This window comes from Phaseolus vulgaris, chromosome 1 (genome assembly GCF_051622355.1).
Source record: "Phaseolus vulgaris cultivar YP4 chromosome 1, ASM5162235v1, whole genome shotgun sequence".
NCBI lineage: Eukaryota > Viridiplantae > Streptophyta > Magnoliopsida > Fabales > Fabaceae > Phaseolus > Phaseolus vulgaris.
The window spans coordinates 26525919-26598007 of NC_143498.1; the positions used below are offsets into that span (position 1 = coordinate 26525919).

The window sequence follows — 72089 nt, forward strand, 5'->3', positions numbered from 1 at the left end:
CTTTAACTGATGCCGCCAATCGCCGAAAGACGATGGGGACTTAGAAAACTTTTTAGAAAGCATGCAACATAACTCCAACTCGCCTTAAATCACATATAAGTGACAAGGTCTTTCTTCAAAACCTTCGGAAAACAACAAGCATGCAATCTAAAACACTTTAAACTTTGAAAACTCTTCTTTATTGGGCGGCCTCATTAAAAGCCCTCCTTAGGGAAAAAAGAGTGCCCCCTCCAAACTGTTTTAACAGAAACATTGTAAAGCTCTTCGTGTTTGTTTTTACTTACAAAGTTCTTAACTGTAATATAACTTGAGGTGCGTGGCGTTCCAAGTGCGAGGAATCGCCTCTCCTTCCAACGTTTCTAAGCGGTAGACGCCGTTCCCGAGTGCCTCGGTTATCCTGAACGGTCCCGTCCACTTAGGCGACAGCTTGTTCTCCATCTCGTACTGGTGGGCCTTCCTCATCACCAGGTCGCCTTCTCTGAACTGCCTTGGCATCACCTTCGAGTTATACCTTCGTTCAATCCTTCTTTTCACTGCCTCAGCCTTCACTCTTGCCTCCTCCCTGACCTCATCCAGCAAATCCAGATTCAGCCTTCTTTCCTCATTCGAGTCTTCCGCTACAAAGTTCCGGAATCTCGGTGAGCTCTCTTGGATTTCCACTGGAATCATTGCGTCGCACCCATAGACCAGGCTGAAAGGGGTCTCATGGGTTCCTGACTGCTCGGTGGTGTGGTACGCCCAAACTATACGGGGTACCTCCTCAGGCCAACTTCCTTTGGCTTTCTCTAGCCTTCTCTTTAAACCTCTCAGCAATACCCGATTGGCCAACTCTACTTGGTCATTCGTCTGAGGGTGCTCGACGGATGCAAACACTTGTTGAATTCCCACCCCTTCGCACAGCTTCTTCAACAGGTGATCTTGCAAACTGAGTTCCGTTATCTGACACCAGGCGCTTGGGCACACCAAACCGGCACACGATGTTCTTCCACCCAAAGCTTTCGATCTTTGTGTGCGGTGATCTGGGCCACTTGTTCCGCTTCAATCCACTTGGTGAAATATTCAATCGCCACCACCAAGTACTTCATCTGCCTGCTCGCCAGCGGGAATGGTCCCAGAATATCGATCCCCCACATGTGAAACGGCCAAGGGCTGTAAATCGACTTCAACTCCTCGGGAGGCGCCTTGTGCCAATCGGCGTGCTGCTGGCATTGCTTGCAGCACTGCGCATACTTCTTGCAGTCTTCTCTCATCGTAGGCCAATAGTAACCTGCACGGAGGGTTCTTGCGGCCAGAGCTCGACCCCCGACGTGGCTTCCGCAAATCCCTTCATGGAGCTCGGCCATGATTCTTGTGCATTTCTCTCCGTGCACACATTCCAGGAGTGGGTGTGTGAACCCAAACCTATACAACTCGCCGTCGATCATTGTGAACTTGCTAGAATTCTTCTTTATCTTCCTAGCTTCCATCGGATCCAGCGGGAGAAGGCCATCCGCCAAGCATCGCTTGTACTGTGTCACCCAGGTGTCGGGCTCACGGGTCGTGCAGACCTGCGTCATATTCACCTTTTCTCCCCGACATGCTCTTATTCTTGGCGATCTCAAGGTCTCTTGAGTCAAAGATCTGTGACTCCTCGCCGCTTTCTCCGTCGACTTGCTTATCTGGAGAACCAGGTGATCTGCCACAAATGCTCTGGGCGTCTTCAGAGTTTCTTGGATCACCGTCCTCTGCCTACCCCCCTTGCCCGAACTGGCGAGCTTGGCTAGCAAGTCAGCTCGGGCATTCTGCTCTCTGGGCACATGCACCACTTCAAAGGAGACAAAGGAACTCTTCAACTCCTGCACATACTCCAGGTAAGCCGCCATTTGTGGATCTTTAGCCTGGAACTCGCCTGTTACTTGTCCCGTGACTAACAGCGAGTCACTCTTAGCCATCAGTACCCTAGCTCCCATCTCTTTAGCCAGCAAGATACCGGCGATCAGCGCCTCATATTCTGCTTGATTGTTGCTGGCCTTGAAGGCAAACCTTAGGGATTGTTCGATCAGCACGCCGTTGAGTCCCTCCAAGATGACCCCAGCACCGCTACCCTGCTGGTTCGACGATCCGTCCACTGAAAGCACCCAACGAAAGTCATCCCCCTCAACTCGTGTCGCCTCAGACGAGAGCTCGACCACGAAGTCTGCGAAGATCTGCCCCTTGATCGGACCTCGGGGCTCATACTTAATATCAAACTCCGACAGCTCCACTGCCGACTTCACCATCCTCCCAGCAATGTCGGGCTTCTTCAAGACCTTCTGGATGGGCAAGTCGGTCATCACCAGTATCGTGAAGCTGTGGAAATAGTGGCGTAGCCTTCTCGCCGAAAAGACCACTGCCAGTGCAGCTTTCTCCAAGGCCTGATATCTTACTTCGGGGCCTTGCAGCTCCTTGCTGACAAAATAAATTGGCTTCTGGGCCTGATCTTGGTCTTGGGCGAGCACCGCACTCACCGCCCTCTCAGTCACAGCGAAATACAACCTGAGAGGGGTTCCCACCAACGGTTTGCACAAAACCGGCGGGCTCGCCAGGTATTCTTTAAGCTTGACGAAGGCCTCTTCACACTCCTTCGTCCAAGTAAACTTGTTGTTCCGCCTTAAGCACTGAAAATACGGATGGCCCTTCTCTCCGCTGGCTGACACGAAACGAGACAGGGCGGCCATCCGACCTGTAAGCTGCTGCACTTCCTTCACGGTAGCCGGGCTCCTCATCGCCAAGATGGCAGCACACTTATCAGGGTTAGCTTCTATTCCTCTTTCAGTTAAGAGAAATCCCAGGAACTTTCCGGCCTCCACGCCAAAGATGCACTCCAAGTACGCAACGTGCTTGCTCTTCTCCGGCGAGGTCACGATCATGTCATCCACGTACGCTTGCACATTCCTTCCCAGCATTGGTGCAAGTACCCGATCCATCAACCTCTGGTACGTGGCCCCCGCATTCTTCAGCCCAAATGGCATCACCTTGTAGCAGTAGCACGATCTCTCGGTCATGAAGGCGGTCTTTTCTTCATCCATGGGATGCATCTTTATCTGGTTGTACCCCGAGAAGGCATCCAGAAAACTTAGCAGCTTACACCCTGCAGCACTGTCAACCAGGGCGTCTATGCTCAGCAAAGGATACGAATCCTTTGGGCAGGCCTTGTTCAGATCGGTGAAATCGACGCACATGCGCCATTTCCCATTGCTCTTCTTCACCAGCACGACATTCGCCAGCCACTCAGGGTACTGCACCTCCCTGATATGGCCTGCAGCGAGGAGCTTCTGTGTTTCGTCCCTGATCGCCTGCCTTCTCTCCTCGTTGAATTTCCTCCTCCTCTGTCGTACTGGTCTGACCTGGTTGTCCATCGCCAAATGATGGCACAAGAAGTCGGGATCGATCCCGGGCATGTCCGAAGCGGACCATGCGAACGCATCCAGATGCCGCTCTATCACCTTGGCGATCTGGTCCTGGAGCTCAGCCTCCAGAGATCTTCCCAGCTTGAAGATCTTTCCCCCGATCTCCCTCTCGAGCCACTGCTCGACGGGTTTTGGTCTGGTCTCTCTGGCGATCACCGCCCTGGCGATTCCCAGCTCCCTCGCTTCCTCAGGGCGATTCCTCGCCTCTTCTTCCTCTAGACCGGCGTTCCCCTTCCCCAGCTTAGCATCTACCATCACCACGTCGCTTCCGGCGGTCTCCTCCATCACCGTCGGCCTGGGCTTCACACCGGGTGGCGGGGTGGTTGTCACGTAACTCACAGACCTCTTGTTTTTCAGGCTATTCTCATAGCACTTCTTTGCTTCTTTCTGGTCGGATTTGATGGTGATCACCACCCCCTCCATAGATGGCAGCTTTACCTTCATGTGCCGGGTCGAGGGTATAGCGCCTATTCTGTTGAGCGTGGGTCTTCCCAACAGAATGTTGTATGCTGAAGGAGCGTTCACGACAAGGTACTTGATTCTCCGTGCGTAGGCATCTCGTGCTGCTGAGCCTCACCACCTGCTGGTTGGGAGCTCGACGCGCCCCCCGTCCTTCTATCCAGCAAGTAGTCGTTTAGGAACCCGCTCTTGACCAGATCGTCGAGCTGGTATCCTAAAGCCAAGCATGAATCCACGGTGTGGCCAAAGCCCTGGTGGAACTCGCACCAGGCGTCTGGCTTTGGTCCCAGCACCTTGTTGCCCACCTTCTCGGGCGCCTTCAGCCTAGCTGATATATTGGGAATGGCGATCAGGTCCGCCAATTCCATGACAAACTTGTGCTTTGGCGGGCGATTGTACTCCCGTCGTGCTGGTTGAGGGCGCCCTGGGCCCCTGCCCTTGTTCTTCCTTGGATCATAAGAATGGCGAGTCCTCTGATCCCTCCTGGCCGCCGCTGTCTCCAGCACCCTCTGTGGCTGGATCCTGGTCTGGGCGCGTGGCCTAGCGGGGGCCACGCTTCCCCTTTTCTCGGCGACTTCACTTTCATCGGCGATGTGGGCCACCGCAAGTCGCCTGACCTCAGCAAATGTGGCGGGGTGAGCCCTGATCAATGCCTTGCAGAATGGTCCCGGCAGCACGCCCTTCTTGAATGCGTAGATCAGCATCTCTTCGTCTTTGGCTGGCGAGCGGACCATCTGCGCCCCAAAACGATTCAGGTAGTCCCTGAGGGACTCTCCCTGATACTGCCTTATGTCGAACAAATCATAAGACACCCTGGGCGGTGCCTTGTTCACTATGTACTGCTCGACGAAGATCTTTGAAAACTGTTGGAAGTTGGTTATGTGACCTGTAGGCAGGCTCACAAACCATTCCAGCGCCGTCCCCTGGAGTGTGCTCACGAACATCTTACAATATACAGCATCTGATCCCCCTGACAACATCATCTGCGTATGGAACGTGGTGAGATGTGCCTCAGGATCCTCCACACCGGTAAAAACAGCCTTCACCGGTACCACACTTGCAGGGATAGGCGTGTCTGTGATCGCCTGAGCGAAAGGCATGGGAAAAACGCGAGGCGACGTGGACGGCGCGACCTCTTCAGCGACTGGGCGCCCTCGCTGCTCCTGAAGAGCTTGGCGCAATTCTTCAGTCACTTTGCTAAGCTCATCATTCCTGGCCCGAGAGGCGACCAGGTCCTCGTGCATTCTTGCCTGCTCTATACGCGAGGCTTCCATATTCGCCTGCAACGAACGCATGATTTCCATCATCTGCGCCATAGTCATGGCGCCTTCAGCAGCAACGGGCGCAACTGGACTTGAACGGTTGCTTCTCATCTTTCTCATGAAAACTTGACAAATAGCAAAGAGCGATAAAGAACACCTTCTTCAGCGACGATCGATTCAGCGATCAATCGGTCAGAACTTCGCGAAACTTCGAAAAACCTTAAGAACACAGCAATCCTTCACAGAAACTCGCAACTCCACCAAAAACCAACGCTTCTTCCGCGAAAATCCAAACGAGCAACAGAACTCAGATCTCACCGATTAAAACTCGCGTAAGCAGCAAAAAACCTCACCTCACCGAACAAAAACTCAAACGAACGGTGGAAAATGGTTGCGCCAGCACAACCGTAGAAACCTCCAAGAACTCACGCTGTGGATGGGAACAGGTTTTACACGGCCCCACGGTGGGCGCCTGATGATCCTGCCTGTTGACCGAAACGCTGGAGCTTTGCCTCGTCAAACTTGGATCGACTTCTGCGCCGTGTTAGCCTCCGTCCTTCACCGCGATCCACCTCAAGAACCTGCAAAAGACGAAACGGCGCCGCTGCGGCCGATCACGCTCCAACGCCCAAGTCAGCGACTGAACCACCAATTACTTAAGAGTAAAACTCAAGAACTCTAAGGAACCGTGACAAGTTCTCTCTCAGCGTACTCTCGTTCTCGCAGTTGTAAAGAAGTAATCTAAACGCATGCGTACCTCAGAAGTTCGTTGGAAACTCTTATATACCTGGGCACTTTCTCTCTCCTGGCAGTTACACATCTGGACACGTGGCTCGCATCCAGCTGTACACGTGCCATCATCTGGAGCATCTTTGACTTGGGCGCTACTTCTGACTCTTCTTTGGCTAAGTTACTTATGCATGACACAACTCAGTGCATAGTTGCCTTGGAGCGTGATCTCTTCTGGGTGGCGAGTTCGGGTGCCTTCGTACACACCTTCCCTGTGGTCTCGCCGGCCGCCTTCATGATCTGCCCTACCTGTTTCACCGTGTATGTTCAAGTGTGCTATCTCCCGAGCTCATCCTCTGGCCAACTGGGAAATGACCATCTGCCTTCATCTTCGGCGATGTCCTTGTTTCGGCGATCTCTAACCACTTGGTCGCCTGGGTTCGCATCTGGCAACTTCATCTTCAACCCGGTGACCGCCGGTTCAGGTATGCTGGAGATCAGAGCACGCCAACTTAATAACCGGCGACTACACGAGCCCCCCGACTTCCTTCCCTTCTGCCAGCCAGGTGTCCCATCTAGCACGCCTATATAATAGCTCGACGCCACGTCATCACTTCCGACTACCAGGGCGGTACACTTGCCTTGAAGGCGAAGCGTAAAGCTTGCTCAATTAAGACGCCGTTAGGCCCCTCGAGGATTATTCCAGCGCCACTCCCTTGCTGGTTGGAGGATTCATCCACTGAGAGCACCCACTGTGCCCCTAATTCCAACTGTTGAGGATCTCCTCCTGGTGAAAGTTCAGCTACAAAGTCAGCATAGACCTGGCCTTTGATGGATCCCCAGAGCCCGTACTAAATGTCAAATTCTGACAATTCCACTGCCCAGCGTACCATCTTTCCGGCCACGTCTGGCTTTTGGAGTACCTTCTGGATGGGAAGGTTCGTCATTACTAACACCGTAAAACTGTGGAAATAGTGGCGAAGCCTTCGTGCTGAGAACACCACTGCTAGTGTTGCCTTCTCCAGTGACTGGTACCTCAATTTTGGGCCTTGTAAGGCCTTGCTCATGAAGTAGATGGGTTTCTGTAGCTGGTTTTGTTCCTGGACAAGTACAGAACTAATGGCCCACTTCGTTACTCCAAAGTATAGGCGGAGGGGGACGCCCACCTGTGGCTTACAAAGCACGGGTGGCGTCGCCAAGTACTCCTTCAGCTTGATAAACGTTGTCTCGCACTCGTCTGTCCACGTAAAACGACTATTCCTCTTGAGGCATTGGAAATAGTGGTGGCCCTTTTCCCCGCCAGCTGATACGAATCTCGATAATACCGCCATTCGCCCCGTCAGTTGTTGAACTTCCTTCACTGAGGTTGGGCTTCTCATGGCGATGATGGCTGCGCATTTGTCAGGATTCGCTTCAATCCCTCTTTCTGTGAGTATGAATCCTAGGAACTTTCCCGCCTCTACTCCGAAGACGCACTTCTCTGGGTTTAACTTCAAGTGGTATTTTGATATGGTGGCGAACAATTCCTCCAGATCAGCCGCGTGTCGCCCTCTCTCGCTCGAGGTTACCACCATGTCGTCTATGTAGGCCTGCACTTTCTTCCTAGCATCGGTGAAAGGATCTTGTCCATCAGTCTTGATCCTGCCAACAACTCGAGCGTGGAGGAATCGCTTCGTAGCTCTCTCCCTACCCCGTCTACGCGACTGTGTTATCTGCAATATCACCCTCAGAACCTTCTCTAGGATCTCCAAACGCGACCTGCAAAACACACAGACGGCACCTCTAGCGGCCGTTTGCACTCCGACGATCAAGTTAGATCACAGAACCACCAATAAGAAAAACTGTGTAGTAATGTGTGTAGAAAAAAACTCCCGTTGAATCTCACTCTGATTCTCCTTTATGCCTCCTTCTGTATCTGCGCCTAACAGAATTCTGTTATGCCTCTCTGGCATGTGTCAGAACCCTGTTGCGGTTTTCTGTGGCAACGTACCTCCAGAATCAGTAAAACGTGAGTGTCTGCGCGTGTCTGCGCTTGTCTGTACCTTTAACGGCACGGAGAGCACCTTTGTCTGGACCGCGCCCCTCTCAGATGATGACACGTGGAGGCATGCAACTAACCACACACGTGTCACTACTTGAAGGGCTCTAGCACTTCTCTCTGTGTGTCTAAGTTATTCCCTTGCGGAGTAACTTAGCGCATTCCTTTTATCTGGGTAAATCGCATATTCTCAGGAGAACGCCAGGTGTGGCTGGTCTAGGCACACTCACCAAGCATGGCTCTCTGCGCAAACGATTTCCTCTTCACGATGTCATGCACGTAATGGGTTGAGGGAGTCGCCAATCACTGACCGGTTTGCTAGCTCCCTCAGGCCACTCTCATGCACGATTCTCTAAGATATGTTCATGCGAGGTCCGTGCGTAACGCTCTCGCTGGGAACCTCAGTCCTAGCTTAACTGCGTGTAACATGAGACCCCGATGACCATGCACTCGATGACTGATCGGTGCTCTATTGCTTCTCGCGTTCTGCCCCAGGTGTTCATCTGGGAACTGATCTGTCGGTGACCGCTTGGTTACTGACCACCGATCACCGTTCTGGGTGATTTGTCCCCTGACTTCTCTGCCGACTGATCTGTCGGTGGCCACTTGGCTACTGACCACCGATCACCTCTTTGGAGATATTTTGGTTTTCTTCACCACTTACTTTTTTTATAGGAAAAAAATCATTAATAAACAAAAAGTATCTCAAAACGAATTTTTAGAATCATGCCCATAGTAGAATGTACTGGCCAAAAATTAGAAAAGCATTTAGATGGCATGTGTTCAGGCCCATTATTGACATTGGAAGCCTAGCATTGTTTAGATAATCTTTATTTTTTAACATAATATAACCCAACCAATATTTTGTGATCGTTTTGTGATCGTGAGCAAAACATAGTCTTTCTTTACATCTATATTAAGTATAATCGTCTATGGGTATTGTTAATAATGGGCCTGAACAAATGCTATGTTTGTCGCGGTAATTGTTTATAAATTTATCAAATTAGTGTATCCACTTTCTAATAATGTAGTTAGTAATATATCATGTTTAATTAGTTTTGATTGGTACGATCTTTGTACTTGTCATTTTCAGGTTTTGCCTCACATAGTTAAATATGCTACTTTCAAAGTCTACAGGCCTATATATTTTTAAAGAATATTTTTTTATCAACAATAATAAATAAATAAAATTAAAAATAGAACACACGTACTCCAATCCATTTACAATGTATAAATTTCTATCCTCCAAAAAAGTAATATTGTGTACAAATTGCTCCAGCTGAAACAAATTATAAAGAAATTGAGCTACACAGTTTGACAGTAAAAATTAAAGTGTGCCATACCTCCATCAGATATTGAAATAGTATTCCATTAAAAAAAGTAGAACAAAAACAGAAATGGTAGCGTAATAGAACTATCTGAGACTGCAGATTGAAATTTTTTCTCCTAACTGAATTTTTTTCAGTGAAACAAAGGAAAAGCAGAAATTTGAGAGCAAGATGATTTGGTATATTGCTACCTTAAGTCCTTTCTTTGAGCCGACTGCCAGACCTCAAGAGAGATATCCAAAATAGGCAAAGAGAGCTTGATAAAATTTTGAAGTGTAATTGTAGTAGTAGGCCTTGTAGTAGTTACAAATCAAGATCATAGAGATTTAAGACATGTAGGATAAAAAACACCAATCAAAATAAGAAAAAATAATTTGAAATACTTGTTAGTTATTTAGGTCTAAGATTTAATTTGAATCATCATATAGATTTAAAGGCCATCGAATTTGAGATTTTTAAAAAGGAAATCATTTCCATGAGTCCAAATAATCCACATAGTAGCAATTCATACAATTTTTCAAATTTGATTACATTTTGTATTAAGGCCTATGTGCCCAAATCTTCAAAAGTGTGATTTAGATGTAATTCCTAACCAATTATCACACAAATTCCATATTTGGCTATCAACCCGACATGTAAGAAACAAGTGGGTGACATATTCAAATAAATTGTCACACATGACACATGTATGAAGAGGACTACCTCTATATACTAAATTATTCAAAGTAGGTACTTTGTTTCTAAACAATCTCCAACAAAAGAATAAAGCTTAAGGTAGTGCTTTAATCTTCCATAAAGTTGTGTAAATGTCTACATTTTCCTCCACCAGGTTGTTTTGCGTTGCATATGCTTATTTAAGTGTATATATGTCTTTGTTGTCCCCACCACTTCCCTTTGTCCTTTTTATGATTGTATTTTGATATCCTCAATCTTGTGTATGATTTTGATATGAACGATCGTGTGTAGAAGCGTCTAGGTCCTCTCATAAGAGATTTCGAAGAACGATTAGGCTTTGGACAAAGGGAACCTTTAGGTGGCTTCCGATTATACCAAGAACAAGAACAATGATAGAGAATTGAGAAAAGGAAACAAACTGCATATATTATTCATATCTCAAATAATAGTTCAATACTCTATTTATAGAGTACTAAATATCATAAAATCCCAATAAAATCCTAACTAATTAAATAAATGATAAAATCCTAATAAAATCCTAACTAATTAAATAAATGATAAAATCCTAATAAAATCCTAATAAAATAAATAAATGATAAAATCCTAACTAATTAAATCTTAACAACCCAATAATAATATTAATCAAATCCCAAAACTTTAGCATATAACAGATTTCAGCCACTAAAGTCTCCTCCCCCGGTAAACCATTCCCTTCTCCTATTAAAATTCTAAGTCCGTTGATCAACATTTAAATCTATTATGAACAAAATCATTATCCATGTTTATATAATTAGTTTGTAATATAAAATTTTAATTGAAATTATTCCTTGCGAGTTCAACACTCGTACTTCAAATTATTATACTTTAATTGATTGAGTACACTTCTCGAGAGAAATCAATAACAATGTCATGATTTATGTTTTAGGGAACAAATTGTTTGTATTTGGGATCAATTTGTATCTAGAATATGATATTTAGGTTTGGCTAGACCTAGAATCCTTTTAGTATCGGTATTTTTTATGAATTTTTCTCAAGTCTTTATAAAGGTTAGAACACCACAAGTGCTCATATACTCAATATATATTTTTTGTTAGTGATCAAAATAAATAAATCTTAACATAGAGAAGAAGGATTTTCAGGTTGAAATCCTAAAATAAAATTTAAAAGAACTATTTGTGTTTAAGGATATAAGAGCCTTAAAACAAATATAATGCATAAATTGAAAATAAAAAATACAAGGGCTTGATTTTCACCACAACTAGGAAATTAAACACACACAAAATGGATTAAAGCAATGGTTTTACATTTAACCCAATAGAAAGTTACCTTAAAAAGAAAAAAGTAATTAACATTTGTAATTCAAATATTTCAAAGAGACATTTATTTAGTCTGGTTTTGGCATACTTATCCCTTAATATGGAGACTTAACAAAGTACATTATGGAATACTATATTCCATTTTAAACTAAAGAAAGAAATTACAAATAGCTAATTGAATTTTTAACATGATGTCTGAACTTCTAAATTCAGATGCTAGAATACTAATAGATATAATCATTCCTTGAAATCGAGCATTTTGTTTAGTGCAGTAAGATAAGCCTCTACACTGGAAACAACAACATCTACTCCTTTTCCAATCCCACTATAAAAAGAAAAAAATTGAAATATTAGATGTGCATGTGGGGAGTTAGCAAGAAATAATATACTAAACAATCAAATTTTGATTAACAATACCTAAATGTGGGATAAACAATGTTTCCAGTAGAATTATATGAGTGCGCATTCTCTTTATGAATTACAACATGTACAGTTGCAATTGCATCAGTGCCTTCTGTGATTGTATTTAGTGAGTACTCAAGTACTTTCACAGCTTCCTGCATTAAATATTAAATATTGTAAACATTCCATTATAAAAATATATTTACTGATAAAAAAGAACTTAATTAGAATATCAATATATATTCATGTGATTGCAAGAAATGTTCTTTTTATATATAAAAACATCTTTGCATAACTTAGTTAGATACTTAAAAAAATGAAATTAGAAACATTGAACTTCCAAGAACTTCCATGTAGGATGATATAAACATAATTTACACTATCTTATACATAACTTTCTAGCCTATATAATGTTTGGGAATAGAAAAAGTTCATCAAAGTATTTGATTGCATACCAATAGATTTCAAATAGCATACTATAGAAAAGAGTAAATACTTATATGTAGTAAGAGACGTAATAAAAAGGAAAACAAATAAAAAAGTTGGAACTTGTTAAAGTCGATATTACCTTCACAATGAGATCGACAGCCTTAAACGCTGAATCCACTGGTCCTTTTCCAACGGAACAAGCAACGTGTGTGGTACCGTTAATTGTAACAAGTTCAATAGTTGTTGATGAAAAATTCATAGTTCCACAAGTCACCTACGTTGATGATAGATATTCATTATTTTTTCTTCTTTATCTGTTTTCTATTATTGTATCAAACATATATAGTTTAAAATTAATTTCATTCTAATTTACCTCCAACCCACAAAGCTTCCAAATAGGTTCTACATCACAAACTTGATCTGATACCAATGCTTTAAGGTCAACATCGGTAACTCTCTAAGAAAAAAAATATTTAAGTCACACATTAGTTCAAGATGATTCTAAAGAAAAAGAATAGAGTAAATATAATTAATATTGACCAACTTAATTATTTGATATAATATTATTAACTATATATATATATATATATATATATTATATTCACAAATGATATTACGAAGTGGACATTAAGCCTAACTCAACTCCATAAAACCAGCTCATGGGGTGAGGTTTGCACCCACTTATATATTTCTCATCTCTAGTCAATGTGAGATCTCCAACACACACCCCTCACATCGAGAGTGACAACTCGTGCGTGGGACAAGATATTATGGGTGGTCCGATAACGGCTCGATAGCAGGTGGCACGATAGGCCCAACAAACACTCGCTAGAATAGGATCGAAATTGCTCTAATACTGTATTATGAAGTGGACTTTAAGCCTAACTCAACCCCATAAAATCGGCTCATGGGGTGAGGTTTGCACCTACTTATATATTTTTCATCTCTAGTCGATGAGGACATTTCATTGTATATAAGTGTGTGCAAACCTCACCTCATGAGTCGGTTTTATGGGGTTGAGTTAGGCTTAAAGTCCACTTTGTAAGAGCTCTGGTTGCTACATCTACATTTATCTATGGGTGAAGTTATTGCTCCCTCACAAGATCTTTGTTCATTTTACCATGTTAGTTCATCAGATAATTCATCCTTTAATAGAGTTTACTCTCTCATTACACAACAAGAGAGGCAAGTTTTTGGTGATCAATCCAAGGCAATCATTGCTACTAGCAAAGGAGGTTATAAAAACAATGCTACGACCTATGACATGGGTTGTGGACATGGAAGAGGAAGCTATGGAAAAGAATATACTTCCAAATTTGCAGTTATTGTGGAAAGACAAGGCATTCAAGGCTACAAAAGATTGATTGGAAGGCTTATGTATCTCACTAATACCCGACCTGACATAACATTTTCTGTGCAACAACTTTCTCAGTTTCTTGCTAAGTCTACAATTGCTCACTATAATGCAACGATTAGAATTCTCATATATATCAAAGGGATTACAAGTCTTGGTCTATTTTTCTCTTCCACTACCTTTGTTCATCTCAAAGCCTTTTGTGATAGTGATTGGGGCACCTACAGTGGTTCAAGACAATCAGTGACTGGTTTTAGTGTGTATCTTGGGAATTCTCTCATATCTTGGAAATCAAAGAAGCCAGGAACAATATCAAAGAGTTCTTGTGAAGGTGAATACAGGACAATGGCCACTGTTACATGTGAAATTCAATGGCTAACTTATCTTCTTCAAGATTTCAAAGTTTCTTTTGAGCACCATCTCTTTTATACAGTGACAATGACTCAGCACGATACGTTGCAGCAAATCCAGTGTTTCACGAGCGTACAAAACATATAGAAATAGATTGTCATGTGGTCCAGGAAAAATTAAAGAAGGGTCTCATCCATTTGCTTCCCATTTCCATCACAAAGCAACTGGCTGATATTTATACCAAAGCTTTAAGTCCTCAATCTTTTAAGAATATTTGTTCCAAGCTGGGTCTCATCAATATTTGCTCCCCAGCTTGTGGCGAGGTATTAAAGGATACAGATACCAAAGTTATAGAAGGATCTTAATATTAATTGGGTGTCTTTTATAATTATCAGTTGTTTCTCTTTATAGAGGAGAATAATTGAATGTATTTTCTAATTATCAGTTGTTTCTCTTTATAGAGGTGAATAACATTTATTTTGTCTTTGTGTGTTGATCCGGTCGGTCATCGGTAGTTGATGACGTCAGCAGAAGATGATCACGTGGGCCACTCGTAGGGTGACGCGTGGACCGGGTGACAGAGAGATCAGGGAGCAGATCATCCAAAGAGGTGATCGGTGGTCAGTAGCCAAGTGGCCACCGACAGATCAGTCGGCAGAGAAGTCAGGGGACAGATCACCCAGAACGGTGATCGGTGGTCAGTAACCAAGCGGTCACCGACAGATCAGTTCCCAGATGAACACCTGGGGGCAGAACGCGAGAAGCAGTAGGGCACTGATCAGTCATCGAGTGCATGGTCATCGGGGTCTCATGTTACACGCAGTTAAGCTAGGAATGAGGTTCCCAGCGAAAGTGTTACGCACGGACCTCGCATGAACATATCTCATAGAATTGTGCATGAGGGTGGCATGAGGGAGCTAGCGAGCTGGTCAGTGATTGGCGACTCCCTCAACCCGTTACGTGCATGACATCGTGAAGGGGGAATCGTCAACGCCAGAGAGCAATGCTTGGTGAGTGTGCCTAGACCAGCCACACCTGGCGTTCTCCTGAGAGTATGCGATTTACCCAGATAAAAGGAATGCGCTAAGTTACTCCGCAAGGGAATAACTTAGGCACACAGAGAGAAGTGCTAGAGCCCCTCAAGTAGTGACACGTGTGTGGTTAGTTGCATGCCTCCACGTGTCATCATCTGAGAGGGGCGCGGTCCAGACAAAGGTGCACTCCGTACCCCTAAAGTTACAGACAAGCGCAGAAACACGCAGACACTCCCGTTTTACTGATTCTGGAGGTACGTTGCCACAGAAAAGCACAACAGGGTTTTGACACATGCTAGAGAGGCATAACAGAATTCTGTTAGGCGCAGATACAGGGGGAGGCATAAAAGAGAATCAGAGGGAGATTGAGAGGAGAGTTTTTTACACGCTGTTTTTACACACGTTATTTCTCTAGTGATTCTGTGATCTAACTTGAGCGTCGGAGCGCCACCGGCCGCAGAGGCGCCACTGTGTCTTTTTCAGGTTCTCAGAGAGGTTATCTGTGGAGCGGACTTGGAGGGCACGTGGTGTCAAGCTGGTGAGGAAGATCGTGACGAGGCAACGCTCTTGCGCTAAGTCAACAGGCAGGATCATGTGTTATGATTCTAGTATTTAATTATTGATTTTTTCCCTCTTTAGTTAAACTCTAGAATGAGTGTACTACTTGTATATATTCAGACCATTTGTTTTTATTTTAAGAACAAGAAAAAAGAGATATTCATTCTCATATCTTTTACCTTCCTTTTGCTCTTTTGTTCATCTTTGTTCTCTTTTATTCATTTATGTTCTATTTCATAATATGGTATCAGAGCACTGATTAGAGCTCTGGTTACTACATCTACATTTATCTATGGGTGAAGTTGTTCATCCCTCACAAGATCTTTGTTCATTTTACCATGTTATCAGATAATTCATCATTGAATAGAGTTTACTCTCTCATTACACAACAAATGAGGCAAGTTTTTGGTGATCAATCCAAGGCAATCATTGCTACTAGCAAAGGAGGTTATAAAAACAATGCTACGACCTATGGCATGGGTGGTGGATATGGAAGAGGAAGCTATGGAAAATAATATACTTCCAAAATTTGCAATTATTGTGGAAAGACAAAGCATACCATTGATACATGCTATAAAAAGCGTGGTTTTCCACCTCATTTCAAATTTAAAAATCACAACCATCATCAGAGTCATGCAGCTTTTCACAATACAAATTTTAATAATAATGAGCAGAATCATGAAGGTTCAAAGTTAGAAGTGGAGTCTCAACAAATTGGTTTTACTCCTGAGCAGTATCCAACATTGTTAGCTCTTTTACAACAGGTCAAATCCAGTGACAATGTTTCTAGTCAAGTCTTTGTTATTCCTTCCAACATGACAACACAAATTGTTAATAACTTTATTTCTTCTTTTAGCTCTTGGATTATTGATAGTGGTGCTACTGATCACATTTGTTCATCCATAACTTACTTCACTTCATATCATCAAATTGATCATATTTATGTCAAATTACCAAATGGAAATCAAGTCATTGTCAATTATTCTGGAAGTTTTTTTCTCAATCAAAATCATGTCATAAACAATGTTTTGTATATTCCTTGCTTCACTTTTAATCTTCTTTCAGTAACAAAATTGATTGATAGAATATCTTGTGTTCTTACCTTTGATTCTAATGGTTGTCACATTCAAGACAAAAACTCCTTGAAAATAATTGGTTATGCTAAGATGCAAGATAGACTTTATATACTCAGGATCCCAACTTACCAGAAATTTCAAATTAAACCTCTTGAATCTACACACATCATCAATACTGTTAATGTCAATGCTAGTGATCTAGAAACCCTTTGGCATTTTTGATTAGGTATATTTCAAATAAATGTATTGATGTTATCAAGAATAAATTTCCTTGTGTTAAATATAACAAATCTTTTGTTTGTGATGTTTGTCATTTTGCAAAGCAAAAAGGACTTTGTTTTCCTATTAGTACATCTAAATCAAAAAAATGTTTTGATTTGATTCATGTAGATGTTTGGGGACCATACTCAATACCATCAATTCATGGTCATAAATATTTCTTGACCATAGTTAATGACTATTCGAGGTACACATGGATTTTTCTTTTGAAACAAAAATCTGAAGTTGTTAATGTTTTGGAAAATTTTAGTTATTTTTGTTCAAACACAGTTTGAGACAACAATAAAAATAATAAGAAGTGATAATGGAACTGAATTTTTCATGACTAAATTTGTTGTCAGTAAAGGAATAATACATCAAACATCACGTGTCAATACTCCACAACAAAATAGTATAGTTAAAATCAAAACAAATGGTCTGAATATATACAAGTAATACACTCATTCTAGATTTAACTAAAGAGGGAAAGAATCAATAATTAAATACTAGAATCATAACACACAGACAAAATAAAGGTTATTCACCTCTATAAAGAGAAACAACTGATAATTAGAAAAGACACACAATTATTCCCCTCTATAAAGAAAAACAACTGATAATTATAAAAAACATCCAATTAATATTAGGATCCTTCTATAACTCTGATATATGTATTTAAAAGAAAAAATAAAAATAATTATTAACCTTTTTTTTCTCGGCCATTGCTTTGAAGTTTTGAAATACACTCTCAACTTCATCCTCCTTGAGTTCATAACCAAGCTGAAAAGGAAGAAAATAGGTCATGAAACAGAAAAACGATACTTTCCCTTTGAGTATATACTACACAAATAGCTGCATACCTCTTTAAGTCGGGTTTTCAAAGCATGGCGTCCACTAATAGATGTGGAAGTGTAAACGAAGGAAAAAAATAAGTTATAATTTGATTATATAAAATTTAAGATAAAAGTTAATTGATCAATTATTACTAAACTACAAATAAAAATAATAAACCATAAAAACTGATACCGCATTGAAACAAGTGTTTTATAGACAAAAGGTCAGAATATGGGATAAAAGAGTGTGAGAAAATGGCATACCTTAGCTTCCCTAGTACCATAGTAGCTTCATTGGACCTTTCATAACCAATATCTTCTGGAGAAAGTATTTCATATGTGCCTCTATGCTTTAACAATCCATCCTACAAACCAGAAATCAAAATAGAGAAAAACAACAACAATACAATATAAAAAGTTTAAGAGTAATCAAATGTATGTTTTAGGTAACAAATAGAATAGGCATTAACAAAATCAAACGCAGCAGGGTGGCATTTAAGTCCACTAACCTGATGAATTCCACTTTCATGGAGAAATGCATTATGACCTACAATAGCTTTGTGTGGCTGTAAATGCATACCCGAGCACTCTTCAACCTGTTGAAAAAATATTTATAAAATTTTTAACTTAACAAAGGTATCTTAAAGGAAGAAAATATTCCAAAAATGAATTAATAGTGTAATAATATAAAACCATCTTGCTGGTCTTCAGGATGTGCTTTGTATTAATTCCAGTATATAAACCACCTAAAACATGATCTCCCCTGCATCTTAGGGCCATCACAACCTTTAATAAAATAAAATAAAACGAGTTAAAGTATATTAAAAAGATGAAATTAAGTTACTGAGATCATTTACCAATAATAAAATTGCAAATGTGAAGGAAGTTGTTCTAGTTTGCCAACAAATCTTGCATGCAAATCTCCAAAACTTTGATAATAATTAGAAAATGGCGTAAAACTATGCTTAAATAGCATGTATTATAAAAAATAGATGAATGATACTAACCTCTTCTAATGCAGCATTACCAGCCCTTTCACCAATCCCATTAACTGTTACTTCTAATTGCCTTGCACCAGCACGTGTAGCCTGAAAGTAATTAAAACTTAGTAAAATTGATTATGAATATTTGTTATTGATTACATTAAAACAGTGTATGTGTGTACAGAAATACCTCTATTGTGTTTGCAGTAGCATGTCCAAGATCATTATGACAGTGAACCGCGATAATAGCCTTTTCAATTCCAGGGGTATTGGCTTTTATATCAGCAATCAGTTTTCCAAACTCGAATGGCATTGTTATGCCCACAGTGTCTGCTACCACCACAGTTGTTGCCCCAGCTTCGATAACATCTCCAAATATTTGATAGAGGAACTCTCTATCCGATCTACTCCCACAGAAGTAGTTGTCAAAACAGTTATTTTGCAAGAAGTCGACTGTGAAAATATTATTTTCTGTAATTGGAAATATGCCAATACAAAATGGACTAGTAGTGTAAATAGACAAACATCCTGCATATGTATATCCAATATCAACACACATCTATCTTCCTACAAGGATTGCCACTTGCCACCCAACAACAATCTGATATGTCGGGTGAGGGAAGGACAAATCTGTAAACTATGGGAACTAGGGAAGCACTAATTTGGGAAGTGAAACTGAAATAATTAATCAAATCAAAGAAATGGAGGGCAAGTACAGAAAAACATATCTATAGGGACAAGACTTCATTCACCTTTTCTTTTTGAGCCACAAGCAACAAATGAAATTCTTTTACTTGATTGACTCTACTTTATTTTTCTTTCTCCATATCAACATATTTTTCTTCCAATTCTGTAAACCTTCTTTCCATGTTATCAAATTTTGCTTTAACACTCTCCAATTGAGATACCATGACACTCCTTTCATTTAGAAGATTGTGTTTTTCATTATTCAATAAATTGCACAATTCTTTGCCTATTTTTCAATAACATGCTAATCTAAATACATAAGAGTGAGAAAATATGAAATCTAATCCTTATTTTTCCAACTTGAACCAACCAATTTTTTGCCTGTTTTCTAATTAATCATAGTCAACACAACCACTTTCAACACACTTTTTATTGTTCTGTTTTATATTTAGAGAGTATCGTACTTTTTTTTTATCAGCAAAGAATTAATTAAATTAATGGGACACTTCAAGGGTGTCCCAACCCTTATACAAGAACCACCACTCCTTCCCTCATGCTTACAAATCAAACCCAAAATTAATAATTAGCATGGTACAGAGGAGATTGCAAAACAAAGGTTTTGTTTCACTATTCCTAGTAAGGCATGAGCTTGAAAGCTTAGAAAGCCTCACAAGGATAGTAACAAAACTACACCTTCAAGTCAGCCTTAACATCTGTTCTTCTAAACTATGATATAACAGAAACCCATCTGATCCGGTCGGTCATCGGTAGTCGGTGACGTCAGCAAAGGATAGCCACGTGGACCGTTCTTAGTGGAACACGTGGGCCAGTGAAGTAGATGAGTCATTGAGAAAGTCACCCGGAGGGGGGGGGGGGGTGATCGGTCATCAGGGGACGACGGTCAGAGAGGATGCGCGATCAGCGCCTGGAAGCAGAAGGTGTGGCGCTATGGTGCACCGATCGGTCGTCTGGTGTGAGCGATCGGTCGTCTGCATTTGCTTGATAATTCACTTTTCCTTGTGGGATCGATATCCGTCATTAGGGACAAATTATTACTTCTGACAACGCGGTGCACGTGCCATAGAAAGTCGTCAAGTTTTTGGCGTCGTTGTTGGGGAACAAGTTTGATTTGTTAAGTATAGTTTCCTAAATATTGTGAATATTTGAATTGTTTTGATTTGTTTTTATTGTGTTTATTTTTTTCAGATTTTTTATTTTGTTTTTATTGTTTTATTCTTAATTTTTTTATTTACCTTTTTATTTATTTATTTATTTTCTTATTTAATTTGAATTTTCTTTTAATTGTTTATTTAATTGGAATTTATTTCTCTTTCTTTTTCAATTTAAAAAAAAAATATAAAATATAAATATTCGGTTACTGTCTATGATTTTTTATGCTAACCCTTAAATTGGAGACTACGCCAAACACCAACGGCCTAGACACTTTTCTAGCATTGTAATACCTACTACTAATAAGGCTTTGGAGATGAAGCTTGCGTTCCTCACCCTCATTAGTACTAATCAATTCACGGTGATGGATCATTAGGATCCCTGATCCTGCCTGTTGACCAGAACGCAAGAACCTTGCCTCGTCAAAGGTAGCTTCCTCTGGATCGGCTTTGCACCGTGTTAGCTTCCGTCCTTCACCTTGATTCACCTCAAGAACCTGCAAAAGACAGAACGGCGCCGATCGCGCTCTGACGCTCAAGTCAGCGACTGAACCACCAAAATACTAAGAGGAAAACTATGAACTTCAGGAACCGTGCAATATTCTCTCTCAGCGTACTCTAGTTCTCGCAAGCGTAAAAGAAGTATTCTGAAACGCGCGTACCTCAGAAGTTCGTTAGAATCTCTTATATACCTGTGCACTTTCTCTCTCCTGACGGTTACACATCTGGACACGTGGCTCGCATCCAGCTGTACACGTGTCATCATCTGGAGCATCCTCTGCTTGAGCGTCACTTCTTACTCTTCAGGCTTATTCGACTAAGTTATCCATGCAAGGAGTAACTCAGTGTATAGCTGCCTTGGAGCGCAATCTCTTCTGTGTGGCGAGTACGGGTGTCATTATACACACCTTCCCTGTGGTCTCGTCGGTCGCCATCATGATCTGCTTCACTTGCTTCATCGTGCATGCCCGGGTAAGCTGTTCCCTAACTTCAACCTCTGGCCAGCTAGGGAATGACCATATGACGACTTCATCCTCCGCTTCGAAAGCCTTGAACAAGCTTTCCTGATCTTTCGGCGATGTCCTCCTTTCGGCGATCTCTGATCACTTGGTCGTCTGGGTTCGCATCCGGCGACTACGTCACAAACCTGGTGACCGTCGGTTTAGGTATGCTAGAGATCGGGGCACGCCAACTTAGCGACTGGCGACTACACGAGCCCCCCAACTTCCTTCCCTTCTGCCAGCCAGGTGTCCCGTTCAACACGCCTATATTATAGCTTGCTGCCACGTCATCACTTCCGACTACCTGGGCGGTACACAAGCCCCCCAGTCTTAAGCGAAGACTTGTCCATCGAAAAGACTAAGAGGTCACATCACTGCCGATCTACGTGGCGCTGGCACGAAATTCCAAACGTTCGTACCCTCTGCTTTTCTGACGCTCCACCAAACCCCTTTTTCCAATCGCCCGACACGTGGCTTCATCAATGGTCATCTTCTGTTGTCGTTTGCGCTTCCGAAAACGTTTGAAAAACCCTTAAACCCTTTCATTTCCACTGTTTCATCATCTCTCTGCATTCTCAAACGCTCTAAGTTTTCTCTGCGAACCCACGACGCTCCTCAACTCTCTCAATTTCCAACTCCCTTCAACGCTCATCTGGTCATCGAAAGGTACCTCTTTTACTTCTTTTGTTGATATTTGCTGCATTTTAACCGATTCGCATCATCCATTACCTGCCTGGTGCATACGTTTTGGGTTGTTTTCTCCTTTTCTTCCCTCTCGCAACTTAGGGCTTCGTCTTTCATTACGTTCGTCACAACGAACTCCCGTTCGTTCGTTTTCCTTTCTTCGTCCTCAATCGAGTCGTTCTCTGTAACCTTTGTTCATCCTTTTTCCTTTTTCCTTTGCAGTTCCTGCGATGGCTCGCACGAAAACCACCGCGAACCCTCCTCCTCCATCGCGAAACCCTCCACCCCAAGCGCATAACCGACCACGAGCATCTGGTGCTCCTTCTACCCAGGCTGAGAGGCCTGCAACTTCTCACACCAACCTCGCTCAGGCAACTCCACCAGTCACTGGAGGAGCCTCCATCCCCACACAAGACTACAAGAAGCTCTACCCGTGGGCCACCCCAACTTTGCTGAAAGAGACCTCTTCAGTAAAATCTGCGTTGGCGGTGCTACGGTTGAAGAAAGGGGACGAACCCAACCTCTCGTTCCACAAGGAGCATGACGACAAACTAATGGTGCTGCCTTGCCCTCCCGACGTGCCAATCTGCGCGAATGACAAGGGGAACAACGGCGAGTTGTTCTGCTTCGTTTACACCACCCTATTCAAGAAGGTGAAACTCAGGTTTCCCTTCACCCGTTTTGAACGAGAGCTATTAACCGAGCTTAACATTGCCGCTGCCCAGCTCCATCCCAACAGCTGGGCATTCGTGCGGGCATTTTAAATCATGTGCGCGCACTTGGGACTACCGGCCTCGGTAGACGTCTTCCTTTTCTTGTTCGAGGCCAAGAATCCTGGAGACTGCCCCTGGGTGAGCTTAAACGGGATTGCTGGGAGATCGATCCTCTCAATCTTCCAGCAATCTTACAAAGACTGGAAAGGAAAGTTTGTCCAAGTGCGCCAAAACGATCAAGACCCCTCGCTGCTCGATGGCTTCCCCTTGTACTGGGTAAACAAGGGAAGTAAGGACTCAAAAGAAAACTTCAGAAGGCCAAGAAGTCCTGACAACATGGGCGAGTTGGACAAGGACCTCTGCCTTTTCTGGAAGAGGGTGGCTGATGCCCAGATCAACTTTCCTACTTCTTCAATAATCACCTTCGAATTCCTCGAGGACCAACTCGAGGCCCACATCGGTAAACCCCACCTCACCATCAAATTTACCAACTTAGCATTTTTCTCCGTTCTACTTTGGCATTCCGTTATTAACTTATGTGCTGTTTGTGTTACTCCTGTACAGACATGCTTGTATCTTCTGCTTCTGTTTTAATTGCTCACCTATCTCTTGCCCTGTGCAGATAACATGCTGGGAAAAGGCAAAATGGCTGAATTGAGGGCGATCGCCTGAACTCACAAACTGGTGGCGGGCTCCCAAACCGTACCAAACTCGGTAGTGGAGATCGCCGCTGCCCAGGGTAGATCGCCTCCTCAAGGCCCAGCTCCTCCAGAGACACTGCCCGCCCCTCAACGAAAAAAGCTCATCTTAAGGAAACCAAAGAGGAAAACTCCTCAAGTGGTTCAAGAAGATGAGGATGAGGATGATGAGGCGACTAAGGACGGCCTTGTCTCCAAAAGGAAAAGGGTGGCACCTTCTTCACCACCCGCTCTCCCAACACCAACACCGCCCTCTCCCCCAGCTGCAACACCGCCCTCTCCCCCAGCTCCAACACCGCCGGTCCAAGCAACACCCTTGGTCGTCGCGCTTCCTGCGGTTGAAGGCAACGAGCCCAACTTCATGGAGAACCCTCCTAGTGCCTCCACGCCGTTCGTATCTGCTGGAGAGGGTCCTCCTTCAACCGCCTCAATTGCTGAAGCCGCACCAGGTGGGGATGAAGGCGCTCACAACTCACCGATACTCATAACCGAGTCCCCCACTTCACCACCACGCCAGAAAGCCCCCCTTGCTCAACCAATTCAAGAGGGTGGTGGTGAGAGTCAGCACCAGGCTCCTTCAGCACCCCCACCAACAGCAGCTGCAAGCCTTCCCCCCTTGGTCAAAGAAGTCTGGGGGCCCTTCACAGCTAAACTCAAAATGATGCTAGAGGACCTCCCCTCAATCATAACAAAGGCTGTGAAGAGCTCGAACAAAAAGCTTCAGGACGAGATCTCAACACTCCAGGAGGAGAATCGCCTGATAAGGATTGAGGCAGAAAAACTGTCTTGCAATCTGATGATGGCAGAGATCGATCACTCAAGGGTGGAGGACGCCATGAGTGCTGAGCTGAGGGTTGCACGCAAGGAGGCCTCCGATCTACGCCAGAAACTGCACCTCCTAGCTCAAGAGAAAATCGAGCTGGAGAGTAAGCTCCGTGGCTGAGCTCGCCGAGGCTAGAGAGGAAAACAAGAAAACTATTGCAGAGCTGGCCCAGGCGCGGGACGAAGGAAAAAAGGTTGCTGAAGACCTTGCTCAAGCTCGTGGGGAAACTGAAGAACTGAAGAAACGAGCTGACGAGCTGAAATAACAAACTGAGGAGCTCAAGCAACAAACCGAAGAGCTCGAGCAAAGCTCCGCCCAAGTCCTTGCCGCCGGGTTCGACGCCGCCCTGGAGCAAGTCGCTTGCCAGTACCCCGAGCTCGACCTCTCCATGGTGTCAATATGCAACGAAGTGGTGGATGGGAAGATCGTGCCTTCTGAAGATTAACCGCTTCCCTCCATCACTTATTTCCTGAGATTTGTCTGCCTATTTCTTTTTGCACGATCTTTACTTGTAATTTTCTTTCCTTTGTATTCGAACTGGTACAGCTTTTATTATAACTTCTTCCACTTTTGCACATGGTTTCTCTGTTTACTTTGCTTTTCCTTGTAGAAACCGCTTAAACAAATTAACTTAGCGATTCTGCGGGCTCAACCGTTTACTCACTGCTTCAAACTCGAGCAAACTATCAATCTTACATCAATTCATCAACTGTTAACTCAAAGTAAAAACTTGAGCAACTCATTAACCTTCAAGCGACGACATTTAGCATAACTTGCAAACTTTAAGGCAATTAACTACTTACTAGGCAACAGGTTTTAACTTAAACTGGTATTACAATACAGTTCACCTGATCTGCCTGACAAGGTTAGCCTTTACTCCTGTCTTCGCCTGGAATTCTTCTGATCGCCCTAGGGTTCTGGCGATGTAAGATTTCTTTGCCTTCATAACTTGGCCATTGTTCCCTCATCTGGGGGGTATAGGCGCCCTTCGGATCCTTCTCCACCGCCCTGAGTTTTAGAACAATAAGCCGGATAGCGAGGTGTTCTCTTTGAACCTACCTTAGCTATCCTTGAAACTTCTTCCACCCTTCACACCATACCTGAACTCGTTCAAGACGAGAAGGATTTTATCTGGCCTGAACTCGCTCGACGGCGAGAAGGACTTTATCTTGCCTGAACTCGCTTGACGGCGAGAAGGACTTTCTCTCGCCTGCGCTCACTCAACAGCGAGGAGGACTTTCTTCTTTCTCGCCCGCTCGCTCAACGGCGAGGAGGACTTTTCTTGCCTGCACTTGCTCAAAAGCAAGGAGGACTTTTCTCTTCTTCATAACTTGATCATTGCTCCCTCATCTGGGGGTAGAGGCGCCTTTCGGATCCTTCTCTACCGCCCTGAGTTTCAGAACAATGATCTGGTCTTACTGGGTCAATATTGATGTTTCGCTTAAAGGGGAAAAAGGCATTTTCCTTCCCTTCCTGCCGTTTAAGGTCACAAACACCCCTGACCTTTCAGTTCATCTTGCCTGAACTCGCTCGACGGCGAGAAGGACTTTATCTGGTGCCTCAACTTGCTCAGGGTGTACATCTCCTCCCCCCTGGATGCACTGAGGACTTTATCTCGCCTGCACTCGCACGAGGGCGAGGAGGTCTTTATCCGGTGCCTCTACTTTGCCCAGGGATTACATCTCCTCTTCCCTGGATGCACTGAGGGCTTTTAATCTGTTCTCGCCTCAAACCGCGCGAGGGCGTTGAGGTCATTAATCATTACTGGTGCCTCCGATCGCCGAAAAACGATGAGGACTTTAAAACTTTAACTGTGCCGCCGATCGCCGAAAAGCGATGGGGACTTAAAAACTTTTAGAAAGCATGCTGCATAACTTCAAACTTGCCTTAAATCACGTACGAGTGATAAGGTCTTTTTCTAAATCTTTCGAAACAACAAGCATGCAATCTTAGAAACGTTAAACTTTGAAAACTCTTCTTTATTGGGTGGCCTCATTAAAAACCCTCCTTAGGGAAAAAAGAGTGCCCCCTTCAAACTGTTTTAATAGAAAGCTTGCAAATCTCTTCGTGCTTGTTTTTACTTACAAAGCTTTAACTGTAATATAACTTGAGGTGTGTGGCGTTCCAAGTGCGAGGAATCGCCCCTCCTTCCAACGTTTCTAAGCGGTAGGCGCCGTTCCCGAGCGCCTCGGTTATTCTTAACGGTCCTGTCCACTTAGGCGATAACTTGTTTTCCATCTCGTACTGGTGGGCCTTCCTCATCACCAGGTCGCCTTCTTTAAACTGCCTCGGCATCACCTTCGAGTTATATCTTCGTTCAATCCTCCTTTTCACTGCCTCGGCTTTTACTCTCGCCTCCTCCCTGACCTCATTCAGCAAATCCAGATTCAACCTTCTTTCTTCATTCGAGTCTTCTGCTACAAAGTTCTGGAATCTCGGCGAGCTCTCCTGGATTTCCACTGGAATCATTGCGTCGCATCCATAGACCAGGCTAAACGGGGTCTCATGGGTTCCTGACTGCTCGGTGGTGTGGTACGCCCAAACTATGCGGGGTACCTCCTCAGCCCACGATCCCTTGGCTTTCTCTAGCCTTCTCTTCAAGCCTCTTAGCAACACCCGATTGGCGGACTCTACTTGGCCATTTGTCTGAGGGTGCTCGACGGATGTAAATACTTGTTGAATTCCCACCTCTTCGCACAGCTTCTTCAACAGGTGACTTGCAAACTGAGTCCCGTTGTCTGACACCAGGCGCTTAGGCACACCAAACCGGCACACGATGTTCTTCCACAAAGCTCTCGATCTTGTGTGCGGTGATCTGGGCTACTGGTTCTGCTTCGATCCAGTTGGTGAAATATTCAATTGCCACCACCAAGTACTTCATCTGCCTGATCGCCAATGGGAAAGGTCCCAGAATGTCGATTCCCCACGTATGAAACGGCCAAGGGCTGTAAATCGACTTTAACTCTTCTGGAGGCGCTTTGTGCCAATCGGCGTGCTGCTGACATTGCTTGCAACACTGTGCATACTTCTTGCAGTCCTCCCTCATTGTTGGCCAGTAGTAACCTGCACGGAGGGTTCTTGCAGCTAGAGCTCGACCCCCGACGTGACTTCCACATATCCCTTCATGGAGCTCGGCCATGATTCTTGTACATTTTTCTCCGTGCACACATTCCAGGAGTGGGTGTGTGAACCCAAATCTATACAACTCGCCATCAATCATTGTGAACTTGCTGGAGTTCTTCTTTATCTTCCTAGCCTCCGTCGGATCCAGCGGGAGAAGGCCATTTGCCAGGCATCGCTGGTACTGTGTTATCCACGTGTCTGGCTCATGCGTAGCGCAGACCTGCGTCATGTTCACCCTCTCCCCCCAACATGCTCTTATTCTCGACGATCTTAAGGTTTCCTGAGTCAAAGACCTGTGACTCCTCGCCGCTTTCTCCGTCGACATGCTTATTTGATGAACCAGGTGGTCTGCCACAAATGCTCTAGGCGTCTTCAGAGTTTCTTGGATCACCGTCCTCTGCCTACCCCCCTTGCCCGAACTGGCAAGCTTAGCTAGCAAGTCTGCTCGGGCATTCTGCTCTCTAGGCACATGCACCACTTCAAACGAGACAAAGGAACTCTTCAACTCCTGCACATACTCCAAGTAAGCCGCCATTTGTGGATTCTTGGCCTGGAACTCGCCTGTTACTTGTCCCATGACCAACAGCGAGTCACTCTTAGCCATCAGCACCCTAGCCCCATCTCCTTGGCCAGCAAGATTCCGACGATCAGCGCCTCATATTCTGCTTGATTGTTGCTGGCTTTGAAGGCAAACCTTAGGGACTGTTCAATCAGCACACCGTTGGGCCCTTCCATGATGACTCCAGCACCGCTACCCTGCTGGTTCGACGATTCGTCCATCAAGAGCACCCAACGAAAATCATCCCCCTCAACTCGTGCTGCTTCTGACGAGAGCTCGACCACAAAATCGGCGAAAATCTGCCCCTTGATCGGACCTCGGGGCTCATACTTGATGTCGAACTCCGACAGCTCCACCGCCCATTTCACCATCCTCCCAGCTACATCAGGCTTCTTCAGAACTTTATGGATAGGCAAGTCGGTCATCACCAGTATTGTAAAACTGTGAAAATAGTGGCGCAACGTCCTCGCCGAAAATACCACAACCAGTGCAGCTTTCTCCAAGGCCTGATACCTCACCTTTGGGCCTTGCAACACCTTGCTGACGAAATAAATAGGCTTCTGAGCCTGGTCTTGGTCTTGGGTGAGCACCGCACTCACCGCCCTCTCAGTCACAGCAAAATACAACCTGAGAGGGGTTCCCACCAACGGTTTGCACAAAACCGGCGGGCTTGCCAGGTACTCTTTAAGCTTGACGAAGGCCTCTTCACACTCCTTCGTCCAGGCAAACTTATTGTTTCGCCTTAAACACTGGAAGTACGGATGGCCTTTCTCTCCGCTAGCCGATACGAAACGAGACAGGGCGGCCATCCGACCTGTAAGTTGCTGCACCTCCTTCACGGTAGTCGGGCTCCTCATCGCCAAGATGGCAGCACACTTATCAGGATTTGCCTCTATTCCTCTTTCAGTTAAGAGGAATCCCAAGAACTTCCCTGCCTCCACGCCAAAAATGCACTTCTCGAGGTTCAGCTTTAACCTAAACTTGGCAATAGTGGTGAACAACTCCTCCAGGTCCGCAACGTGCTTGCTCTTTTCTGGCGAGGTCACGACCATATCATCCACGTACGCTTGCACATTCCTTCCCAGCATTGGTGCAAGTACCCTATCCATCAATCTTTGGTACGTGGCCCCCGCGTTCTTCAGCCCGAAGGGCATCACCTTGTAGCAGTAGCACGATCTCTCGGTCATGAAGGCGGTCTTTTCTTCATCCATGGGATGCATCTTTATCTGGTTGTACCCCGAGAAGGCGTCCAGGAAACTCAGCAACTTGCACCCTGCAGCACTGTCGACCAGGGCGTCTATGCTTGGCAAAGGATACGAATCCTTTGGGCAAGCCTTGTTCAGGTCAGTGAAGTCGACGCACATGCGCCACTTCCCATTGCTTTTCTTCTCCAGCACGACATTAGCCAACCACTCAGGGTACTGGACTTCCCTGATATGGCCTGCGGCGAGGAGCTTCTGTGTTTCATCCCTGATCGCCTGCCTTCTCTCCTCGTTAAACTTCCTTCTTCTCTGTCGCACTGGTCTGACCTGGTTGTCCATTGCTAGATGGTGGCACAAGAAGTCGGGGTCGATTCCCGACATGTCTGAAGCACACCATGCAAAAGCATCCAGATGCCGCTCTATCACCTTGGCGATCTGGTCCTGGAGCTCAGCCTCCAAGGATCTTCCCAACTTGAAGACCTTTCCCCCGATCTCGCTTTCGAGCCACTCCTCGACGGGTTTGGGTCTAGCTTCCCTGGCGATCACCGCTCTGGCGATTCCCAGTTCCCTCGCTTCCTCTGGGCGGTTCCTCACCTCTTCTTCCCGATCGGCGTTCTCTCCCTCAGCCTCAGCATCCAGCATGGTGACATCGCCTCCAGCGGCCACCTCCATCGCCGCATCAACAACTCGCCATTCTGTTGGCTTGGGCTTCACACCGGGAGGAGGCGTCGTTGTGATGTAACTTACTGACCTCTTATTCTTGAGGCTATTCTCATAGCATTTCTTCGCTTCCTTCTGGTCAGATTTGATGGTAATCACCACCCCCTCCATCGACAGCAACTTCACCTTCATGTGCCTGGTTGAGGGCACAGCTCCTATTCTGTTGAGTGTTGGTCTTCCCAACAGAATGTTATATGCTGAGGGAGCATTCACGACGAGGTACTTGATTTTCTCCGTCCTCGAGTCCGCCTCATCCGTGAATGTAGTTCTTAACTCGATGTACCCCCTGACCTCCACCTGATCGCTAGCAAACCCATACAAGCACCCTCCATAGGGCCTCAACTGGTCAAGGGGCAATTGCAGCTATGTGAAAGTCGGTCAGAACATCACATCTGCCGAGCTTCCTTGGTCCACCAGTACCCGGTGGACCTTCCTTCCCGCCGTGACAAGCGAGATAACTATGGGATCGTTGTCATGAGGCACAACGTCCCTGAGATCTTCTCTTGTGAACGTAATGTCCACGTCTGGCGAGTGATCCTCGAACATGTCCACCGTCATCACAGACCTTGCATATTTCTTCCTCTGTGACGCGGTGCATCCACCACCCGAAAAACCCCCAGCGATGGTGTGGATCTCTCCATGAGTGGGCATCTCGTGCTACTGAGCCTCACCACCCGCCGGCTGGGAGCTCGACGCGCCCCCCGTCCTCCTGTCCAGCAGGTAATCATTCAGGAAACCGCTCTTGACCAGGTCGTCGAGCTAGTATCCCAATGCCAAACATGAATCGACGGTGTGACCAAAACTCTGGTGGAATTCGCACCAGGCGTCTGGTTTTGGTCCTAACACCTTGTCGCCCACTTTCTCGGGTGCCTTGAACCTGGCTGCTATATTGGGGATGGCGATCAGGTCTGCCAATTCCATGACAAACTTATGTTTTGGCGGGCGATTGTACTCCCTGGGGCGCCCTGGGCCCCTGCCCTTGTTTTTCCTTGGATCATAAGGATGGCGGGTCCTTTGATCCCTCTTGGCCGCCGCTGTCTCCAGCACCCTCTATGGCTGGATCCTGGTCTGGGCACGTGGCCTAGCAGGGGCCACGCTCCCTCTCTTCTCGGCGACTTCACTTTCGTCGGCGATGTGGGCCACCGCAAGTCGCCTAACCTCAGCGAACGTGGCGGGGTGAGCCCTGATCAGCGCCTCACAGAAAGGTCCCGACAGCACGCCCTTTTTGAAGGCGTCTACCAGCTTCTCCTCGTCCTTGGCTGGCGAGCGGACCATCTGCGCTCCAAAGCGATTCAAGTAGTCCCTGAGGGACTCTCCCTGGTATTGCCTTATGTCGAACAGGTCGTGATCCGATCGGTCATCGGTAGTCGATGACGTCAGCATCAGAGAACCACGTGGACCACTCGCAGGGTGACACGTGGACCAGGTGGCAGAGAGGTAAGGGGACGATCGCCAAGAGAGGTGATCGGTGGTCAGTAACCAAGTTACCACCGACAGATCAGGCGGCAGAGAGGTCGGGGGATAGATCACCCAGAATGGTGATCGGTGGTCAGTAACCAAGTTACCACCGACAGATCAGGCGGCAGAGAGGTCGGGGGATAGATCACCCAGAATGGTGATCGGTGGTCAGTAGCCAAGTGACCACCAGCAGACCAGTTCCCAGACTCGCGCCTGGAGGCAGAGCGCGAGTAGCGAATAAACACTGATCAGTGATCGGGGTATTGTCATCGGGGTCTCGTGTTACACGCAGTTAAACTGGGACTAAGGTTCCCAGCGAGAGCGTTACGCATGGACCTCGCATGAGCACACCTCAAGGAATCATGCACGAGAGTGGCCTGAGGGAACTAGTAAGCCAGTCGGTGATTGGTGATTCCCTCAACCCATTACGTGCGTGTCATCCTGAAGGGTAAGTCGCCTACGCAGAGAGTAACGTTTGGTGAGTGCGCCTAGACCAGCCACACCCGACGCTCTCCTAAGAGTATGCAATTTACCCAGATAAGAGAAGCATCCTAAGTTACTCCGCAAGGGCGTAACCTAGGCAGACAAAGAGAGGCGCTAGAGCCCTTCCAGTAAGTGACACGTGTGTGGTTAGATGTGAGTTGCAGGCCTCCACGTGTCACCATCTGAGAGGGGCGCGGTCCAGACAAAAGAGCACTCCGTACCGCTAAAGGTACAGACAGGTGCAGCCAAGCGCAGACATGCGCAGACTCTCACGCTCCCCATTGCTGATTCTGAAGGTACGCTTTCTCTGAAAAGCATGACAGGGTTCTGACACATGCCAGAAAAGCATAACAGAATTCTGTCATGCCCAGAAGCAGGGAAAGGGAGATAAGATAGAGAATCAGAGTGAGAGTGAGGAGGGAGAAAAAAGATAGAGAGAAAAACAGAGTGCAAGTTTTTCTGATACACACGCATTTTTACTAAGTTTCCAGTTTCTGGTGGTTCTGTGGAACTAACTTGATCGTCGGAGTGCAAACGGCCGCTAGAGGCGCCGTCTGTGTATTTTGCAGGTCACATTTCGAAGACATCTGAGAGAGAGAGTTCAGAAGGTGATTCTTCAGGAGACACAGTCGCGAAGACAGGGCAGAAAAGTGTTACGAAGCGATTCACCCACGTTCAAGTTGCCGGCAGGATCAGGTCGTAAGACACCCTAGGTGGCGCTTTGTTCACAATGTACTACTCGACGAAAATCTTCGAAAACTGCTGGAAATTGGTTATGTGACCTGTAGGCAGGCTCACAAACCATTCCAGCGCTGTTCCCTGGAGCGTGCTCACAAACATTTTGCAATACAGAGCATCCGAGCCTCCTGACAGCATCATCTGCGTGTGGAACGTGGTGAGATGTGCCTCAGGATCCTCCACGCCGGTGAAAGTAGCCTTCACGGGTACCACGCTCGCAGGGATAGGCGTGTCTGTGATCGCCTAAGCAAATGGCATAGGGAAAACGCGAGGTGGCGACGACGGTGCGACCTCTTCAGCGACTGGGCGGCCTCTCTGCTCCTGAAGAGCTTGGCGCAACTCCTCAGTAACTTTGCTGAGCTCTTCATTCCTGGCCTGAGAGGCAACTAGGTCCTCATGCATCTTTGCCTGCTCTACGCGCGAGGCCTCCACGTTTGCCTGTAGTGCACGCATGATCTCCATCATCTGCGCCATGGTCATGGCGCCTTTAGCAGCAACTGGCACAACTGGACTTGAACGGTTGCTTCTCATCTTTCTCATGAAAACTCAGCAAACCAAAGTTCGACGAACAAAATCTCCTTTAGCAACGATCGATCCAACGAACAACCGGCTAGAAGTCCCCAAACTCCCTAAGGCCTTCGCAAACACAACTACAACAGCACGCCGATAGATTCGGACGTCGAAACCTTCACAGAAACTTGCAACTTCACCTCAGATCCTCCACTTCTTCAACAAGCCCTCGATTCCCTAACCAGAAACGCAATCAAACAGAAACACACCGAACGCCCGATTGAACACCGCGCGAACGGCAAGAAACTCCAAGAAAAACTATCGAAAGCTTGAACGAACGGTGGAAAACCTCACACTACCGATTAAAACCCAAACGAACGGCAGAAACCTCGATTTCACCGAACAAAACTTGAACGAACGGTGGGAAACTCGAACTCACCGAACAAAAGCGTGAATGAACGGCGGAAAATGGTTGCACCAGCACACATCCACACAGAAACTGTAGAAACTCCAAGAACTCACGCTGTGGATAGGGACAGGTTTTACACGGCCCCACGGTGGGCGCCTGATGATCCTGCCTGTTGACCAGAACGCAAGAACCTTGCCTCGTCAAAGATAGCTTCCTCTGGATCGGCTTTGCACCGTGTTAGCTTCCGTCCTTCACCTTGATTCACCTCAAGAACCTGCAAAAGACAGAACGGTGCCGCTGCGGCCGATCGCGCTCCGACGCTCAAGTCAGCGACTGAACCACCAAAATACTAAGAGGAAAACTAAGAACTTCAGGAACCGTGCAATATTCTCTCTCAGCGTACTCTAGTTCTCGCAAGCATAAAAGAAGTATTCTAAAACACGCGTACCTCAAAAGTTCGTTAGAATCTCTTATATACCTGTGCACTTTCTCTCTCCTGACGGTTACACATCTGGACACGTGGCTCGCATCCAGCTGTACACGTGTCATCATCTGGAGCATCCTCTGCTTGAGCGTCACTTCTTACTCTTCAGGCTTATTCGACTAAGTTATCCATGCAAGGAGTAACTCGGTGTATAGCTGCCTTGGAGCGCGATCTCTTCTGTGTGGCGAGTATGGGTGTCATCATACACACCTTCCCTGTGGTCTCGCCGGTCGCCATCATGATCTGCTTCACTTGCTTCATCGTGCATGCCCGGGTAAGTTGTTCCCTAACTTCAACCTCTGGCCAGTTAGGGAATGACCATCTGACGACTTCATCATCCGCTTTGAAAGCCTTGAACAAGCTTTCCTAATCTTTCGGCGATGTCCTCCTTTCGGCGATCTCTGATCACTTGGTCGTCTGGGTTCGCATCCGGCGACTACGTCACAAACCTAGTGACCGCCGGTTTAGGTATGCTAGAGATCGGGGCACGCCAATTTAGCGACTGGCGACTACACGAGCCCCCCGACTTCCTTCCCTTCTGCCGGCCAGGTGTCCCGTTCAACACGCCTATATTATAGCTTGCTGCCACGTCATCACTTCCGACTACCTGGGCGGTACAATCCCCATACACACATGACTATGTTTTATGAATTGGTGGGAACTATGTGTTTTCAATCAGGTGATCTTGAGAGTGTGTATATGTGTTTGTTTCCATTTTCTTTGACAGGAAAAACAAAGGAGTGGCTTAAATCACATCCTCAAAATAAAATTATGACCCAGCAGATTGAGCAACTAACCGCACAGATGGCCAAACTACCTCAAAAGTTGCATGCGGTTGACTCATAAAAGTCATAATATACCTATCATGTGTGATTTTTGTGGAAGTGATCATCCTAATGGTCACTGTTCTTATCAAACAACTCACCTAAAGCCAAGGTAAATTATATGGACAATCAAGGAAGGAAAGGTGGTTTTTCCAACAATTATTCTCAAGGTTGGAAAAATAATTGAAATCAAAATTTTGGGTGGAAACAAGACTATAGTTGATCCAACAAGCAAGGGCCTTTCCAATAGTAGCAACAATCTAATTATCCTTCCATACGTGAGGATGAGTAAAGTTGAAGATGCTTTATCAAAGATTGTAAGCTCGCAGGAAAATAACATAGCCACAATTAGGAGTATGGAGATCTATATGAGACAGATGGTCAAACAAATTGCACAAATTGCAGAAGGACAAATTGACCAATTCTCAGCCAACACCACAACCAACCCTAAGGAGCATTGTAATAAAATCACTACTAAGTGATAAGAGAATAAGAGAGGGACATAGTGAGATGGTGAAGTTTAAGGAAGAAAAAGGAGAAAATAGAAAAGAGGGAGGAAAATATGAATTTGAAGAGAGGAGAATTTCAAAATAATTATTCCATTCTCTTATGTCTGTTAAAAAAGAAAAGAAAAGATTTTTTTTCCTGATAAATTGCTTCCAAAAAATTATATTGCAGGATGGTCGAGAAAAAAACATTCTTTAAAGGAATTAGAAGGAAGATGTGTTGCTTTGAAGAAACGAATGGAGAGCCGAAACCTAGAAGTAGTTCTTTGAAGCTGAAAAACTTGCCAAAGAAATTCAAGGATCCAGGGAGTTTTAATATTCCTGTGTCAATAAATGATTTATTTGTTGATAATGCCTTATTGGATTTAGGGTCAATTATAAATTTGACGCCATTAACCATGTTAAGACAGATGGGTGACTTGGAGGTTAAACCCACCAAGATATAGTTACAATTGGCTAAAAGAACTGTGAAACATCCTTATGGTGTGGCAGAAGATGTCCTTATGAAGGTAGAAAAATTCATGTTCCCCATGAATTTTGTTATCTTAGACATGAAAGAAGACGAGGAGGTCCCTTTGATTCTCGACAGACCTTTTATGAAGACTGCTAAAGTCATAGTGGATGTGGATAAAGGAGAACTTATAGTAAGGTCTGAGGATGATGAGGTAAGATTTAATCTTTTTGATGATGTAAATAACTGTATTGTAGATAAGGATGGGAGACAAGAGAAAAATTCAAAAGATGCTGAACAAATGGAGGGTTGAAAGCTAAAGGAGAAAGTTCCACCTCAGGAAACGCTAAGGACAAAAGAAGATCAAGACAATCAAAGGAAGCCAATGAAAGAAGAGGAGTATCGACCAAGACAACCTATCATGCTCAACGCGGGTAGGGGGAAAGGAATGAAGACGAAGAAATTGTGGGTCATTAAGAAATTAAAGCTGGATGGAATAATTGAAGTGGAAGAGCCGTATTCAAGGAAAATGAAAGTGATAAAAAAGCACAGGCCAAGCGGAACAATTATCGCCCTTGATAAAAACTATCGTCAAGCTATATGACATTAAATAAAGTGCTTACTAGGAGGCAACCTAATCCACTTTTTTTATGTTGTTTTGTTACCTTTGTTGATTTTATTTTTCAAAATCATGTTTTCTTGCAGGAAGTCTCGCCCAAGCGAGTTAAATCTCACTCAAGCGAGAAAGTTATGAAAAAAGGGGTGCTCTCGGGAGTTATCTCGCTCAAGCGAGTTTTACGACGAAAATGGTGTTCAACATTTGAACGATTTGATCGACTACTACGATTACAACCTCGTCCACGCCAATTTTATTTTTTTTGTTCATTTGTTCTCTCTTTTTATTGTTGTTTCCATGACCACGACCTTCGCGTCAATGCCCTTTTCCTCGGTTATGTTGCACGTATATCACCTTGTCTTCCTTGACGGTCATCTTTGTTTGTAGGGCTTTTCCGAAAACTAATAATTATTTACCATTTAAATTTCTAAATAATATGACGGTTTTTAGTGTAATGTTAAGAAAAATAAGGTTATCTGCGTGTAGAAGAAAACTTGGGTTTTCTATTATAGTTTTGAGATATCTTGGTATTGGGAGAAAGTAGTTTGATTATAAATGTATGTAAGAGGAAAGAGAAGAGAGGAACCTGGCTGCATCCTCAGCACCGAACTCAATGTCACGACAACCCAAACTGCGAGCGAAAGCGACCATTGTGCGAGCTATTTGAAGAACCTCTTCTTTAGTCTTTCGAAGCTTGTACTCCATGTGAATGGGGCTGGTGGCGATGAAGGGCAAAAGCCTCGGCCTCTTCGCCTCCTTCACAGCCTCCCATGCAGTCCTAATGTCCTTCTCATTGCACCTGCACATCGCAACAATCACCGGAACGTACCCATCATCCTCGCACTTCCTCCCAACTTCCTGCGCTATCATCTTCACGCCATTGAAGTCCTCCTGTGATGCACAAGGGAATCCAGCCTCGATCACGTCCACGCCCAGCTTCACCAGCTGCCGCGCGATCCGCAGCTTCTGCTCGGCGGTCATGGCGGCGCCGGGGGCCTGCTCGCCGTCGCGGAGGGTGGTGTCCAAAATGCGGACGTAGGAAGGGTCCGGAATGTGGCCCGGGATATACTCGGGGCGGGAACGAGAGCGAGAGCCGTTCATTGATGCAATTTGATTCAGAGGAAAGGAGCTTTGGAGTGAGGAAGAAGAAAATGTTTGTATTCTCATTTATAATAGTAAGTATTTTTTATGTTTTTTATTAATGTTTTTCTAAAATACTTTTCAGCTCTTATCAATGCAATCAACGTTTTAAGAAAAATAGTAATAAAAATTAACACGTGCAAAATTAAAAGTCAGAATTGTGTGGTGCTGCAAACTGCAATAAGCACCCTCGTGATCCGTGCGCCAATATTATATTTGAGAAGTGATATATTTCAAATTTGCTAGATTTACGATCTTATCCTTTTCCTAAAATTTACACTTTGACAAAAATAACCATATGATAAAATTACAAATTATATATTAGAAGTTAGAACAGGATATTAAAGTATTGTTACTGTACTATATTACAACAAAACATAACCACACACCCTTTATCAACCTTTACTTTACATTTAAATAAATTATTATTTTATTATAATATAATATTTTATTAAAAAATCTATTTTTTAAATTAGTATTTTATTATAATATGATATTTTATTAAACAATTCAAGAATAAATGTAATTTTTAAATAGTGATGCCAAAAGAATATTTCTTAAGAAAATACTCTAATACCTAAAAAAAGCATTCATTTCAGAAATCATTATAATAATATAATAATATACATTACTATATTAAATAAAAAAATATTATTACAATGTTAATTTATTAAGTTGTTCGGTAGAGGTAACTATTTTTAGAGTCGGGAATGTGGGCGGGGATATACTTGGGCCGGAAACGAGAGCGAGTGGTGATGATGGATGCAATTTGATTTAGAGGAAAGGAACTTTGGATTTAGGAGGAAGATGTTTGTCTTCTGATTTATAGAAAATATATTTGTATTTTTTTAATAATATTTTTCTAAAATAATTTAACATTTCTTCATGTCTTATCAATGTAATCAACGTTTTAAGAAAAATGTTCCTCCTGTTGACTAGATTGTGGTTCGTGCGTAGCTGTGACTCGCGTATCAAGGACTCCTTCGTCTTTGTTCCAGATTACCACCCTTCGCCGCCGTGAGTACCTGAAATAGAGAGAACAAAGGGCGTCCTCGCGGCCGTTTGCACTCCGACGCTCAAGTCAGTAAGGCAGTAAACACCGTGCACCTCCGTATCGGAACACTGTGACTCGGGTGTTCTGAAGGTGCGTAACCGTTTTCTAACTAACTTCTCTCTGGTGCTCAAATCACTCGTGCGTACAAGGTGCAAGCTAGCAAATGATTCAAGCGTGTGTAAAAGTGTAAGAACGTACCTCTCTAAGCTTTCATAAAAACTTATATACCTTGGGTTTCAGTGCTACTGCCACGTGTCACTTATGATTTAAGCGCAACTCCACGTGGAAGGCCTTACCACGCTGTAACCCAACGGGAAATCCTAGCGCGTAAGTCTTCCCTCCTCGAAGTGCATCCGGCGCAGGGGATGACTACCTGGGTGCCAACTCATGCGCCCCAGCCTCTAGTCACTCGCCCGGGGAGTATCTCAGCCTTCTTCTCTCACCATGCACGTAGATTACCCCTGGGACGTGGCCCTCTCCCGGGTTGTGTCTGTCCCAGCGATTCTCCAAAGGTGGCGTGGATTGCCATGTCCCTACACCTCATACACGGGTACTTCACGAGTCAGGTCACTCCTTGCTGGTACTGGGAATATGGCCTTGAAGCCACCTTTCTCTTTTCTTTATTACTGTTCTGAGGTACCGAGGCCTGCGGCCTCCACGCCCGTACCGTGGCCTCTTACTGTGTTGCGCCCTCCACGGTCTTCCCTACCCGTGGGTATCGGGGGGGGGGGGGGGTGGCACCATCTGGGCCAAAGCACGCTCTTAGGACAACGGGTCACGCCTTTAAGGTGGGCGACGCCTAAACCTGCCGACCCCCAAAGCCGGCGACACCCATACCTGGCGACGCCCAAGGCGGTCAACACTAACTTTCCTCCTTGGAGCCCCTTGGTGGGTCCCATCGTATGTTTGACTTTGGTCAACGCCTGAGGACGGGTCGGTACAAAAAATATTAAGATTAATAAAATAATAATCGATGCATGTATCGAAGATTCAGATCAGAATTGTGGTGTTGCAAACCGCACTAAGATATTTGTACCGTCCTGTATCCGGGCGTTGACAAAGTCAAGGTCAAAGTCAACGTCGGGGTCAAAGTCAACATAAGGCGTCGCCTAGGTGAGGAGACGCCAAGTGCAAGCATCGCCGAGGCGGGGCGTCACCGAGAGGAAGCGTCGCCAAGGTAAGGCGTCGCCTAGGTGAAGGCATCGCCAAGTCAAGGCGTCGCCCGGCTAGGGCGTTGCCAATGTCAAATGTCACAAAAGCAAGGCAATCACAGTGTTGCTCCCCGATACCCATGGGTAGGAAAGACCATGGAGGGAGCAACGCCGTGGGGAGGCCTCAAACCCCGATAATCCGGGGTAGCAATAAGAGAAGAGAAAGGTGGCTTCAAGGCCATAGTAATAGCGCCAGTGGAGAGCAACCTGACTCGTGAAACGCCCATGCCGCCCCAGAGACGCCCTTGGGATAGATACGACTCATGAGGAGGGTCACGCCCAGGGGAGCCAGGTGCAGGGTACGAGAGGAAGGTAGATACGCTCTCAAAGTGAGTGACTAGATGTTTGGGGGCATGAGTTGGCACCCAAAAGGTCACCCCTTGCGCAGATGCACTCCCAGGTAGTGAGGACTCACACGAGGAAATACCCTCAGATGGGGTCACGGCGCTGTGAGGCCCTCCACGTGTACAACAGCCAAGTCAGAATAGAAACGTCATTTTGTCAGGTACAAGGTAATTAAAGTTATTTAACACAGTTTACGTTTCGAGCATTTAAGGTACTATAAATGCTCCCAAGCGGTTTGAACGTCTTAAATGCGCTGGACGTTTTATAATTAAATGCGTTTTAAGGTGCTTTGAATGCGGGAGTAACTTAAATAGCGCCTTGAATGTTGGAAACGGGGTTGGAACTTTTGGCAGACTTTCCCAGAGTACACTCTAGTAGCTTGCTCGAATCTTGAGATTACGGACAAGGGACTAGAGAGAGAGAGGTTGTTTGCCAGAGGGAGAAAGATACACAATACACAGTTTCTTTTGACCACCTTCAGAGTGCCATTCATGGTGCTCCGATACGGAGGTGAAGAGTTTGGTGTTTCTTGCTAGCTAACTTGAGCGTCGGAGTGCAAACGGCCGCTAGGGCGCCCTTTTGTCCTTCTTTGCAGGAATCCACAGGTAACCAGTGGGAAGGAGTCCCTAGCTGACGGGTGAGGTTGCGCACAAAGACGTCCCAGGTCAACCGGCCGGAACAATATTGTACCAGGGTACCGATAATTTGACAACCTTATTATGGTTGCGCCAGAATACAACTTGTTGAGTTGGCTGCTTTAATAATAAAGAATTATATGATAGAGTCTACTTACTTAGTTGAGAAATTTAAAAAACTGAGTGTTTGAAATGTTGGTTTTCGTGAAGGAGGTGTTACAAACCCCAGTAAGATATTGTGTCATGATATCGATAATTTGACAACTCCATTATGGTTGCGCCATAATACAACTGGTTGAGTTGGCTGCTTTAATAATAAAGAATTACATGATAGAGTCCACTTGCTTAGTTGAGAAATTTAAAAAACTGAGTGTTGTACCGACCAGGTCATCGGGTGTGATGACGTGGACAAGAGAAAGGTAGGTGGTCAAGAAGTCAACGTAGTCGCCGTATGTAGAAGCGGCGTTTTGCAGTATAAATAATCGGTTATCGCCGAGATGTGTCACCGCCAAGATGGATCATCGCCCATCGCCCAAGAGAAGCATTGCGCAGAAGTAAGACGTCGCCGAGTGTAGACATCGCCCTAAAGTTGGGTGACGGCACTGTGGGACCCTCCGCACAGAATAGATGATCGAGTCAAAGGGGCACCCACGAAGTATGATGGCCCGAGAAATACAGCGCTCAAGTTAGAGCCCAAGTGGCCTTAAGGTTATACATTGCACTCCAGATAAGGGAAGCCCATGGGCCGTGTACCGACCAGGTCATCAGGCGTGATGACGTGTCTTGCACGTGCTCGAGTGGGGCGTGCTCAATGGAACGCGTAGGCAAGAAAAGATGAATGGCTCGGAAGTGGGCATAGTCGCCGATCGGTGGATTTGCGTTATCCGATCTCCAGTGTGCGTAACCGACGGTCACCAGAGTTGCGTCGCAGTCGCCGTATGAGAATGCTAGGAGATCGGGTGGTTTACACACCGCCACAAGGAGCACGTCGCCGGGTCTCCCAGCGAACTTAGTTAAGGCTGTCGATGGCTCAGAAGGGTAATTCCAAGCGTGTAAGTTCAGTAAGACGATGGTGGCACCAGCTTGGGGCATGAAAGTCGAGTGGGTTGGGGAAACACCTTGCACATCAACGACAGGATTCCCAAAGTGGACATTCGTTGGTGGCAAGGTTTCCCCAGCTAGAACATGCATGGCCCCTGCGCAAAGAATGACCTTTAAGTTGCCCCAATCCAGATGATGACACGTGTAGGGTTGGATGTCACCAGTTACTCCAACCTAGATAACGACACGTGTAGGGTTGGGAGCAATGGAGAAATGACGCTCAAGTTGCCTTAGCTCAGATGACGACACGTATAGGGCTGGGCGCTACCTGCTATCCCAGCCCAGATGGCGACACGTGCAGGGCTAGATGCGAGCCACGCGTCCAAAAGCATAACGGCCTGGAGAGAGAAGAAACCTAGCTATAAAGGTAACCTTAACAGAATCTGCAGAGGGACGCTTTCATAATGACACAGAGCACTAAACCCTAGTTGTTCTTGACGGCGCACCCAGCTGTGAGTACAAGGCAATTAGGGCAACACAGTTTAGTCCTTCAGTACAGTTTTCGACCACCCTCAGAGCATTCGTTCAAGTGCTCCGATACGGGGGTGCGTCACCTTTGATGTTTCTCGCTGGCTGACTTGAGCGTCGGAGTGCAAACGGCCGCGAGGGCGCCCCTTTGTTCTTCTTTTTCAGGTACTCATAGACAAGGCAGAACGAAGGTGATCTAGCTCGTGAGGACAAGCCACTCGTAGAGACGACCCAAGTCAACCGGCCGGAACAAGAGTATTGCGATTTTGATGATTTATTTTTCATCGTTGCTTAGATTACGAAGGAGCAGAAGCACATGGACAATTTTGTGGGTGTTTTGAGAAGGAAGTGATGGAAGAAGTGCCTTCATGATTTTGGAGTTTTGTTGGTGAATGGTGGAAGCATCATGGATTGAAGACAAAACAAGGTCCTCCTAAGATTGATGGTGACCTTGAAGGTGCATGAGAGGTAGGGATTGAGAGTGGCGAGGTCAACTCTACTTGGAAAATGGGATTTGTGAAGATCAATAGCCTAACCTAAGAGGTTTTTGGGCAAGAAGTGAAATTGGCACAATTTGGCAGCAATTCACTAAGTATATTAATCTTGCAAAACTAAGAGCCAAGGCACTCCTTAAATAGCTTAGGAGGTCGGTTTACACAAGGTAAAACTGAGAGGGAAATTCAAATGCTATGCAAGTATGAATGGCGCCTAAAATTCAACACATGGGAAGTAAGTTCTAGAATCTAGCATGTGCAAGTAGATCTAGAACTTACGCTCCTCCTTGGGCTAATGTGGGTCGGTCCTAAGTTTAATTATGAGTTTAGGGAACTCTAATTAAACTTAGGTTAGCATTTTAGGTACCAATTTGCATGTTCAAAAAAATTACAAAAGAAATAGTCTATGCTAGTTTTAACAAAAAATTAAAAGCTATTCTACGCTAGGAACTTTGGCATCTTTGAGCATGTAGAGATAGGTCTCTCTACCATCAGTAGCAGTGTTCCAATCCTCTTCAAGCTTTCTAGGCATGACCCTAGTGATTGGTCAAATATGACAAGGTGGTGGGATTTCAGTTGTAGTGGTGCTTGGGCCTCTTCCATCAGGAAGCCTAGGTGTTGCTTACTTTTTGTAGAAAGGGATTTCGAGGGGTTTAGGTTTCCATTGGACGTTTTGCGAAGGGAGAAGGAAGTAGAGATCCATTGCGAAGGGAGAAGGATTTGCGTTTTCGATTGGGAGTGACACTTCGATTACATTGGCAATGCGATTGCAATTTCGCTCAGATCTTGATGTTTGTTTTTTTTTTTACTTCGTTTGATTGGGGTTTATTTGTTTGATTGTTTTGGTAATTGTTTTTAAGGTTTAGTGTGCTGTTATTTCATGTGTTTGTTTGATGTTGTGGTTTTTGAGTTTAGAACTTTGAATTGTTTTGTGCTTTGCGTTTTTGGGAGAGTGGTTCTGTTGTTTTTGTGTGTGTTGTGATTTACGGGTGATAGATTACGCTTTGTTCCATAGTGCCCCATTGAAGATAAATGTTGATGTTAATTTTTCAATTTGAGTACCTTATTCAAAATTGTTGTTGTGGAGTTGGCAATTACAATTTTTGTTGTTGCAGGTTTTCTTGTTCTGTCTATATATTGGAGTACATATATTAGAGTCATTATCCAAGTCTAATGGAATTATCCAAGTATGGCTCATGCAGTGGATTGACTAGTTTATATATGTAGTTTTTTTATTATTAAATTTTACTTTGTTTGTTTAGTTTCTTCAATGGTTTCCCGTAGCTATTTTAGAGTGGCAATTCAAAGTTCATATAGATCTAAATTCTTATAATTATGAATTTATAGGTTAGATGTGCAACTTGGAACAAAACCTAAACATGGTGTTGGAGATAAAGGAGAGGCAGTAGTTGGTTTTTTGCAAATGCGGTTATTCAAATAGCCGCATTTGTAAATCAAAAAGCTTGATTTACAAATGCGGTTTTTACATTTAGCAGCATTTGTAAAAAAATTTTACCCTAAAAATTTTACGCGCCTCAACAGTTTCGTAGTTTCTTTCTCTTTGCGCTCATCTCTCTTCTTCGTTTTCTCTCATTTTCGAACTCATTGCTGCACTCGAAGGTATTTCGTTTTCCATTGCTGCAAGTGCATTGAACTTCATTGTTTTTAATGGCTTTCGCTTTCCCTATTGCTTTCGTTTTTAATGGGTTTCGGTTTCCATTGCTGCATATCGAACGTACTGTTCCATTGGCTCGCCGCTCCGCCACTGCTTCCGCCGCCGCTGTCGCCACTGCCGTTGTTCCTCTTTGTCCTCTTCCACTCTTCACCAACAACGTTCACCCACAAGGTTGGTTTTTAAATTTTTAATTTTTTTTTTTTGCATTTTTTGGATTTTGTTTTATGTATTATAATTTATTTTGAATTTTAATTTTTATATTATTTAGTATTTATTATATTTCGAATTTGTATGTTTTTTATGTATTATAATTTATTTTTAATTTTAATTTTTATATTATTTAGTATTTATTATATTTCGAATTTGTATGTTTTTTATGTATTATAATTTGTATTTTTCAAAATTTATATTATTATAATTTATAATTTGAATTTGTATGTTTTTTTTTATGTATTATGTAATTTATATTATTTAATAGTTAGTTGTTACTTTATATGTTATATTTAGCAATAATACGTTCTGGTATCGAGTCCGAGGGTGTTCGACCCTCGGCAAACGCGTGAAATAGAACACTGATATAAAAATTCTAATTATTCCAGAATATATAATATGGATAGAAATTGGATGAATTGTGTTCGTATAAGTGAGGAGTACGAAAGAGGAGTAGAAGAATTTATACAATTTGCACAACGTAATGCGATTAATAGTGGTCATGATGGAGCAAAGATCAGTTGTCCGTGCGTTAATTGCTTGAATGGAATGATACTGGATGTTAATATAATGAGGGAGCACCTGCTATGTGATGGGTTTCTTCGATCTTATACAACTTGGACATGGCATGGTGAATTATTAAATTTACCACGTGTTTCCGTAACTGAAGAATACGTGAGGTCCACCATGGATGAAGTAGTACACGATGATGTAGATGATGATCGATTGGAAGACATGATTCGTGATGTAGGAGCCGAGTCTTTTGCAAAAGCGCATGGATATGAAAGTATGTCAAGCGATGCAGAGACTCCATTGTATCCTGGATCAACTAACTTCACACAGTTGTCGGCGGTGTTAAGATTGATAAATTTGAAGGCAATAAATGGATGGACTGATAAAAGCTTCACGGAATTGCTTCAGTTGTTGAAGGATATGCTTCCAGAGGGAAATACTCTACCTAATCGTAATTATGAGGCCAAAAAGATTCTTTGTCCAATGGGTATGGAGTATAAAAAGATACATGCATGTCCTAATGATTGTATATTATACCGGAAAAGTTTTGAATTGTTGAAAAGTTGTCCGAGGTGTGGGTTATCACGTTATAAGTTGAAACAAAAAGATGATGATACTATTGAAGATATAGAAAAGCATGGAGCCCCAATGAAGGTTATGTGGTATCTTCCCATCATTCCAAGGATGAAGCGTTTGTTTGCAAACCCAAACGATGCTAAGAATCTTAGATGGCATGTAGATGAGAGGAAATGTGATGGCATGTACCGACATCCAGCTGATTCTATTCAGTGGAAGAAATTTGATGATGAGTTTCCAGAGTTTGGTAAAGAATAAAGAAATATCCGACTTGGTTTAGCTACAGAAGGAATGAATTCGTTTGGTAATATGAGTACAAATCACAGTTCATGGCCTGTTTTACTAGTTATTTACAACTTACCTCCTGGATTGTATATGAACCGAAAATACATGATGTTGTCTATGATGATATCTGGTCCGAAACAGCCAGGGAATGATATTGATGTATATCTAAGTCCTTTAATTGAAGATTTGAAGTTAATGTGGGACCACGGTGTTGAAGTATTTGACGGATTTGCTAATGAAACTTTCAAACTTCATGCCATGTTATTTTGTACCATCAATGACTTTCCAGCATATGGTAACTTATCAGGTTATAGTGTTAAGGGGCATAAAGCATGTCCAATATGCGAAGAAGACACTGCTTCTCAACAATTGAAACATGGAAGGAAAACAGTATATCTTCGGCATCGGAGGTTTCTTAGAAGTCATCATCCTTACCGGAGGTTGAAAAAAGCCTTTAATGGACACCAAGAGGGTAGTGGTCCACCAACTCCATTAACCGGTGTTGAGGTTTACGAAAAGGTAAATAACATAAACCACACCTTTGGTAAGTAAAAAAAAAGTCATCTGTGACAAATATTTGGAAGAAGAAATCAAACTTCTTTGATCTTCCGTACTGGTCGAGGTTAGAAGTCAGACATTGTATAGATGTAATGCATGTTGAGAAGAATGTGTGTGATAGCTTAATTGGTACACTTCTTAACATTAACGGGAAAACGAAGGATGGTCTAACTTCCTCGGGTGGTGGCCCTTGGAAAAGTCTATCAAGATGCCACCACCTTACATAACGTTCCTCTCTCCCTTGATGTAGCGAAGGTAACAGTTGAAAAAGTACGATTTCCTGATGCTCGTGTTCCACTACCTTCAGATGAGGTAACCACTGTGGCCGATGCATTTCAGACATTCGTTTCCTGGCCGAGAGAGCTCATTCGATTTATGCCCGAACCTCATGTAATATTTTCATTTCATTATCTTATTTTTTATTTATATTTATATATTACATATAATTTAATACAAATGTTCTTTATCTTGTAGAAACCTTTTCGGCCACCAAGTCCGGAGAAGAAACGTGATGCTCCAGTTGACGATCCTATAGCTTCATTAACTCTCATTGCTAGTCAGATTGGCAATGAACCTTTTCCAGTTCCGTGGGATGATACATTTTTTAAAATAAACACTGAACTGTCATTGATGATGTACAACACAGATTTATCAGAATTTATATCTGGGAATCAGGAGCTCAATATAAGTATAATTCAATTTTTTATGATGTAAGTATCTTTACCTATTATTCAATTTACTTTATGTTAAATTATTATTGATTATGCTTTAACTAAAAACTTGTAGGTTTTTGCATAGAGTCTGTATCACTGAGGGGAAGGAAAATATGTATGGATTCTTAGATCCTGCATATACTAATCCCGTTGGACCAAAGTCATATGAGACTCAAGCATACTTCACTAACACCCTAGAAAAAGAGGGAAAACAAATTTATTTATGCCCTTATATTAATGAGTAAGTTTAATTATATGTCATCAATAATTATTATTTCATGTTTTAAATATATACTAACTCTTTTCATGGATGATATAGGCATCATTGGTAGTTACTTGTCTTATCAATGGTTGATAAGACTGTTGTGTGGTTTTGTTCCCTACACAAGAAGATTCCCACAAAATTTAAGGATATCATTGATACGTAAGTACATTATAAACTTAACTTTGTATATGTTACTAATTAACCATCTACTAACGGGGTTTTTTGTATTAACCGGTTCATGGTGTGGATATAACATCCTAAAAGGTCGATCTAGTTCAAATAATTTGAACTGGATAAGAATAAAGGTTTGTAATTTTTTTTCTTTCTCTACTATCATTGTTTATCAATATACTAACATATTACTTTTTATTGAATTATAGTGTAATAAACAACCAGGAAGCTATGAGTGTGGCTATTACATTATGCAATGGATGATTACCATTATAAGACTAGGTGTTAAAACTGGTTGGAAAGAGGTAATAACATGATATGTTAAATTATTTTTATAATTCTTGAACATATATATATATATATATATATATATATATCTAAAAACTAATTTATGTCAACTATATTTTGCAATGCAGTTATTCACGGACGAAGTACCAATGAATTCGGAAGGCATTTCTTATGTCAGTGATTCTTGGTCCACATACTTCATTAATTTTTATATCTCTACCATAGTTAATCAATAGTGTAGGTTTTATTATGTTTGATTAATATTGTAAATGTACATTTTGATTCTCTCAATTTATCTCTATATTTGTAAATTTGTCTGGCTGGGTTTGATCATTATATGCAGGTTAATTGATATGGTTTAGGGACAATACGAATTGATCTTTAAAAAAAAAACACTATTTACAAATGCGGTTATTTACCAAAGCCGCATTTGTAAATCAAAAAGCAAGATTTACAAATGCGGCTTTGGTAAATAACCGCATTTGTAAATGTGATTTACGAATGCGGCTATTTACCAAAGCCGCATTTGTAAATCTTAAACCCCTAAAACCCCAGCTCATTCAGAAGAATATACAAATGCGGCTATTTCAAATAACCGCATTCTTAAATCGCATTTACAAATGCAGCTCTAGCATATCTAAACCGGCGGTCACCAGGTTTGTGTCGTAGTCGCCGGATGCGAACCCAGGCGACCAAGTGATCAGAGATCACCGAGAGGAGGACATCGCCGAAAGATCAGGAAAGCTTGTTCAAGGCTTTCAAAGGGCACGAGTGCGAAGGATGAAGTTATCAGATGATCACTCCCTAGCTAGCCAGAGGTTGAGGCCAGGGAACAGCTTACCAGGACATGCACGGTGAAGCAAGTGAAGCAGATCATGATGGCGGCCGACGAGATCACAGGGAAGGTGTGCATGGTGACACCCCGTACTCGCCACACAGAAGAGATCGCGCTCCAAGGCAGCTATACACCGAGTTACTCCTTGCATGGGTAACTTAGTCGAACAGCCTAAAGAGTAAGAAGTGACGCTCAAGCAGAGGACGCTCCAGATGGTGACACGTGTACAGCTGTATGCGAGCCACGTGTACAGATGTGTAACCGCCAGGAGAGAGAAAGTGCACAGGTATATAAGAGATTCTAACGAACTTCTGAGGTACGCGCGTTTAGAACATTTCTTTACGCTTGGAGAATACTTGAGTACACGGAGAGAGTTTTAGCATGGTTCTTTGAGTTCTTAGTTTTCTCTCTTAGAGTTTTGGTGGTTCAGTCACTGACTTGGGCGTCAGAGCGCGATCGGCTGTAGCGGCGCCACTCTGTCTTTTGCAGGTTCTTGAGGTGAATCAAGGTGTGAAGGACGGAAGTTAGCGTGGTGCAAAGCCGATCCAGAGGAAGAATACCTTTGACGAGGCGAGGCTCTTGCGTTCTGGTCAACTGGCAGGATCATCAAGCGCCCACCGTGGGGCCGTGTAAAACCTGTCCCCATCCACAACGTGAGTTCTTGAAGTTTCTGTAGCTTCTGTGTGGTTGTGTGCTGGTGCAACCATTTTTCACCGTTCGTTCGAGCTTTTGTTCGGTGATTTCGAGTTTTTCACCGTTCGTTCCAGCTTTTGTTCGGTGATTTCGAGTTTTCTACCGTTCGTTCAAGCTTTTGTTCGGTGATTTCGAGTTTTCTGTCGTTCGTTCGAGTTTTTGTTCGGTGAATTCGAGTTTTCTGCCGTTCGTTTGGGTTTTAATCGGTAGTTTGAAGTTTCCACCGTTTGTTCGAGCTTTTGATCGTTTCTCTTGAAGTTTCCTGCTGTTTGTGCGGTTTCCGATCGGTTGGTTCGAAGTTTTACCGTTTGTTCGCGTTCCTGGTTTGTGAATCGGGAGTTTTGCTGGAGGAGCGGTAGTTCTGTGGTGAAGTTGGAAGTTTCTGTGAAGGTTTCGACGTCCGAATCTATCAGCGTGCTGTTGTGGTTGTGTTTTTGGAAGTTCTTGGGAGTTTGGGAGTTTCTGACCGACTGATTGCTGGATCGATCGTTTACTGGAGAAGGTTTCGTTCGTTGAAGTTTGGTCTGCTGAGTTATCATGAGAAAGATGAGAAGCAACCGTTCAAGTCCCGTTGTGCCAGTTGCTACAGAAGGCGCCATGACCATGGCGCAGATGATGGAGATCATGCGTGCGCTGCAGGCGAATGTGGAGGCCTCGCGCATAGAGCAAGCGAAGATGCATGAAGACCTGGTCGCCTCTCAGGCCAAGAATGAAGAGCTCAGCAAAGTGACTGAGGAGTTGCGTCAAGCTCTTTAGGAGTAGAGAGGACGCCCAGTTGCTGAAGAGGTCGCGTCGTCGTCGCCATCTCGCGTTTTCCCTATGCCGTTTGCTCAGGCGATCACAGACACGCCTATCTCAGCGAGCGTGGTACCTGTGAAGGCTTCTTTCACTGGCGTGGAGGACCCCGAGGCACATCTCACCACGTTCCACACGCAAATGATGCTGTCAGGGGGCTCGGATGCTGTATATTGCAAGATGTTTGTGAGCACGCTCCAGGGAACAGCGCTGGAATGGTTCGTAAGCTTGCCTACAGGTCACATAACCAATTTCCAGCAGTTTTCGAAGCTTTTCGTCGAGCAGTACATTGTGAACAAGGCGCCGCCTAGGGTGTCTTATGACCTGTTCGACATAAGGCAGTACCAGGGAGAGTCCCTCAGGGACTACTTGAATCGCTTTGGAGCACAGATGGTCCGCTCGCCTGCCAAAGACAAGGAGATGCTGGTATACGCCTTCAAAAAGGGCGTGCTGCGGGGACCTTTTTGTGAGGCGCTGATTAGGGCTCACTACGCCCCGTTTGCTGAAGTTAGGCGCCTTGCGGTGGCCCACATCGCCACGAGAGTGAGGTCGCCGAGAAGAGAGGAAGCGTGGCCCCTGCTAGGCCGCGTGCCCAGACTAGAATCCAGCCGCAGAGGGTGCAGGAGACGATGGCGGCCAAGAAGGATCAAAGGACTCGCCATCCTTATGATCCGAGGAAGAACAAGGGAAGGGGCCCAGGATGCCCCAGGGAGTACAATCGGCCACCAAAGCACAAGTTTGTCATGGGGTTGGCAGATCTGATCGCCATTCCCAACATAGCAGCCAGGCTTAAGGCGCCTGAGAAAGTGGGCGACAAGGTGTTAGGACCAAAACCAGACGCTTGGTGTGAGTTCCACCAGAGTTTTGGTCACACCGTTGATTCGTGTTTGGCCCTGGGATACCAGCTCGACGACCTGGTCAAGAGCGGTTTCTTGAATGATTACCTGCTGGACAGGAGGACGGGGGGCGCGTCGAGCTCCCAGCCGGCGAGTGGTGAGGGTCAGCAGCATGAGATGCCAACCCATGGCGAGATCCACACCATCGCTGGAGGTTTCTCGGGTGGTGGATGCACTGCATCACAGAGGAAGAAATACGCAAGGTCTGTGATGACGGTAGACATGTTCGAGGACCACTCGCCAGATGTGGACATCACGTTCACAAAAGAAGATCTCAGGGACTTTGTGCCTCACGACAACGATCCCATAGTTATCTCGCTCGTCACAGCGGGAAGGAAAGTCCACCGGGTGCTAGTGGACCAAGGAAGCTCGGCAGATGTAATGTTCTGGCCGACTTTCACACAGTTGCAACTACCCCTTGACCAGCTAAGGCCCTATGGAGGGTGTTTGTATGGTTTCGCTGGCGATCAGGTGGAGGTCAGGGGGTACATCGAGCTAAGAACAACGTTCACGAATGAGGTGGCCTCGAGGACGGAGAAAATCAAGTACCTCGTCGTGAATGCCCCCTCAGCCTATAACATTCTGTTGGGGAGACCAACCCTCAACAGAATAGGAGTTGTGCCCTCAACTAGGCACATGAAGGTTAAGTTACCGTCAATGGAGGGGGTGGTGATCACCATCAGATCTGACCAGAAGGAGGCGAAGAAATGCTATGAGAATAGCCTCAAGACTAGGAGGTCAGTAAGTTACATCACCACGACGCCGCCTCCTGGTGTGAAGCCCAAACCAACAGAATGGCGAGTTGTTGATGCAGCGATGGAGGTAGCCGCCGGAGGCGATGTCACCATGCTGGATGCTGAGGTTGAGGGAGAGAGTGGGAGACGGGAGGAAGAGGCGAGGAACCGCCCAGAGGAAGCGAGAGAATTGGGAATCGCCAGGGCGGTGATCACCAGGGAAGCCAGACCCAAACCCGTCGAGGAGTGGCTCGAAAGGGAGATCGGGGGAAAGGTCTTCAAGCTGGGAAGATCTTTGGAGGCTGAGCTCCAAGACCAGATCGCCAAGGTGATAGAACGGCATCTGGATGCTTTTGCATGGTCTGCTTCAGACATGCCGGGAATTGACCCCGATTTCTTGTGTCACCATTTGGCAATGAACACAAAAGTCAGACCAGTGCGGCAGAGAAGAAGGAAATTTAACGAGGAGAGGAGGCAGGCGATCAGGGATGAAACACAGAAGCTCCTCGCCGTAGGTCATATCAGGGAAGTCCAGTACCCTGAGTGGTTGGCCAATGTCGTACTGGTGAAGAAAAGCAATGGGAAGTGGCGCATGTGCATCGACTTCACTGACCTGAACAAGGCTTGCCCAAAGGATTCGTACCCTTTGCCAAGCACAGATGCCTTGGTCGACAGTGCAGCAGGGTGCCATTTTCTGAGCTTTCTGGACGCCTTCTCGGGGTATAATCAGATAAAGATGCATCCTATGGATGAAGAGAAAACTGCCTTCATGACTGAGAGGTCGTGCTACTGTTACAAGGTGATGCCCTTTGGGCTGAAGAATGCGGGGGCCACGTACCAAAGATTGATGGATAAGGTACTTGCACCAATGCTGGGAAGGAATGTGCAAGCGTACGTAGATGATATGGTCGTGACCTCGCCAGAAAAGAGCAAGCACGTTGCGGATCTGGAGGAGTTGTTCACCACAATCGCCAAGTTCAGATTAAAGCAGAACCCCGAGAAGTGCATTTTTGGCATGGAGGCAGGGAAGTTCTTGGGATTCCTCTTAACTGAAAGAGGAATAGAGGCAAATCCTGATAAGTGTGCTGCCATATTGGCTATTAGGAGCCCGGCTACCGTGAAGGAGGTGCAGCAACTTACAGGTCGGATGGCCGCCCTGTCTCGTTTCGTATCGGCTAGCAGAGAAAAAGGCCATCCGTACTTCCAGTGTTTAAGGCGAAACAATAAGTTTGTCTGGTCGAAGGAGTGTGAAGAAGCCTTCGTGAAGCTTAAAGAGTACTTGGCGAGCCCGCCGGTTTTGTGTAAACCCTTGGTAGGAACCCCTCTCAGGTTGTATTTTGCCGTAACTGAGAGGGCGGTGAGTGCGGTGCTCGCCCAAGATCAAGACCAGGCTCAGAAGCCTATTTATTTCGTCAGCAAGGTGTTGCAAGGCCCGGAGGTGAGGTATCAGGCCTTGGAGAAAGCTGCACTGGCTGTAGTATTTTCGGCGAGGAGGTTGTGCCACTATTTTCACAGTTTTACAGTGCTGGTGATGACCGACTTGCCCATCCAGAAAGTCCTGAAGAAGCCTGATGTAGCTGGGAGAATGGTGAAGTGGGCGGTGGAGCTGTCGGAGTTCGACATCAAGTATGAGCCCCGAGGTCCGATCAAGGGGGCAGATTTTCGCCGATTTTGTGGTCGAGCTCTCGTCAGAAGCAGCACGAGTTGAAGGGAATGATTTTCGTTGGGTGCTCTCGGTGGACGGATCGTCGAACCAGCAGGGTAGCGGTGCTGGAGTCATTCTAGAAGGGCCCAACGGAGTGCTGATAGAACAGTCCCTGAGGTTTGCCTTCAAAGCCAGCAACAATCAAGCAGAGTATGAGGCGTTCATCGCCGGAATCTTGCTGGCCAAGGAGATGGGAGCTAGGGTGCTGATGGCTAAGAGTGACTCGTTATTAGTCACGGGACAAGTAACAGGCGAGTTCCAGGCCAAGGATCCACAAATGGCGGCTTACTTGGAGTATGTGCAGGAGTTGAAGAGTTCCTTTGTCTCGTTTGAAGTGGTGCATGTGCCTAGAGAGCAGAATGCCCGAGCAGACTTGCTAGCTAAGCTCGCCAGTTCGGGCAAGGGGGGGTAGGCAGAGGACAGTGATCCAAGAAACTCTAAAGACGCTTAGAGCATTTGTGGCAGACCACCTGGTTCTTCAGATAAGTAAGTCGACGGAGAAAGCGGCGAGGAGTCACAGGTCCTTGACTCAGGAGACCTTGAGGTCGCCGAGAATAAGAGCATATCGGGGGGAGAGGGTGAACATGACGCAAGTATGTGCCACGCATGAGCCAGACACATGGATAACCCAGTACCAGCGCTGCTTGGCAAATGGCCTTCTCCCGCTGGATCCGACGGAGGCTAGAAAGATAAAAAAGAACTGCAGCAAGTTCACCATGATTGATGGTGAGCTGTATAGGTTTGGGTTTACACACCCACTCCTAGAGTGTGTGCACGGAGAAAAATGCACTAGAATCATGGCCGAGCTCCATGAAGGGATATGTGGAAGTCACGTTGGGGGTCGAGCTCTAGCTGCAAGAACTCTCCGTGCAGGTTATTATTGGCCAACGATGAGGGAGGACTGCAAGAAGTATGCCCAGTGTTGCAAGCAATGTCAGCAGCACGCCGATTGGCACAGAGCGCCTCCAGAAGAGTTAAAGTCAATTTACAGCCCTTGGCCGTTTCATACGTGGGGAATTGACATCCTGGGACCTTTCCCATTGGCGATCAGGCAGATGAAGTACTTGGTGGTAGCGATTGAATACTTCACCAAGTGGATCGAAGCAGAACCAGTAGCCCGGATCACCGCACACAAGATTGAGAGCTTTGTATGGAAGAACATCGTGTGCCGGTTTGGTGTGCCTAAGCGCCTGGTGCCAGACAATGGGACTCAGTTTGCAAGTCACCTACTGAAAAAGCTGTGCGAGGAGGTGGGAATCCAGCAGGTGTTTGCATCCGTCGAGCACCCTCAGACAAATGGCCAAGTAGAGTCCGCCAATCAGGTGTTGCTAAGAGGCTTGAAGAGAAGGCTAGAGAAAGCCAAGGGATCGTGGGCTGAGGAGGTACCCCGCATAGTTTGGGAGTACCATACCACCGAACAGTCAGGAACTCATGAGACCCCGTTCAGCTTGGTCTATGGATGTGATGCAATGATTCCAGTAGAAATCCAGGAGAGCTCGCCGAGATTCCAGAACTTTGTGGCGGAAGACTCGAACGAAGAAAGAAGGTTGAATCTGGATTTACTGGATGAGGTCAGGGAGGAGGCCAAGGTAAAGGCTGAGGCAGTGAAAAGGAGGATTGAACGAAGGTACAACTCGAAGGTGATGCCAAGGCAGTTTAGAGAGGGCAACCTGGTGGTGAGGAAGGCCCACCAGTACGAGATGGAAAACAAGTTATCACCTCAGTTGACAGGACCGTTCAGAATAACCGAGGCGCTCGGGAACGGCGCCTACCGCTTAGAGACATTGGAAGGAGGGGCGATTCCTCGCACTTGGAACGCCACACACCTCAAGTTATATGACAGTTAAAGCTTTGTAACTAAAAACGAACATGAAGAGATTTACAAGCTTTCTGTTAAAACAGTTTGAAGGGGGCACTCTTTTTTCCCTAAGGAGGGTTTTTAATGAGGCCACCCAATAAAGAAGAGTTTTCAAAGAGTTTAAAGTTTCTAAGATTGCATGCTTATTATTTCGAAAGTTTTAGAAAAAGACCTTATCACTCGTACGTGATTAAAGGCAAGTTTAAAGTTATGCTGCATGCTTTCTAAGAAAAAGTTTTAAAGTCCCCATCGCTTTTCGGCGATTGGCGGCATCAGTTAAAGTTTTAAAGTCCTCATCGTCTTTCGACGATCGGAGGTACCAGCGATGACTAAAGACCTCAGCGCTCTCGTGCGTTTAGAGGTAAGAAAAGAAAAGACATCCTCGCCCTCGAGCGAGTGCAGGCGAGAAAGAGTAAAAGACCTCCTCGCCCTTGAGCGAGTGCAAGCGAGAAAGAGAAAAAGTCCTCAGTGCATCCAGGGGGGAGGAGATGTACACCCTGGGCAAGTTGAGGCACCAGAAAAAGTCCTTCTCGCCGTCGAGCGAGTTCAGACAAGATAAAGTCCTTCTTGCCGTCGAGCGAGTTCAGGCAAGATAAAGTCCTTCTCGCCGTCGAGCGAGTTCAGGCAAGATAAAGTCCTTCTCGCCGTCGAGCGAGTTCAGGCGAGAAAAAGTCCTTCTTGCCGTCGAGCGAGTTCAGGCAAGATAAAGTCCTTCTCGCCGTCGAGCGAGGTCAGGCAAGATAAAGTCCTTCTCGTCGTCGAGCGAGTTCAGGCGAGATAAAGTCCTTCTTGCCGTCGAGTGAGTTCAGGCGAGAAAAAGTCATTCTCGCCGTCGAGCGAGTTCAGGCAAGATAAAGTCCTTCTCGCCGTCGAGCGAGTTCAAGCGAGAAAAAGCCCTTCTCACCTCAGAGTGAGTTCAGGCAAGATGAACTGAAAAGTCAGGGGTGTTCGTGACCTTAAACGGCGGGAAAGGAAGGAAAACGCCTTTCCCCCTTTAAGTGAAACATCAATGTTGACTTAGTAAGACCAGAGAAAACTTCCACGCTTGTAGGCGGTGTGAAGACAGATAAAATCCTTCTCGTCTTGAACGAGTTCAGGAATGGCATGAAGGGTGAAAGAAGTTTAAAAGATAGCTAAGGTAGGTTCAAAGAGAACGCCTCGCTATCCGGCTTATTGTTCTGAAACTCAGGGAGGTAGAGAAGGATCCGAAAGGCACCTCTACCCCCAGATGAGGGAACAATAGCCAAGTTATGAAGGCAAAGGAAGCTTACATCGCCAGAACCCTATGGCGATCGGAAGAGTTCCAGGCGAGGGCGGGAATAAAGGCTAACCTTGCCGGGTAGATCAGGTAAACTGTATTGTGATACCGGTTTAAGTTAAAACCTGCTGCCTAGTAAGTAACTAATTTCCTTAAGTTTGCAAGTTACGTTAAATGTCATCGCTTGAAGGTTAATAAGTTGCTCAAGTTTTACTTCGAGTTAACAGTTCGATAAATTGTTATGAGATTAATGGTTTGCTCAAGTTCAAAGTGCGAGTAAGAAAGCAGATGAAGGTTAAAGAATGCGAAGTAAACAGAAAGACGAGATGCAAAAGCAGAAGAAGTTATATGCAAGCAATGTCAGTTGAAATACACAAGAAGAAAAATTACATGTAAAGTTTTACAAAACAGAAATAAGCGCCAAGTTTTCAAAGAGCAAAGTGATGGAGGGAGACAGTTAATCTTCAGAGGGCACGATCTTCCCATCCACCACTTCGTTGCAGATGGACACCATGGTCAGATCAAGCTCGGGGTATTGGCAAGCGACTTGCTCCAGGGCGGCGTCGAACCCGACGGCAAGGACTTGGGCGGAGCTTTGCTCGAGGTCTTCGGTTTGTTGCTTCAGCTTGTCGGTTCGTTTCTTCAGCTCTTCAGTTTCCCCGCGAGCTTGAGCAAGGTCTTCAGCAACCTTTTTGCCTTCGTCCCTCGCCTGGGCCAGCTCTGCAGCAATCTTCTTGTTTTCCTCTTGAACCTTGGCGAGCTCAGCCATGGCGTCGTCCCTCTCCTTCTCGACCTTCCCGAGGAGGACCTCCCGATCTACTGACCTCTTCTCAAGGTTCTCCACCTTGGGCGCATCTGCTTTCATCGATGCCTCCAAGTTGGCCACCTTGAGCCTGTAGGGTACCAACTTACTCTCCAGCTCAATTTTCTCTTGAGCTAGGAGGTGCAGTTTTTGGCGCAGATCGGAGGCCTCCTTGCGTGCGCCCCTTAGCTCAACGCTCATGGCGTCCTCCAGCCTTGAATGATCGATTTCTGCCATCATCAAGTTGCAAGACAATTTTTCCGCCTCAATCCTTATTAGGCGGTTCTCCTCCTGGAGCGCTGAGTTATCGTCCTGAAGCCTCTTGTTCGAGTTCTTCACAGCCTTCGTTATTATTGAGGGGAGATCCTCTGCCATCATCTTCAGTTTAGCTGTGAAGGGCCCCCAGACCTCTTCGATGGAGGGGGGAAGGCTTGCAGTTGTTGCTGGTGGAGGTGCTGGAGGAGCCTGGTGCTGACTTTCACCACCACCCTCTTGAGTTTGTAGAGCAAGGGGGACTTTTTGGCGTGGTGGTGAAGTCGGGGACTCTGTTATGAGGATGGGCGAGTTGTGGGCACCTTCATCTCCACCTGGTGCGGCCCCAGCAATAGAGGTGGTTGAAGGAGGACCCTCTCCAGCAGATACAAATGGCGTGGAGGCGCTTGGAGGGTTCTCTATGAAATTAGGCTCGCTGCCTTCAACCACAGGGAGCGCAACAGCCAAGGGTGTTGCTTGGACTGACGGTGTTAGAGCTGGAGAAGAGGGTGGTGTTGGTGTTGGGAGAGCGGGTGGTGAAGAGGGTGCCACCCTTGTTCTTTTGGTGACAAGGCCGTCCTCAGTCGCCTCGTCATCCTCTTCTTCCTGAACCACTTGAGGAGTTTTCCTCTTCTTCCTCAAGACAAGTTTTTTTCTTTGGGGGGCGGGCAGTGTCTCCGGAGGAGTTGGACCTTGGGGAGGAGATCTGCCTTAAGCAGCGGCGATCTCCACCACCGAGTTGGGCACGGTTTGGGAACCCGTCGCCAACTTGTGGGATCGGGCGATCGCCCTCAGTTCAGCTAGTTTGCCTTTGCCCAACATGAAGTCTGCACAGGGTAAAAAATAGATGAGTAAGCACGAAAGCAAAGGCAAAATATACGAGTATATGCACGAATAACGCAAACAAGTGGCACATGAATTAAAAACCAAGACCAGTACGCCACAAACAGGACGCCCAATGATAGATGGTAGAAATGCGAAGTCAGTCCCAACACAAAACGGAAGCCTTGGTGTCGAGGTAAGGGCTAACCTATATGAGCTTCAAGTTGGCCCTCGAGGAACTCGAAGGAGATTATTGAGGCGGTGGGGAAGGTGATGTTGGCGGCTGCTACACTCTTCCAGAAAAGGCAGAGATCTTTGTCTAGCTCGCCCATGGTGTCGGGACTTCTGGGCCTCCTAAAGCTTTCTTTGGCGTCTTTGTTCCCCTTGTGTACCCAGTACAAGGGGAAGCCGTCGAGCAGGGAGGGATCTTGGCCGTTGGCGCACACCTTCACGAATTTTCCCTTCCAATCTTTGTAAGATTGCAGGAAGATTGAGAGGATTGACCTTCCAGCAATCCCATTCAGGCTAATCCAGAGGCAGTCTCCTGGATTCTTAGCTTCGAACAGGAAGAGGAAAACGTCAACTGAAGCTGGTAGTCCATAATTTGGAACGCCCTTACGAATGCCCAGCTGTTGGGATGAAGCTGGGCGGGGGCGATATCGAGCTCGGTTAACAGCTCTCTCTCGAAGCGAGTGAAGGGAAATCTGAGCTTCACCTTCTTGAAGAACGTCGCGTAGATGAAGCAGAACAACTCGCCATTGTTCGCTTTATCGTCCGCGCAGATCGGCTCACCCGGGAAGCAGGGCAGCACGACCATTTTGCTGTCGTGCTCCTTATGGAATGTGAGCTCGGATTGGTCCCCTTTCCTTAGTCGGTGCACGCCCAACTCCGTGTTTATTGAAGAAGTCTCTTTTAACAAAGTTGAGGTGGCCCAAGGGTAGAGTGCCTTGTAGTCCTTTGGAGGTAGGGGGTGCCTCCGACGACTGGCGGAGTTGCCTGAGCGGGATTGGCGTGAGAAGTTGCAGGCCTCTCAGCCTGGGAAGAAGGAGCGCCAGATGCTCGTGGTGGGTTACGCGCCGGTGGAGGATTTTCCCCAGGAGCAACCCTACGCGCTTGGGGTGGAGGGTTTCGCGACGAAGAAGGAGGGTTCGTGGTGGATTTTGTATGAGCCATCGCAGGAACTGCAAAGGAAAATGAAAGGGATGAACAAAGGTTACAGAGAACGACTCGATTGAGTACGAAGAAAGGAGAACGAACGAACAGGAGTTCGTTGGGACGAACGTGATGGAAGACGAAGCCCTAAGTTACTAGAGGGGAGAAAAGGAGAAAACAGACCACAACGTATGCACCAGACAGATAATGGATGATGCGAATCGGTTAAAATGCAACAAACATCAACAGAAGAAGTAAAAGGGGTACCTTTTGATGATCGGATGAGCGTTGAAGAGAGTTGGAGATTGAGAGAGTTGAGGAGCGTCGTGGGATGCAGAGAAAATACTTAGAACTTTTGAGAATGCAGAAAGATGATGGAACAGTAGGAAGTGCAAAGGGTTTTAGGGGTTTTTGGAACGTTTTCGGAAGCGCAAACGACAGCTGAAGATGACCGTTGATGAAGCCACGTGTCGAGCGATTGGAAAAAGGGGTTTGGTGGAGCATCAGAAAAGCAGAGGGTACGAACGTTTGGAATTCCGTGCCAGCACCACGTAGATCGACAGTGATGTGACCTCTTAGTCTTTTCGCTGGACAAGTCTTCGCTTAAGACTGGGGGGCTTGTGTACCGCCCAGGTAGTCGGAAGTGATGACGTGGCAGCAAGCGATAATATAGGCGTGTTGAACGGAACACCTGGATGACAGAAGGGAAGGAAGTCGGGGAGCTCGCGTAGTCGCCAATCGTTAAGTTGGTGTGCTCCGATCTCTAGCATATCTAAACCGGCGGTCACCATGTTTGTGTCGTAGTCGCCGGATGCGAACCCAGGCGACCAAGTGATCAGAGATCGCCGAGAAGAGGACATCGCCGAAAGATCAGGAAAGCTTGTTCAAGGCTTTCAAAAGGCACGAGTGCGAAGGATGAAATTATCAGATGATCACTCCCTAGCTAGCCAGAGGTTGAGGCCAGAGAACAGCTTACCAGGACATGCACGGTGAAGCAAGTGAAGCAGATCATGATGGCGGCCGGCGAGATCACAGGGAAGGTGCGCATGGTGACACCCCGTACTCGCCACACAGAAGAGATCGCGCTCCAAGGCAGCTATACACCGAGTTACTCCTTGCATGGGTAACTTAGTCGAACAGCCTAAAGAGTAAGAAGTGACGCTCAAGCAGAGGACGCTCCAGATGGTGACACGTGTACAACTGTATGCGAGCCACGTGTACAGATGTGTAACCGCCAGGAGAGAGAAAGTGCACAGGTATATAAGAGATTCTAACGAACTTCTGAGGTACGCACGTTTAGAACACTTCTTTACGCTTGGAGAATACTTGAGTACACGGAGAGAGTTTTTGCATGGTTCTTTGAGTTCTTAGTGTTCTCTCTTAGAGTTTTGGTGGTTCAGTCACTGACTTGAGCGTCAGAGCGCGATCGGCCGCAGCGGCGCCACTCTGTCTTTTGTAGGTTCTTGAGGTGAATCGAGGTGTGAAGGATGGAAGCTAGCGTGGTGCAAAGCCGATCGAGAGGAAGAATACCTTTGACGAGGCAAGGCTCTTGCGTTCTGGTCAACCGGCAGGATCAATAATTTATAATTATTAAATACAAACTATTTTAGTACTAGAAAATCTCGAATTTTGTTATTGTTAAATACAAAAAGGGATTGATTAAAGAACGAGGATATTATGTTTCAAATTAAATTGAGTTGTTTCTTAATTGTTGCATACTAGAATTTAGAATTTGTGATTGAAGTTGGAACAAGTGACAAAGGATTTTTGATGGTTTTGTTTTGTCTCTTGGTCTTGGAGCAGTGGGCACATGGTGCCAAAAATGGAAATCAAGTCCCACTAATTGCAAGTGTATATATTATTTCACAATTTTAAAATAAGTTTTAATAACCATTTTTTATTTTGATAATTGTTATAATAATTACCTTTTAATTATATTTTTTATTATCATAAAAATATAGATGTTTTTGTTTCAACTAGTTATATACAAAGAAGATATTATGTTCGCAATTCTCTATTTGTTACTTCTCTTATTTTGTGTCTTAAAGTTTCTGTGTTTGTTTTCTTTTCTAAATCGTATCATATGAATTTTTGATACTCTCCATGGCTTTGACTAGTTTATGAACTTAGTTTTTGACGATGCAGAAGTGAATGACAATGAGAAAACTAACGTAGGGATGGTGGTGAGTTCTTTTGCATTTCCTTTTAAACATCAGTGGTCATGGTATTGTAGTTAGTAGATATGATCTTTGATTTTAAATTCATAATTTTACTTAATTTCTGGAGGTAATTAGAGGAAATAGTGTGGTCAGTGTTGAGGTGTTAGAACCTATCTAGAGAATCTGATATATGTTTCTTGTGAACACTTATAAGTACATTTTTTTTTGTTTTAACAATTGTGTATTTGAACAATGTAGTTGTTGAGAGTAGCTTGTAATTGGAGATATTAAGAGAGCCATTTTGGTCACTAATTCAGAGCTTATTTCTGGATAAATTGTGGGGGTGAGTGAACTTTATTGAATAAGTTATATAACAGCAATATCAACTTTTTTTATGCTTCTATTACTTAATTTTTTTTAGGTAAAAATAGTTATATATATTGTAAAACGTGCTCCCATCCACAGCGTGAGTTCGTGGAAGTTTTCGAGGTTTTCTGCGCAGTTGTGTGCTGGTGCAACTGTCGTTTGCAGTTTCTTTGAGTTTCGTTCGGTGAGTTTGTGTTTTGTACCGTTTGTTTGGCTTTCAATCGGTGGAGTGAGGTCTTTTGTTGCTTGTGCGCAATCTGTCTGGTGGAAGTTCGAGTTCTTTTGTGGTTTTCTGCGAAGGTTTGCGGTGTTCTTGGTTTCTTGCGCAGTTTCTTGAGTTTTCTCCGATTGATCGCTGTTTCGATCGTGGTTGAAGTGTTGTTTGCTGTATTCCTGTGGTTCGCTGAAGTTAATGAGAAAGATGAGAAGCAATCGTTCCAGTCCCGTGGCTGCTGAAGGCGACGCCGCCATGACCATGGCGCAGATGGCAGAAATGATGCGCTCGTTGCAGGCGACTGTGGAAGCCTCGCGCGTAGAGCAGGCAAGGATACATGAGGACCTGGTCGCCTCTCGCGCCAGGAACGAGGAGCTCAGCAAGGTAGCTGAGGAGCTGTCTCGAGCTCTTCAGGAGCAGCAGGGACGTTCTTCTGCTGAAGAGGTGGCACCGTCGACGCCACCTCGTGTGTTCCCAATGCCTTTTGTTCAGGCGATTACCGACACGCCAATTCCCACGAGCGTGGTTCCGGTTAAAGCTGTTTTTACCGGCGTGGAGGATCCAGAGGCTCATCTGACCACGTTCCACACGCAGATGATGCTGTCGGGAGGGTCAGACGCCGTCTACTGCAAGATGTTCGTGAGTACGCTCCAAGGAACGACGATGGAGTGGTTTGTGAGCCTGCCTAATGGCCACATAACCAATTTTCAACAATTCTCGAAAATCTTTGTCGAGCAGTACATTGTGAATAAGGCACCACCCAGGGTGTCCTATGATCTGTTTGATATAAGGCAGTACCATGGGGAGTCCCTCAGAGACTACCTCAATCGCTTCGGAGCGCAGATGGTCAGATCGCCGGCCAAGGATGAAGAAATGCTGGTCTATGCCTTCAAGAAGGGCGTGCAGCCAGGGCCATTCTGCGAGGCCTTGATCAGGGCTCATCCAGCGACGTTTGCTGAAGTCAGGCGACTTGCGGTGGCCCACATCGCCGACGAGAGTGAAGTCGCCGAGAAGAGAGGCAGCGTGGCTCCCGCTAGGCCACGCGCCCAGACCAGGATCCAGCCACAGAGGGTGCTGGAAACGGCCGCAGCGGCCAGAAAGGACCAAAGGACTCGCTATCCTTACGATAGGAGAAATAAGGGAAGAAGCCAAGCGCGCCAACCACCAGCACGCCAACAACCAGCACGCCGAGAGTACAATCGCCCGCCTAAGCACAAATTCGTCATGGGACTAGCGGACCTGATCGCTATCCCTAACATATCTGCTAGGTTGAAGGCGCCCGAGAAGGTGGGCGACAAGGTGCTGGGGTGAAAGCCGGATGTTTGGTGCGAGTTCCACCAGTGCTTTGGCCACAACCTGGACTCGTGTTTGTCTTTAGGATACCAGCTCGACGATCTGGTTAAGAGCGGGTTCCTAAACGACTATCTGCTGGACAGAAGGATCGGAGGAGCGTCGAGTTCCCAGCCAGCAGGTGGAGAAGCCCAGCAACACGAGATGCCTATCCATGGGGAGATCCACACCATTGCAGGGGGTTTCTCAGGTGGTGGATGCACCGCATCGCAGAGGAAAAAGTACGCGCGATCGGTAATGGCAGTGGACATGTTTGAAGATCACTCGCCGGAAGTGGACATTACGTTCACCAAGCAGGATCTTCGGGACGTTGTGCCGCATGACAACGATCCCATTGTTATTTCGTTGATCACGGCGGGAAGGAAGGTCCACAGAGTTCTGGTGGACCAAGGAAGCTCGGCAGACGTGATGTTCTGGCCGACTTTCACGCAGCTGGAATTGCCCCTTGACCAGCTAAGGCCCTATGGAGGATGCTTGTATGGGTTCGCTGGCGACCAGGTGGAGGTCAGGGGATACATTGAGCTGAGAACCACGTTTACAGATGAGGCTGGGTCGAGGACGGAGAAAATCAAGTACCTCATCGTAAACGCCCCCTCAGCGTACAACATCCTGTTGGGAAGGCCCACTCTTAACAGGATAGGTGCTATTCCGTCGACACGGCACATGAAGGTGAAGTTGCCATCGATGGAAGGGGTGGTGATCACGATAAAGTCTAATTAGAAAGAAGCAAAAAGGTGCTATGAGAATAGCCTGAAAAATAAAAGATCAGTGAGCTATGTAACGACCACCCCGCCTCCCGGTGTGAAGCCCAGACCGCCGGTAACAGAGGAGGCCGCCGGAAGGGATGTAGAGATGGTAGATGCTGAGCTGGGGGAGAGGAATGCTGGCTTGGAGGAGGAAGAGGCGCGGAATCGCCCCGAGGAAGCGAGAGAACTGGGAATCGCCAAGGCGGTGATCGCCAGAGAATCCAGGCCCAAACCTGTCGAGCAGTGGCTCGAGAAGGAGATCGGAGGGAAAATCTTTAAGCTGGGAAGATCTCTGGAAGTCGATCTCCAAGACCAGATCGCCAAGGTGATTGAGCGGCATCTGGACGCGTTTGCATGGTCCGCCTCGGACATGCCCGGGATCGATCCCGACTTCTTGTGCCATCACCTGGCGATGGACAACATGGTGAGACCAGTGCGACAAAGGAGAAGGAAATTCAACGAGGAGAGGAGGCAGGCAATCAGGGACGAAACCCAGAAACTCCTCGCTGCAGGCCACATCAGGGAAGTCCAGTACCCTGAATGGTTGGCGAATGTCGTACTGGTGAAGAAGAGCAACGGGAAATGGCGCATGTGCGTCGATTTCACCGATCTGAATAAAGCTTGCCCAAAGGATTCATATCCTTTACCAAGCATTGATGCCCTGGTTGACAGTGCTGCAGGGTGCAAGCTGCTGAGTTTCCTGGACGCCTTCTCGGGCTATAATCAGATCAAGATGCATCCCATGGATGAAGAAAAAACAGCCTTCATGACAGAGAGGTCGTGCTACTGCTATAAGGTGATGCCCTTTGGGCTGAAGAACGCGGGGGCCACGTACCAGAGGCTGATGGATCGAGTACTTGCACCAATGCTGGGAAGGAACGTGCAAGCTTACGTCGATGACATGGTCGTGACCTCGCAGGAAAAAAACAAGCACGTTGCAGACTTGGAAGAGTTGTTCACGACGATCGCCAAGTTCAAGTTGAAGCTCAACCCGGAGAAATGCATTTTCGGCGTGGAGGCTGGAAAATTTTTGGGTTTCCTCTTGACTGAAAGAGGAATAGAAGCTAACCCAGACAAGTGCGCCGCCATCTTGGCGATGAGAAGCCCGGCTACGGTGAAAGAAGTCCAGCAGCTAACAGGTCGGATGGCAGCCCTATCTCGCTTCGTGTCAGCTAGCGGAGAAAAGGGGCATCCCTATTTCCAATGTCTGCGGCGCAATAACAAGTTCGCTTGGACGAAAGAGTGCGAGGAAGCTTTCGTCAAGCTGAAGGAGTATCTGGCGAGCCCGCCGGTTCTGTGCAAACCACTGGCGGGAATCCCTCTCAGGTTGTACTTCGCTGTGACTGAGAGGGCGGTGAGTGCGGTGCTCGCCCATGATCAAGATCAGGCTCAGAAGCCTATTTATTTCGTGAGCAAGGTATTGCAGGGCCCAGAAACGAGATATCAGGCCCTGGAGAAGGCTGCGCTAGCTGTGGTGCTTTCGGCGAGAAGGTTGCGCCACTATTTCCACAGCTTCACAATACTGGTGATGACTGATCTGCCCATCCAGAAGGTCTTGAAGAAACCCGACGTTGCGGGAAGAATGGTAAAGTGGGCAGTGGAGTTGTCAGAATTTGACATTAAATATGAGCCCCGAGGCCCGATCAAGGGGCAAATCTTTGCAGACTTTGTAGTCGAGCTCTCATCAGAGGCGACGCGGGTTGAAGGAGATGGCTTCCGTTGGGTACTCTCGGTGGATGGATCGTCGAACCAGCAGGGTAGCGGTGCTGGGGTCATATTGGAAGGACCCAACGGCGTGCTGATCGAACAATCGTTGAGATTTGCCTTCAAAGCCAGCAACAATCAAGCAGAGTATGAGGCGCTGATCGCCGGGATTCTGCTGGCCAAGGAGATGGGAGCTAGGGTGCTGATGGCTAAGAGTGACTCGCTGCTAGTCACAGGGCAAGTAACAGGCGAGTTCCAGGCTAAAGATCCACAAATGGCGGCTTACTTGGCGTATGTGCAGGAATTGAAGAGTTCCTTTGCCTCTTTTGAAGTAGTACATGTGCCCCGAGAACAGAATGCCCGAGCTGACTTACTTGCTAAGCTCGCCAGTTCAGGCAAGGGGGGTAGGCAGAGGACGGTGATTCAAGAAACTCTGAAGACGCCGAGGGCATTTGTAGCAGATCACCTGGTCCTTCAGATAAGCAAGTCGACGGAGAGAGCAGCGAGAAGCCATAAGTCTTTGACGCAAGAAACTCTGAGATCGCCGAGAATCAGAGCATACCGAGGAGAGAAGGTGGATGTGATGCAGGTCTGCGCCACCCATGAGCCAGACACTTGGATAACGCAATACAAGCGGTGCTTGGCGGATGGTCTCCTCCCGCTGGATCCAACAGAAGCCAGGAAGGTAAAGAAAAATTCTAGCAAATACACGTTGATTGATGGCGATCTGTACAGGTTTGGGTTCACTCACCCACTCCTGGAATGCATACACGGCGAGAAGTGCACGAGAATTATGGCAGAGCTCCACGAAGGAATATGTGGAAGCCACGTCGGGGGTCGAGCTCTGGCCGCGAGGACTCTCCGTGCAGGCTACTATTGGCCATCCATGAGAGAAGATTGCAAGAAGTATGCCCAGTGCTGCAGACAATGCCAACAGCACGCCGATTGGCACAAGGCACCTCCCGAGGAGTTGAAGTCGATCTATAGCCCTTGGCCGTTTCATACTTGGGGAATCGACATCCTGGGGCCTTTCCCGCTGGCGATCAGGCAAATGAAGTACTTGGTGGTGGCGATTGAGTATTTCACTAAGTGGATTGAAGCAGAACCAGTGGCCCAGATCACCGCGCACAAGATCGAGGGGTTTGTGTGGAAGAACATTGTGTGCCGGTTTGGAGTGCCTAAGCGCCTGGTGTCAGATAATGGGACGCAGTTTGCAAGCCACCTGTTGAAGAAGCTTTGTGAAGGGGTGGGAATTCAACAAGTGTTTGCATCCGTCGAGCACCCTCAGACGAATGGCCAGGTGGAATCAGCTAATCGGGTGTTGTTGAGAGGTTTGAAGAGAAGGCTTGAGAAAGCCAAGGGAAGTTGGGCTGAGGAAGTGCCCCGGGTAGTCTGGGCGTACCACACCACCGAGCAGTCAGGAACCCATGAGACCCCGTTTAGCTTGGTCTATGGGTGTGATGCCATGATTCCAGTCGAGATCCAGGAGAGCTCGCCGAGATTCCAGAACTTTGTAGAGGAAGACTCGAATGCAGAGAGAAGGCTGAACCTGGATCTGCTGGATGAAGTCAGGGAAGAGGCGAGGCTGAAGGCTGAGGCGGTGAAGAGGAGGATTGAGCGAAGATACAACTCAAAGGTGATGCCAAGGCAGTTTAGAGAAGGCGATCTGGTGATGAGGAAGGCCCACCAGTACGAGATGGAGAATAAACTATCACCCAAGTGGACTGGACCGTTTAGAATAACCGAGGCACTCGGGAACGGAGCCTACCGCTTAGAGACGCTGGAAGGAGGGGCGATCCCTCGTACCTGGAACGCCACACACCTGAAGTTGTACTATAGTTAAGAGCTTTGTAAGTAAAGACAAACACAAATGTTATATTACAATGTCTCTGTTAAAACAGTTTCAAGGGGGCACTCTTTTTTCCCTAAGGAGGGTTTTTAATGAGGCCACCCAATAAAAGAAGAGTTTTCGAAGTATAAGGTGTTTCCAGATTGCATGTGTGCTATTTTCGAAAGTTTTGAAGAAAGACCTTGTCATTTGTACATGATTTAAGGCAAGAAAAGATATATCGCATGCTTTCTAAAAAGTTTGAAGTCCTCATCGTTTTTCGGCGATTGGAGGCACCAGTTAAGTTTTAAAGTCCTCATCGTCTTTCGGCGATTGGAGGCACCAGTTAAGTTTTAAAGTCCTCATCGTCTTTCGGCGATCGGAGGCACCAGATGAAAGACCTCAACGCCCTCGCGCGTTTTGAGGCAAGATGAAGTCCTCCTCGCCATTGAGCGAGTGCAGGCGAGAAAGAGGAAAAGTCCTCCGTGTTTCTGGGAGCGAGAAGATGTAACTCCTGGGGCAATGTCGAGGCAAGTTAAAAGACCTCCTCGCCGTTGAGCGAGCGCAGGCGAGAAAGAGAAAGGTCTTCAGTGCATCCGGGGGGGAGGAGATGTACGCCCTGGGCAAGTTGAGGCACCATATAAAGTCCTTATCGCCGTTGTGCGAACTAAGGCCCATTAAAGACCTCCTCGCCGTCGAGCGAGTGCAGGCGAGAGAAAGAAAAGGTCCTCAGTGCATCCAGGGGGGAGGAGATGTACGCCCTGGGCAAGTTGAGGCACCAGACAAAGTCCTTCTCGCCGTCGAGCGAGTTAAGGCCATTTAAAGTCCTTCTCGCCGATGAGCGAGTTCAGGCGAGTGAAAGTCCTTCTCGCCGATGAGCGAGTTCAGGCGAGTTAAAAGACCTTCTCGCTTATGTACGAGCAGAGGCAAGATAAAAACCTTCTCGTCGCGAACGAGTTCAGGTATGGCGGAGAGGGTGGAAGAAGCTTGAAAGGTGGCTAAGGTAGGTTCGAAGAGAACGCCTAGCCAGCCGGTCTTTTGCTTTGAAGTTCAAGAGGGCAAAGGAAGATTCCAAAGGGCGTTTCTACCCCAGATAAAGAAACGATTGCCAAAGCATGAGGCTAGGAAAAGCTGCTGTTACCAAGGGGTCTTGGCGATCGGGAAAGGTTCAAACGACGGCGAGAAGGTTGAAAGACTTGTTTGATAAAGCAGGTCGAGTGGGACGTTGTTCGAGCCAATGATTAAGTTACAGTTCGTCGCTTGAAGGATATTCCTGTAATGAGGTTAGTTGCCTTAAGAGTACAAGTTGTTTAAGGTGATTTTTGCTTAAGTTTGAGTTGGCTCGAGGCGGTTACGTCAAAGGTCGCGTTTGCAAAATCACTAAGTTAAATCCGACAAAGTTAAGCATACAAGGAAGGCTAAAGCGCTTAAAAGAAGTCAAGGGAGAGAATATCCAAGTTCAGCAATTGAAATAAGTATCTGTTCAAAACACATATGCAAAAGTTTTTACAAGGTAAATACAAGTGAATTTATAAAGAAGCAGATGGGGTGGAGTTGGTTGAGTCTTCGGCGGGAACGACCTTTCCATCTACTACTTCGTTGTTTAACGACACCATGCTGAGGTCGAGATCAGGGAATAGGCATGCGAATTGCTCCCGAGCGGCTTCGAATCCAGCAGTCAGAATCTGAGCAGAATTTAGCTTAAGTTCTTCAAACTGCCCTTGAAGTCCTTCAACCTGTTCCTTGAGCTCTTTGTTCTGCTGCTCCTGCTCTTCAACCTGTTTTCGGAGTTTTTCGTTGGTTTCTTGAGCATGGAGAAGGTCGTCAGTAACCTTCTTGGACTCTGTTTGAGCTTGGGCCAACTCGGCAACCATCTTCCCTTTCTCCTTGTTTGCCTCGGCGAGATCAGCCATGGCGTCGTCCCTCGCTTTTTCTACCTGCCCAAGTAGCTTCTCGCGGTCAATCGACCTCTGCTCCAGTTTTTGCACCCTGGCGGCGTCAGCTTGAATGTGAGCCTCCAGGTCGCTCGCCTTGGTGCGCAAAGGCACGATCTTGCTTTCTAGTTCAACTTTCTCTTGGGCAAGTTCATGGACTTTGCGGCGAAGGTCAGCAGCTTCCTTGCGCACCAGCCTAAGCTCGGTACTTAGGGCATCCTCTACTCGGGAGTGTTCCATTTCCGCGAGCGTTAGGCTGAATGACACCTTCTCCACCTCAACCTTCATAGTGCTATTTTCAGTCTTGAGGTGGTAGAGATCGTCTTGAAGCCTCCTGGTGGAGCTCTCCACAGCCCTCGTTATGATCGATGGGATATCCTCTGCTATGGTTTTGAGTTTGGCAGTCAGAGGTTCCCACATCCTTGTGACTTCAAGGGAAAGGTTTGATGCTTGGAGAGGCGCCAGGGGGGCTTGTTGAGGGTTCTCGCCACCACCTTCCTTAGCAGGATTTTCAATGTTTGCTTCCTGGCGTGGCGACGCAACCGGGGATTCGGTAATTAGAATTGGAGAGGTGTGAGCAACCTCATCCCCGGTTGGAACGTTCTCTGCAGCTGAAGCGTTTGAAGGGGGGCCCCCTCCAGCTGAGATGTGAGGCGTAGAGGCACTTGGGGGGTCCTCCAGAAAGTTTGGCTCTTGAGCCTCAGCTGCTGGTGGCGCAGTGGCCAGTGGAGTTGCTTGGACTGGTGGTGTTGGCGATGAGGGAGGAGGAGCAGGTGTTGTTGGTGGTGTTGAAGCTGGAAGAGGGGGTGGGGCAGGTGGTGAAGGTGGTGCCACCCTTTTCCTCTTTGTAACGAGGCCATCCTCAGTGACCTCGTCGTCCTCTTCCTCCTCCTCTTGGACGACTTGGGGGGCTTTTCGCTTTGGCCTCTTAAGGACCAGTTTCTTTCGCTGGGTGGGTTCCTTGGGCGGTGATCGCCCGTGAACGATAGCCTTCTCGACCGCCGAGTTAGGAACCGTCTGAGAACCAGTCGCCAACCCGTGGTTTCGGGCGAGCGCCTTCAAGTCGGCGAGCATGTTTTTACCCAGCATATTATCTGCATGAAACGAAAATGCATGAATTAGCTCAGAGAAGAAAGAGATGGGTGTATGAGGCAATGAAACAGCAAAACAGGTATATGCAGAAAAGGCAAAACCAAAGTCTTGTGCGTATCGCACAAGACGCCCAGAAACAGTATCAGAAGCAATATCAAAACAAGAGTGTAGCGCCCTAACCTATTTGGAATTCTAGCTGGTCCTCAAAGAACTCGAAGGAGATCAGGGTGGGGGTCAGGAATGTTATGTTGGCATCCGACACCCTCTTCCAGAATAGGCAGAGGTCTCGGTCCAAAGCTTCCATGCTATCAGGACTTCTGGGCCTCCTGAAGCAGCTCTTGGAATCCTTTTTCCCCTTGTCCACCCAGTACAAGGGGAAACCGTCGAGAAGGGAAGTGTCTTTATCGTTTGCGCGAACCTGGATGAACTTCCCCTTCCAGTCCTTGTATGATTGCTGGAAGATGGTAAAAATGGATCTCCCAGCAATGGCATTCAGGCTGACCCACAGGCGGTCTCCTGGGTGCTTGGCCTAAAAAAGAAACAAAAACACGTCCACCGACGCAGGCAGCCCCAGGTGGTCGCACGTTATTTGAAAGGCTCGAACAAACGCCCAGCTGTTGGGGTGAAGCTGGGCGGCAACAATGTTGAGCTCGGTCAAGAGTTCCCTCTCGAATCGGGTGAGGGGAAATCTGAGTTTGACTTTGTTGAAGAAAGTTGTGTAAACAAAGCAAAAGGGCCCGTCGGCGCTCACTTTGTCATCAGCGCATACTGGCAGAGCGGCGGGGCAAGGCAGCACCATCATCCTCTCATCGTGCTCCTTG

At 46.1% G+C, this 72089-nt stretch overlaps 1 protein-coding gene across 1 annotated transcript; it reads right to left on the minus strand.

The window, feature by feature from the left end:
- Window positions 1–11249: 11249 nt before the first annotated feature.
- LOC137813799 (putative 2-isopropylmalate synthase) lies at window positions 11250–37535 on the minus strand. Its single transcript, XM_068616231.2, has 12 exons — window positions 36958–37535; window positions 18704–18917; window positions 18538–18618; window positions 18224–18316; window positions 18040–18126; window positions 17795–17895; window positions 17558–17591; window positions 17403–17477; window positions 12440–12523; window positions 12206–12340; window positions 11653–11792; window positions 11250–11560 (listed from the first exon to the last, which is right to left on the minus strand). The coding sequence occupies exons 1-12, from the start codon at window positions 37470–37472 to the stop codon at window positions 11473–11475; spliced, it is 1647 nt and encodes a 548-aa protein (XP_068472332.2). The 5' UTR covers window positions 37473–37535; the 3' UTR covers window positions 11250–11472.
- Between the last annotated feature and the right edge of the window lie 34554 nt (window positions 37536–72089).

Bases quoted from the DNA above. Each gene is read 5' to 3' on its own strand.
- LOC137813799 (XM_068616231.2), bottom strand. From the start codon at position 37,472: ATGAACGGCTCTCGCTCTCGTTCCCGCCCCGAGTATATCCCGGGCCAC. The intron at 18,918-36,957 runs GTTCCTCTCTTC...CTGTGGGAGTAG, and splicing joins GGTGCTGAGGATGCAGCCAG to ATCGGATAGAGAGTTCCTCT. The intron at 18,619-18,703 runs GTATTTCTGTAC...AATTACTTTCAG, and splicing joins CTACTGCAAACACAATAGAG to GCTACACGTGCTGGTGCAAG.